Raw genomic sequence first — 72089 nt, forward strand, 5'->3', positions numbered from 1 at the left:
TTCAAATTTCTTCCCTTTATGCGTTAATGCAGTCAAGGGTTTTGCTATTCTGGAAAAGTCTTGGATGAACCTTCTGTAGTAACCAGCTAGTCCCAAAAACTGGCGTATGTGTTTCGGAGTTTTCGGGGTTTCCCACTTTTCAACAGTTTCTATCTTTGCCGGATCCACCTTAATACCTTCTTTGTTCACTATGTGACCGAGGAATTGAACTTCTTCCAACCAAAATGCACACTTTGAAAACTTAGCGTACAATTCTTCCTTCCTCAATACTTCTAACACCTTTCTCAAATGTTCACCGTGTTCTTGGTCATTCTTTGAGTAAATAAGTATGTCATCAATGAAAACAATGACAAACTTGTCAAGGTATGGTCCACACACTCGGTTCATAAGGTCCATGAACACAGCTGGTGCATTAGTTAAACCAAACGGCATGACCATAAACTCGTAATGACCGTAACGTGTTCTGAAAGCAGTCTTTGGAATATCATCTTCTTTCACCCGCATTTGATGATACCCGGAACGTAAGTCAATCTTTGAATAAACAGACGAGCCTTGTAGTTGATCAAATAAGTCATCGATTCTCGGTAGTGGGTAGCGGTTCTTGATGGTAAGTTTGTTCAACTCTCGGTAGTCGATACACAACCTGAATGTACCATCTTTCTTCTTGACAAACAAAACAGGAGCTCCCCACGGTGATGTGCTTGGTCGAATGAAACCACGCTCTAAAAGTTCTTGTAATTGGCTTTGCAGTTCTTTCATCTCGCTGGGTGCGAGTCTGTAAGGAGCACGAGCTATTGGTGCAGCTCCTGGTACAAGATCTATTTGAAATTCAACGGATCGATGTGGGGGTAATCCCGGTAATTCTTTTGGAAATACATCGGGAAATTCTTTTGCGACGGGAACATCATTGATGCTCTTTTCTTCAGTTTGTACTTTCTCGACGTGTGCTAGAACAACATAGCAACCTTTTCTTATTAGTTTTTGTGCCTTCAAATTACTAATAAGATGTAGCTTCGTGTTGCCCTTTTCTCCGTACACCATTAAGGGTTTTCCTTTTTCTCGTATAATGCAAATTGCATTTTTGTAACAAACGATCTCTGCTTTCACTTCTTTCAACCAGTCCATACCGATTATCACATCAAAACTCCCTAACTCTACTGGTATCAAGTCAATCTTAAATGTTTCGCTAACCAGTTTAATTTCTCGATTCCGACATATATTATCTGCTGAAATTAATTTACCATTTGCTAATTCGAGTAAAAATTTACTATCCAAAGGCGTCAATGGACAACTTAATTTAGCACAAAAATCTCTACTCATATAGCTTCTATCCGCACCCGAATCAAATAAAACGTAAGCAAATTTATTGTCAATAAGAAACGTACCCGTAACAAGCTCCGGGTCTTCCTGTACCTCTGCCGCATTAATATTGAAAACTCTTCCGCGGCCTTGTCCATTCGTGTTCTCCTGGTTCGGGCAATTTCTAATAATGTGGCCCGGTTTTCCACATTTATAACAAACTACATTGGCATAACTTGCTCCGACACTACTTGCTCCGCCATTACTCGTTCCGACACCATTTGTTCCTTTAGTTCTATTAACCCCTGGTCCGTAGACCTCACACTTCGCCGCGCTATGACCATTTCTTTTACACTTGTTGCAAAATTTGGTGCAAAACCCCGAGTGATACTTTTCACACCTTTGGCATAGCTGCTTCTGATTGTTGTTGTTGTTGCGGTTATTATTGTTGTTAGGATGATTGTTGTAGTTGTTGTTGTTGTTGTTGTTGTTGGGCTGTTTGTTGTAGTTGCGATTGATGTTGCGATTGCTGGGATAATTGTTGCGATTATTGTTGTAATTGCTGTTTTTGTTGTATTGGTGATTCTTATCACCGTTTTCCTCCCACTTTCTTTTGACTTGCTTCACATTGGTCTCTTCAGCAGTCTGTTCTTTAATTCTTTCTTCAATCTGGTTCACTAGTTTGTGAGCCATTCTACATGCCTGTTGTATGGAGGCGGGCTCGTGTGAACTTATATCTTCTTGGATTCTTTCCGGTAATCCTTTCACAAATGCGTCGATCTTCTCTTCCTCATCTTCGAATGCTCCCGGACACAATAGGCACAATTCTGTAAATCGTCTTTCGTACGTGGTAATATCAAATCCTTGGGTTCGTAACCCTCTAAGTTCTGTCTTGAGCTTATTGACCTCGGTTCTGGAACGGTACTTCTCGTTCATCAAGTGCTTGAATACTGACCACGGTAGTGCGTACGCATCGTCTTGTCCCACTTGCTCTAGATAGGTATTCCACCATGTTAACGCAGAACCTGTGAAGGTATGCGTAGCGTACTTCACTTTGTCCTCTTCAGTACACTTACTTATGGCAAACACCGATTCGACCTTCTCGGTCCACCGTTTCAATCCGATCGGTCCTTCGGTTCCATCAAATTCCAAAGGTTTGCAGGCAGTGAATTCTTTGTAGGTGCATCCTACACGATTTCCTGTACTGCTAGATCCAAGGTTATTGTTGGTATGTAGCGCAGCCTGTACTGCGGCTATGTTTGAAGCTAGAAAATTACGGAATTCCTCTTCATTCATATTCACGGTGTGTCGAGTAGTCGGTGCCATTTCCTTCAAAATAGTTAAATGGAACAAGTTAATCATACAGAATATTAAGAGTAGTTAATAGTATTTCGTAGCATAATATGAACTCATTTATAAAAGCTTTTTCTTCATATTAGCGTTTTATAAGTTTAAATTCGGGTAGTACCTACCCGTTAAGTTCATACTTAGTAGCTAATATACAATTCAACTACTACAATTCTATATGAAAAACTGATTATAATAATATTTCGCGTTCAAACTTTTACACAATATTTTACAAACTTACAATACCGCTTATTTTACATATAGCATGAAATATAGCACACAATAAATTTGATACAAGATGGTTGTGAAGATAATTCTAGCTAGTACACAAGTCGTTCAGCAAAGGCAATAAAGACACGTAATTCATACGTCCAGAAACAAGTCATGCATTCTGGTTTTACTAGGATTACTTCCCATCCTTGGTCTTGTGGAACATAACCGTTATGGTCGTTGATAAGACAGCGTGTTGTAACGTCGTCAAAGGGACGAGGGTTACGTAATGTCCAACAGTCCCGTAACAATCTAAAAACCTCATTTCTTACCCCAATTACCGACTCCGTCACTTGTGGGAACGTTTTGTTTAATAGTTGTAGCCCGATGTTCTTGTTCTCACTTTGGTGAGATGCGAACATTACTAATCTGTAAGCATAACATGCTTCATTATATTGCATGTTAGCCGCTTTTTCTAAATCACGAAGTCCAATATTCGGATATATTGAGTCAAAATAATTTCTTAACCCATTGCGTAAAATAGCATTTGGGTTCCCCGCAATATATGCGTCAAAGTAAACACATCGTAACTTATGGATTTCCCAATGTGATATCCCCCATCTTTCGAACGAAAGCCTTTTATAAACCAAGGCATTCTTGGAACGTTCTTCGAATGTCTTACAAACTGATCTAGCCTTAAATAGTTATGCCGAAGAATTCTGACCGACTCTAGACAAGATTTCATCAATCATGTCTCCGGGTAGGTCTCTTAAAATATTGTGTTGTCTATCCATTTTGTGTTTTTATACTATAAAATAGACAAGAGTTAGATTCAAAAAAAAAATACTTATTAATACAAGCAATTTTTACATATATCATAAAGCATAAGCACACTATATTACATATATTACACCACACGAATACAACTATCTTATTCTGACTCGCTTGTTTCTTCTTCTTCGGTTTTGGTTCGTTTTGCCAAGTTTCTAGGGATACATGATGTTCCCCTAATACGAACCGTCGTTTTCCACATTGGTTTAGAAAAACCTGGTGGTTTAGAGGTTCCCGGGTCATTGTTACAACTTAAGGACTTCGGGGGTTGACGATACATATAAAGTTCATCGGGGTTGGAATTAGATTTCTCTATTTTTATGCCCTTTCCCTTATTATTTTCTTTTGCCTTTTTAAATTCAGTTGGGGTAATTTCTATAACATCATCGGAATTCTCGTCGGAATCCGATTCATCGAAGAATTGGTAATCCTCCCAATATTTTGCTTCCTTGGCGGAAACACCATTGACCATAATTAACCTTGGTCGGTTGGATGAGGATTTTCTTTTACTTAACCGTTTTATTATTTCCCCCACCGGTTCCGATTCTTTTTTCGGTTCCGATTCTTCTTCCGGTTCCGACTCTTCTTCCGGTTCCTCTTCGGGAACTTGTGAATCAGTCCACGAATCATTCCAATTTACATTTGACTCTTCATTATTATTAGGTGAGTCAATGGGACTTGTTGTAGAGGTAAACATCTATCACATAATATCAAACGCGTTAAGAGATTAATATATCACATAATATTCACATGTTAAAAATATATAGTTTCCAACAAAATTTGTTAAGCAATCATTTTTCAAGTAAACACGGTCGAAGTCCAGACTCACTAATGCATCCTAACAAACTCGATAAGACACACTAATGCAAAATTCTGGTTCTCTAAGACCAACGCTCGGATACCAACTGAAATGTCCCGTTCTTATTGATTAAAAACGTTCCATATTAATTGATTTCGTTGCGAGGTTTTGACCTCTATATGAGACGTTTTTCAAAGACTGCATTCATTTTAAAACAAACCATAACCTTTATTTCATCAATAAAGGTTTAAAAAGCTTTACGTAGATTATCAAATAATGATAATCTAAAATATCCTGTTTACACACGACCATTACATAATGGTTTACAATACAAATATGTTACGACAAAATAAGTTTCTTGAATGCAGTTTTTACACAATATCATACAAGCATGGACTCCAAATCTCGTCCTTATTTAAGTATGCGACAGCGGAAGCTCTTAATAATCACCTGAGAATAAACATGCTTAAAACGTCAACAAAAATGTTGGTGAGTTATAAGTTTAACCTATATATATCAAATCATAATAATAGACCACAAGATTTCATATTTCAATACACATCCCATACATAGAGATAAAAATCATTCATATGGTGAACACCTGGTAACCGACATTAACAAGATGCATATATAAGAATATCCCCATCATTCCGGGACACCCTTCGGATATGATATAAATTTCGAAGTACTAAAGTATCCGGTACTTTGGATGGGGTTTGTTAGGCCCAATAGATCTATCTTTAGGATTCGCGTCAATTAGGGTGTCTGTTCCCTAATTCTTAGATTACCAGACTTAATAAAAAGGGGCATATTCGATTTCGATAATTCAACCATAGAATGTAGTTTCACGTACTTGTGTCTATTTTGTAAATCATTTATAAAACCTGCATGTATTCTCATCCCAAAAATATTAGATTTTAAAAGTGGGACTATAACTCACTTTCACAGATTTTTACTTCGTCGGGAAGTAAGACTTGGCCACTGGTTGATTCACGAACCTATAACAATATATACATATATATCAAAGTATGTTCAAAATATATTTACAATACTTTTAATATATTTTGATATTTTAAGTTTATTAAGTCAGCTGTCCTCGTTAGTAACCTACAACTAGTTGTCCACAGTTAGATGTACAGAAATAAATTGATAAATATTATCTTGAATCAATCCACGACCCAGTGTATACGTATCTCAGTATTGATCACAACTCAAACTATATATATTTTGGAATCAACCTCAACCCTGTATAGCTAACTCCAACATTCACATATAGAGTGTCTATGGTTGTTCCGAAATATATATAGATGTGTCGACATGATAGGTCGAAACATTGTATACGTGTCTATGGTATCTCAAGATTACATAATATACAATACAAGTTGATTAAGTTATGGTTGGAGTAGATTTGTTACCAATTTTGACGTAGCTAAAATGAGAAAAATTATCCAATCTTGTTTTACCCATAACTTCTTCATTTTAAATCCGTTTTGAGTGAATCAAATTGCTATGGTTTCATATTGAACTCTATTTTATGAATCTAAACAGAAAAAGTATAGGTTTATAGACGGAAAAATAAGTTACAAGTCGTTTTTATAAAGGTAGTCATTTCAGTCGAAAGAACGACGTCTAGATGACCATTTTAGAAAACATACTTCCACTTTGAGTTTAACCATAATTTTTGGATATAGTTTCATGTTCATAATAAAAATCATTTTCTCAGAATAACAACTTTTAAATCAAAGTTTATCATAGTTTTTAATTAACTAACCCAAAACAGCCCGCGGTGTTACTACGACGGCGTAAATCCGGTTTTACGGTGTTTTTTGTGTTTCCAGGTTTTAAATCATTAAGTTAGCATATCATATAGATATAGAACATGTGTTTAGTTGATTTTAAAAGTCAAGTTAGAAGGATTAACTTTTGTTTGCGAACAAGTTTAGAATTAACTAAACTATGTTCTAGTGATTACAAGTTTAAACCTTCGAATAAGATAGCTTTATATGTATGAATCGAATGATGTTATGAACATCATTACTACCTTAAGTTCCTTGGATGAACCTACTGGAAAAGAGAAAAATGGATCTAGCTTCAATGGATCCTTGGATGGCTCAAAGTTCTTGAAGCAAAATCATGACACGAAAACAAGTTCAAGTAAGATCATCACTTGAAATAAGATTGTTATAGTTATAGAAATTGAACCAAAGTTTGAATATGATTATTACCTTGTATTAGAATGATAACCTACTGTAAGAAACAAAGATTTCTTGAGGTTGGATGATCACCTTACAAGATTGGAAGTGAGCTAGCAAACTTGAAAGTATTCTTGATTTTATGAAACTAGAACTTTTGGAATTTATGAAGAACACTTAGAACTTGAAGATAGAACTTGAGAGAGATCAATTAGATGAAGAAAATTGAAGAATGAAAGTGTTTGTAGGTGTTTTTGGTCATTGGTGTATGGATTAGATATAAAGGATATGTAATTTTGTTTTCATGTAAATAAGTCATGAATGATTACTCATATTTTTGTAATTTTATGAGATATTTCATGCTAGTTGCCAAATGATGGTTCCCACATGTGTTAGGTGACTCACATGGGCTGCTAAGAGCTGATCATTGGAGTGTATATACCAATAGTACATACATCTAAAAGCTGTGTATTGTACGAGTACGAATACGGGTGCATACGAGTAGAATTGTTGATGAAACTGAACGAGGATGTAATTGTAAGCATTTTTGTTAAGTAGAAGTATTTTGATAAGTGTATTTAAGTCTTTCAAAAGTGTATAAATACATATTAAAACACTACATGTATATACATTTTAACTGAGTCGTTAAGTCATCGTTAGTCGTTACATGTAAGTGTTGTTTTGAAACCTTTAGGTTAACGATCTTGTTAAATGTTGTTAACCCAATGTTTATAATATCAAATGAGATTTTAAATTATTATATTATCATGATATTATCATGTATGAATATCTCTTAATATGATATATATACATTAAATGTCTTTACAACGATAATCGTTACATATATGTCTCGTTTAAAAATCATTAAGTTAGTAGTCTTGTTTTTACATATGTAGTTCATTGTTAATATACTTAATGATATGTTTACTTATCATAGTATCATGTTAACTATATATATATATCCATATATATGTCATCATATAGTTTTTACAAGTTTTAACGTTCGTGAATCACCGGTCAACTTGGGTGGTCAATTGTCTATATGAAACATATTTCAATTAATCAAGTCTTAACAAGTTTGATTGCTTAACATATTGGAAACATTTATCATGTAAATATCAATCTCAATTAATATATATAAACATGGAAAAGTTCGGGTCACTACAGTTGTAAACCTTCGGTTTTGGTGTTCGGTTTTGATGTTTTCTCAACAGAAATATAATGAAAAACAATAATAGCAGTCGACTCACTCAAGTGGGTTTTTGATGAATTGCTTGGAACCGTAACTAGGATACAACTACCTTCGTAAAATCTGCATTAATTATATTGGTGTGGTGTTCGATTGAGGGTGGGTTGAAGGTGATCGATTTTATGGTTGTTAATTAAGAATACCCAGATGCAGAAGAAAATCGTAATAGCAGTAGCAATAACGAATAGCAGTAACGATAGTTTTTGGTTTGAACAAACCAGACAACGGAAGTATTGTAGCAGCTGTAACATTGGTGTTTCGATGATATCTTTCGAAACGGAAGGAAGAATTAGTGAAAGAAATAGAAAAAAAAATAACGATGAGGATGGTGATTAAGAGTGGAGGATAGTGACGGTTCTCAGTGATGATCTATGACCGAAGGAAAGATAACTATAGCAGCCTACAGATGACTCTTGGTGATTCTTGATGGTGGTTATGGTGATGATCTTATCATGGTTCGGGTGGTTTGAGGTGATGAAAGAGGTGATTAAAACATAACCGTAGGAATTGGTGTTTGAAGGTGGTGAATGTGTTGAGGTTGATCATGGTTATGGAACTCAACAAGAAGAAAAAGAAACATGAAAAAATGCAGGAATGGTGATATCAAACAAATGGGTTGTTCATGGTGTCGGTTTGATGGTTCAAAGTAGTGGTGGCCGGAGGTGGTGATCTCGGTGTTGGGTTCTTGATGAGTGAAGATAATAGTTCACAAGGGAAGAAGAAAATAATATAGTGATGGTTGTCTCAATCTATCTGTTATGTATAAGTATATATAATTTATATCTAAAGATAGAAAAACAAAAGTAAAATAGTGACAATAAGTGATAATTCACATTCACGGGCAAAAGAATTGGAACAAGTGGGTCTATCAAGGTAATGATATTTGTAATCATAGAAGGATATATAATATAATATACATAAACTATAAACATGGGTGAAAGGGATTGAAAACAGAAAACACAGTAATCCCTTGTCATGCATAGTGTAGCCGCCGGTATTATTGATTTAATTTATTTCACGGACTTGATTTCGTACTCTGTTATTAATCAGTGGCGGACAAAGATCTTCAGAAAAATCCCAAATTTTTAAATTAAATGTCCTTATTTATTTCAGTCTTGATGATATAAAATTCGATCATTAACAATTAAATAAAAATTACATCAACTGTCCCTCTTATTTATGGGTAAAATATAAAAAGTGTTAAAATTAATTAGCTAGATCCTAATTACATTTTTAGTAAGCTTAAAATTTATAGAACTCATTTTCGGATCACCGTTTATTTTAAAATCATATAAGTTTGAATTTAATTTGCTTAATATCAATCGGAACATCAATCGAGTATTAAAATCAGTTAATATTTATTTTTAATATACTTTATATATAGATATATATTTTAAATAATAATTATTATAATATCTTATTTTTATTTTTATTACATTTTAGTAACAACAACATATAATACTTCAAATTATATTTCGAATTGTTATTTATATATCCATACACACATATCTATTTACAATTAATTGTTCGTGAATCGACAAGAGCATTCAAAGGTCAATTGAATATATGAACACAGTTCAAAGTTTTTGAAACATCAACATTACAGACTTTGCTTATCGTATTGAAATCATATAAAGATTAAGTTTAAATTTAGTCAAAAATTTTCGGGTCACTACAACACTGACGGCACTGACTGTGATGGTGATGCTACGGTACTGTTGACGTTGTTGGTAAAACAAGTCTAGCTTATAAATCACGCATCATTCTTGTCAGTGTTTCTACTCTTCCTTCTATCATTTCGATTCACTCATCTGATTTATGGTTAGGGTTAGAATAGATAATCTCTAAGACTTTAGAGATTACATAATCGCCGCGGAGTGTTTCTCCAATGAAGTTATGAATCAACACTTCATCGTTTGTTGTTGTTGGTATTCCTTGGTATCTACAGGGCATATGACATTGGTGCTCATGGGACAGATTGTAAAGTTGAGGTTTACGACGCGGTTGTGGTTGGGGGTGGTAATGGTACTGTTGGTGTTGATGATGGTAGTACTAGTTATGCTGCTGGTGCTGCTGCTGGTGTTTGTCACCTTTGCACCATATTCTCCAAAGCCACTATCCGAGCGCGAAGCTCGTTAACTTCTTCTATTACACCGGGGTGATTGTTGGTTCGGACGAGCGGATAAATAAAATCTAGAATTTGATGTAGTATATAATCGTGACGAGATGCTCTGGAAATGAGAGAGAAAATGATGTTTCGGACAGGTTCGCCGGTAAATGCTTCAGGTTCTTCGCCAAGAGGGCAATGTGGTAGATGGAAAGGATCGCCTTCTTCTTGTCTCCAATGATTGAGGAGGCTACGAACCCATCCCCAATTCATCCAAAATAGATGATGGCTGATTGGTTGATCCATTTCAGTCACACTGCTTTCGGAGCTTGAGTGGGATTCCATATCGGAATTCGAGGGACTTGAACTAATGGCGAATTCCATTTCGTTCGATTGAATAAAGGATTTTTCAATATGAAATGATTTTTCGACTATCGGGTGGTATTCTAATTACATAGAATATATATATATATATATAGCGCAAAAGATTTCGTAGATTACGGAGGAATTTACGGGATATGTCAGGCAAAGTTTACAGTAACAGATACGCTAAGATATGAATTTTGTCTATACACTATTCATGCAATCAATGCAGTAAGACGTGTCTAGACTAAGAATGATAAGCAGGTAATTTTCGACAAAAATGATAAGAAAAACTTTTGACATGCAGATACGGTCGAAGTCCAGACTCACTAATGCATCCTAACGACTATCAGTTAGACACACTAATGCAGACCTGGTTCGCTAAGACCACCGCTCTGATACCAACTGAAAGGACCCGTAAATATACATTATAAACGATTCACAATAGTTGATTACATCACGAGGTATTTGACCTCTATATGATACATTTTATAAACATTGCATTCGTTTTTAAAAGACAAACTTTCTTTTCATCTAAAGTTGATGGCATGCATACCATTTCATAATACATCCAACTATAATTGACTTAATAATAATCTTGATGAACTCAATGACTCGAATGCAACGTCTTTCGAAATATGCCATGAATAACACCAAGTAATATCCTTAAAATGAGCTAATACACAGCAAAACATTTCTTTAATACCTGAGAATAAACATGCTTTAAAGTGTCAACCAAAAGGTTGGTGAGTTCATTAGTTTATCGTAATCAATCATTTCCATAATTTTAATAGACCACAATATTTCATTTATATAAACATCCATCTCATATCAGGCATTTCGCAAACTGCATAGAGATAAAAATCAATCATATGGTAAACTCCTGGTAACCGACATTAACAAGATGCATATAGAATATCCCCATCATTCCGGGACACCCATTGGACATGATAAACTCGAAGTACTAAAGCATTCCAAATTCCAGAATGGGAATTGTTAGTTCCCGTAGATCTACCTTTAGGATTCGCGTCAATTAGGGGCCAGTTCCCTAATTCTTAGGCTACCAAGCTAAAAAGGGGCATATTCGATTCGATAATCCAATCATAGAATGTAGCTTCGATTACTTGTGTCTATTTCATAAAATATTTATAAAAGCGCATGCATTCTCAGTCCCAAAAATATATATTGCAAAAGCATTTAAAAATGGAGCAAATGAAACTCACAATACTGTATTTTGTAGTAAAAATACATATGACGTCATTGAACAAGTGCAAGATTGGCCTTGGATTCACGAACCTATATTAATTATATATATTTATATTTGATCAATATTTGTCTAACAATTTAGGTCAAGCCGTAGTATATCACAATCCTAATGCTTGAGACTAAATATGCAAAAGTCAACAAAAGTCATATTGACCAAAATGTCTTCCAAAATTTATACATGATTATTATATAGTTTAAATATAGTCGTTTTATATATTTAAATATTTTTAACAGATTTTATTAAAGTAAATAATATAGTTCTTTTATTAATAAATAAAATTTTATATTAAAATTTATATAATAAAAATATACTTTTATATATCTTAAGTAATAAAATTTATAAAGTTCATTTAATATCATAAAAATAATATGATTGGTATTATTAATGTAATTATATTATACGTAGTAAAATATCTTTGTATCACATATTTATTTGATAAAATAATATTGATAATAATAATAATAATAAGTAAAAGTCGTATTATTTTGTAATAATTATTATTATTCTACTAATAAAAATAAAAATAATTATATTTTCTAAAAATGATAAATTGATAATATTTATTAATAATAGTACTAAAATGATGATAATAATAATAATGATGTTTCATATTAACAATGATATTTTTATTAAAAATAATAATTTTAGTAAAAATGATAGTTTTAATATTAATAATACTTTTAATAACAATAATAGTAAAATAATGAAAACGATATTTTTTCTTTAAATCAATATCTTATAATATCTTAATTTCATCATGATACTCATACTCATTATTTCCTAATCGATTTGTTTAATAGCTTTTAGTCATCTTTTATATCGCGTTCATATTAATAATAATAATAGTAATCATAATAATTAGATGTTACTAATATTAGTTTTAATTATAATAATACTAATAATAATATTAATGATAATACTAATAACTATTTGAATGATAATAATAATAATAATAATAATAATAATAATAATAATAATAATAATAATAATAATAATTATTATTATTATTATTATTATTATAACCTTAACGATAATAACGATAATAATAATAATAAAAATAACAATAATATCTTTTAATAATAATAATAATAATAATAATAATAATAATAATAATAATAATAATAATAATAATAATAATAATAATAATAATAATAATAATAATAATAATAATAATAATAATAATAATAATAATAATAATAATTAGATTATAACGTGTAACAGCCCGAGTACAACCCGTAGTGGATATTGTCCGCTTTGCCCCGACGCACGGTGGCTCACGGTTTTGTTTCTCGGGACTCACCCTCAAAACGCGTCCACTAGAGGAGGTATCCACACCCTTTATAAGGGGTGTTTCGTTCTCCTCCCCCACCGATGTGGGATGAGTTCTCACACTCTCCCCCACTCAGGACACTGCGTCCCCGCAGTGCACATCGATGCGGGCCCCAGCTCTGATACCATCTTGTAACAGCCCGAGTACAACCCGTAGTGGATATTGTCCGCTTTGCCCCGACGCACGGTGGCTCACGGTTTTGTTTCTCGGGACTCACCCTCAAAACGCGTCCACTAGAGGAGGTATCCACACCCTTTATAAGGGGTGTTTCGTTCTCCTCCCCCACCGATGTAACAACCCAAACCGTAACCGACCAAACACGACGAAATTTCAAACAAAAAAAAATTTTCTGGTGCAGGCCATCTGCGCGGCGCGCCAGGTGGCCGCGCGGCGCGCCAAACCACCTGGACAGCCCGCTGTCCCCGGAAGTCAATTTAATGAAAATGTTTGACTAGTTCCCGACACATTTAGCTAAAACGCTTTTAACCATGACTTCATATATGAAAAACTAGCACGTTTAATTAATAAAATCAAATTTACGAAGCGGGTCCCACATCGACCCAAATTACCCCTTGAGTACCAAAATGCAATATTTGACCATAAGACTTTTAATACAAAACGAAGCCGAGCATGGCGATTGGGGATACGCTACCCAATCCTAAACAATCCAAAAGCAAGTCTCTAAAGCAAACTATGCAAGTCTTCTAGTCCTCGCGCTTACCCGAGCCACCAATCCGCATGCAATCTATAAAAAGAGTCAACAACGAGAGGGTAAGCTAATGCTTAGTGAGTAGAATAAATATATACATGCATATACAACTTACCTACTCGCATCCACGAAATCACATAAATACACATAAATCACTTACCTCATCGTACCAAACGCTAGTATCATCAAATCGTATAACTAGCAACCTCATAAGCAATCAATAGCTAGTAACGTCAAACCGTACAACTAGCAACATCATTAGCATAAATAAATATAAATAATAAATCAAATTAAATGCTAGCATCAACAATTACAATTCATGGTTAACCAATCTCTTCGCTAGGGAACGACTTCGCGAAACAAGTCATCGATGTTCATAACATTCGTTAGCTTCCAAACACGGCTATGGCATGCTAACCCCCCGAGGTGTTCCAAAAACGGCTATGGCATCACCCCTCAAGTGTTCCAAAAACGGCTATGGCATCACTTGCTCAATGTGAGTAGAACACGGCTATTACTCACGCTTTCGTACACCAACACGGCTATGTGTACGGGTAACTCAAATAACAACGTGGGAGTAAAACACGGCTATTACTTGCCACTAAATGCACAAACACGGCTATGTGCCTTAGTACAAAACATGGACTAATACGGCTAAGTCCCACAACCTTGGTCACAAAACGGCTATGTGACACCATCAACACGGTTCATAAATCATATACATACATATATACATATTCCACTCACAATAATCATTACGGACAAGAACGGCTATGTCCCACCACTACGGTCACAAAAACGGCTATGTGACATCATTACTACGGGCAACTATCAATGTGGACAAAACGTCTATATCTCACAACTATGGTCACCAAACGGCTATGTGACACCATTTCCACGGGCACATAAATCATATACATACATATATAGATATTCCACTCACCTTGAAGTCTTGAAGAATGCTTCCAAGTAATCCGCAACTCGCCAATGGAAAGTACCTATTCCATTACCACAATTACAATAATACACTTAGAGTGGATTTACAAATCAACCCAATTCATCACTAAGTTCAATTTCGACCCAAATGCACTTCCAAGCACAAACCGTGCCCAAACTAACCAATAGTCACTAACACAAGTGAGAATGGTCCTAATATGCCAATTAAACCCGAACTCAAGTGTTAAACACGTGTCATACCCATTTTGACACTTAAACCCTAATTTTGACCCATAAAGGTCAAAATCTCATTCTTTGCAAGTTTTGACACCAAAACACATTTAACTCGGTTTTATACTTCAACTTAATCCATTTTAAGTTTATAAACTTCATTAAATCGCCAATTGGGTCATAATCACCACGAAACCCTAACTTGACCCAAAGTCAAAGTTAGTCAACCAAATAACCCTAAATGGGTTCCAATACTTCCATAATCACTAACTTAAGTGATTAAACTAAATTTCAAGTTCTAAACATGGCCAAATAGTTCACCAACCCGAAATCCACCAACAATTAACAACAAACCCGATTACTAGCATCACTAAACCCATTTCATCACCTAAAAGGGTTTCACAACAAATTAACTCAAACCCTAACTTGAATATCAAATCAAACAATTGAAACTCGGAGTTTGAGCTTACCAATACTATCACCGCGTAGCCAAGAACGAAAGGAACAACTTTAGAACCCGAGCTTTGGTGAGAAATCGACTCCTTCTTCCCCAAATCAAGCCCTCTCTCTCTAAACCCTTACTCTCTCTCTAAAAATGGTTGAGAGTGTTTTGGTTGGTGAGAATTTGATCCAAACTGATCAAAGGATCAGTTTTGATGACCCTAAACCGACCCCAAGTGAAAAGACCAAAGTACCCTTCATTTAAAGCCTTTAAAAAGGCTGAAAATTGCTTCTGACCCATTCGGCGCGCCGCGCCACAATGTGGAGCGCCGCTCCACTCTGCAGGTCAGATTTCAGAAACTTGTTTTGGCCATAACTTTTTGTCCGTAGCTCCGTTTTCGATGAATCAAATATCGTTGGAAACGTAATAAGATTTTCTTTCCAATGGTAAGGCTTTGAAACATCAACACAAACTTTATTTGGGGTTAAAAAGGTACGTACACACCTTGTACCTCAAACAACGTCCAGTTTTCCTTCGACGGTCGAGCAAGCAACACCTACATGTTGTGCACACTCCATACACACATAGTATACCTTAAATACATTATGTACAATAAATATTTGGGTCTTACAACTCTCCCCCACTTAGAATCGATCACGTCCTCGTGATCCTCGTCACTTAACCAAACGGACCACACTCCACGGTCCTCAACATAAGTCCCAATCCGACTTTCCTAAGCAATTCTTCCCGACGAATCGCCTTCCACAACTAAATCGTCATCCACGATTTTTCTCAAATCCACAATCCGAGCACTAAAACCATACTCATTCCCTCGCATCGGGAAACTCATCCCATCTCTAACCGAGATATCACTCCTCTAGCGTACCATTACCAAGTACCGTGCTAAAGCAACCAAGTCTCAACCTAAGGTCAACAACCCGAAACGATGAAGACCGAACCAAACGAATCCTTACGGATAACACCAATCACTAAACATCCCTTGTAGCGCATAATACAACCAATACGCAACTACCGTAACATCATAAGCGAACGACTAGAACCGCTAGCGTCCAATCGACTATAACAACTTAAAACCCTAGGCGTACAAAATCGACCATTGTCACGCCCGTAACGACATGTGAGCGAAATACGGCTATCGCATCAGTAATCACACAATACGGTCCTCACGATCCCACCATAGGAGTATAAAACAACTGATAGATCACTCAACACCGGATGAAGTCAGCGGACCCGAAAGTCATGCTTCACCGATATAACAATACCTCATGATGAAGTCAGCGGACCCCGAAAGTCATGCTTCACCACTATAACAATACCTCACACAACGAGTAGTGCAACATCGCGCTCCGCTACACTATAGTGAACCCTAACGGATACCGCTAACCGTCCACACTATCGAGCAAGAACCACCTATATCAAACATAGGCACAAAACAATATTTCTCTAGAAGAGAATCCGATACGCACATCCCTTAACCGAGGGATTTCACCTTGCTCGCCAAAACACGTCCATTATCTCTCGACGAGATTCACCAAACTTACCACCTCGGTGGTAATTTACAAATCCAATATCATAAGTACCAATGAGCCAAAAATTGTACTCTACCACCAATTGACCACTACTAGGTCTCGACCAAATTTCCGGATCTAACAAAAGCATCATCCGAAATCTCACACTAAAACCTCCTCGTGCGGGAGTGCCACTCCCTCACTTGGAACTACGTTCCATATCCACAACTCGTACAACCGTACAATGCTACCAAAGGTAGACTTTACAAACAATTGGGTTCACACGACCCGTTACCATACCTTGCTCCAAACCTTGAGCACATGAAGGACTTGACCAATCCTTAAACACTTCGAATGAAAAGTGTACCACAAATACCCAAACTATACCCTCGCAATCATCCAATTTCATTAGTTTGTCAAATTCCACCTAGTCACTCATGTATCTAAGGGTTTTACTCCGGTACCCTAAGTACAATGCAACCACAACCATAACCTAGTCGGAGTCGAACACCACGCTAGTAGGTATAAAAGAGGCACCTAATGTCGCGTCATAATGACTCCATTACCGACATACATCGAGATTTCAAACACTCGATCTCAAGGGTTCCAATCACCCGGCGAACCTCATGGTTCATCACTTCAACATAAAAGCGAACACGCGCTTAACAATCGGACACCAAAACCATTTCCGTGGCTTGGTAGAAACATTTCCCAAACAATAAGGAATGCTTGGTTGCACCAAGTCTTACGCCCTTCACCAATCAATTAAAACGTTACCATAGGGTACTTCCATTAGGAACGTCACCCATAACAACAATATGCACAAACCAAGGCATTTAACAACTCACTTCCAAACGGCACTCGATAAACAATCAAAAGACATATTTATTAAAATGAAACGTGCCTTAACGTCTCCTCGCCGCACCCGTCCCCGCTAACTTGGGACGTTCCGACTTACGATGTCCTTCTTTTTGGCAATTAATGCACACCATACTACCACCCTTTGGTACCGAACATTCCCAATATTTGTGACCCCTCACGCCACAATTGTAACACCTAGGCGCACTAGAATCCGATATACCCGTCCGTGTACCACCCGTGCTCACGCTCGGACCCTTAGTCCTCTTACTCGGAGCACCATAAGAAACAACCCTTATCTCCCTTGAAGGTTCACCCTTCTTCGATCGTGTATGCGACTCGAAACCCCTAGCCAAGTCGAATAATTCCGAAAACGATTTCGCTTGACCACGACTAATTTTTACTTTTCAAGTCGTCATTCAAAGTCCAATAGAAATCCCCCATTAACAAACGATCACTTCCCAAATACTCCGGACAAAAACGAGCCTTCGCCATAAAGGTCGTCTTGAGAGTACTCAAATCCATAGATCCTTGTCGCAAGTTTCGCAACTCATTACGCAATTCCCACAAATCGGCCGAAGTCCGGAACTCCTCGAAGAATTCCTCCTTAAACTCGTCCCACGATAAGACCATAAACGTTTCACCACCAACAAGATCAATCTTACCATCCAACCAATCCCTTGCCCTACCCCGCAACAAACTAGTTGCGAGCCTCGTCTTCTTCTCGGGAGGGCAATCAATCGTGCGAAAACGCCCTTCGACATCCGAAATCCAAGTTGTGCTTACCAATGGATCCGGTTTCCCGTCGTACATCGGTGGTTTAGTCCTCATGAAGCTCTTAAGATAACGCTTCATTTCGCCACTACTTTGAAGCTTGGAATACTTCCTATCCATTTCTTCTCGAAACGCTCTCATTTGCTCCGCAACGGCGGCCGCAACTCTAGCGTTAAACTCCACGTTATTCGCCTCGATCTCGTTTCGCGTCGTCAATCTCAAAATGCAAAACGATTAGATCACGAACGTATAAAATCGCACGCACAACTCCGTCCCATCTTGCTATACACTCGTCGTACATCACTCGTTAGACACGATTTGCACCCGTAATAAGGTCTGCAAGTTCTTATTACGCACACACGCCGCATCGACTTGTTAGTACAACGACCGCCTCGCTCGATGATATAAACAAACACAACCAAAATTCTACGCGGTACAAACACACGCGAGAATTACTATCACAACACAAGAGCATATTAATAATATCCGCATTACTAATATAAACGTTAGTCAACCTATAAACAAGGCACTAACTAAACCCATTCCGACCCGTAATCCTACAAGTCCCGCAACAAATTAAGCACACACAAAAGTCTAAGTCTAGGCACCTATCTCAAGTCACCTAAATCCCTTAGACCATGCTCTGATACCACTTGTAACAACCCAAACCGTAACCGACCAAACACGACGAAATTTCAAACAAAAAAAAATTTTCTGGTGCAGGCCATCTGCGCGGCGCGCCAGGTGGCCGCGCGGCGCGCCAAACCACCTGGACAGCCCGCTGTCCCCGGAAGTCAATTTAATGAAAATGTTTGACTAGTTCCCGACACATTTAGCTAAAACGCTTTTAACCATGACTTCATATATGAAAAACTAGCACGTTTAATTAATAAAATCAAATTTACGAAGCGGGTCCCACATCGACCCAAATTACCCCTTGAGTACCAAAATGCAATATTTGACCATAAGACTTTTAATACAAAACGAAGCCGAGCATGGCGATTGGGGATACGCTACCCAATCCTAAACAATCCAAAAGCAAGTCTCTAAAGCAAACTATGCAAGTCTTCTAGTCCTCGCGCTTACCCGAGCCACCAATCCGCATGCAATCTATAAAAAGAGTCAACAACGAGAGGGTAAGCTAATGCTTAGTGAGTAGAATAAATATATACATGCATATACAACTTACCTACTCGCATCCACGACATCACATAAATACACATAAATCACTTACCTCATCGTACCAAACGCTAGTATCATCAAATCGTATAACTAGCAACCTCATAAGCAATCAATAGCTAGTAACGTCAAACCGTACAACTAGCAACATCATTAGCATAAATAAATATAAATAATAAATCAAATTAAATGCTAGCATCAACAATTACAATTCATGGTTAACCAATCTCTTCGCTAGGGAACGACTTCGCGAAACAAGTCATCGATGTTCATAACATTCGTTAGCTTCCAAACACGGCTATGGCATGCTAACCCCCCGAGGTGTTCCAAAAACGGCTATGGCATCACCCCTCAAGTGTTCCAAAAACGGCTATGGCATCACTTGCTCAATGTGAGTAGAACACGGCTATTACTCACGCTTTCGTACACCAACACGGCTATGTGTACGGGTAACTCAAATAACAACGTGGGAGTAAAACACGGCTATTACTTGCCACTAAATGCACAAACACGGCTATGTGCCTTAGTACAAAACATGGACTAATACGGCTAAGTCCCACAACCTTGGTCACAAAACGGCTATGTGACACCATCAACACGGTTCATAAATCATATACATACATATATACATATTCCACTCACAATAATCATTACGGACAAGAACGGCTATGTCCCACCACTACGGTCACAAAAACGGCTATGTGACATCATTACTACGGGCAACTATCAATGTGGACAAAACGTCTATATCTCACAACTATGGTCACCAAACGGCTATGTGACACCATTTCCACGGGCACATAAATCATATACATACATATATAGATATTCCACTCACCTTGAAGTCTTGAAGAATACTTCCAAGTAATCCGCAACTCGCCAATGGAAAGTACCTATTCCATTACCACAATTACAATAATACACTTAGAGTGGATTTACAAATCAACCCAATTCGTCACTAAGTTCAATTTCGACCCAAATGCACTTCCAAGCACAAACCGTGCCCAAACTAACCAATAGTCACTAACACAAGTGAGAATGGTCCTAATATGCCAATTAAACCCGAACTCAAGTGTTAAACACGTGTCATACCCATTTTGACACTTAAACCCTAATTTTGACCCATAAAGGTCAAAATCTCATTCTTTGCAAGTTTTGACACCAAAACACATTTAACTCGGTTTTATACTTCAACTTAATCCATTTTAAGTTTATAAACTTCATTAAATCGCCAATTGGGTCATAATCACCACGAAACCCTAACTTGACCCAAAGTCAAAGTTAGTCAACCAAATAACCCTAAATGGGTTCCAATACTTCCATAATCACTAACTTAAGTGATTAAACTAAATTTCAAGTTCTAAACATGGCCAAATAGTTCACCAACCCGAAATCCACCAACAATTAACAACAAACCCGATTACTAGCATCACTAAACCCATTTCATCACCTAAAAGGGTTTCACAACAAATTAACTCAAACCCTAACTTGAATATCAAATCAAACAATTGAAACTCGGAGTTTGAGCTTACCAATACTATCACCGCGTAGCCAAGAACGAAAGGAACAACTTTAGAACCCGAGCTTTGGTGAGAAATCGACTCCTTCTTCCCCAAATCAAGCCCTCTCTCTCTAAACCCTTACTCTCTCTCTAAAAATGGTTGAGAGTGTTTTGGTTGGTGAGAATTTGATCCAAACTGATCAAAGGATCAGTTTTGATGACCCTAAACCGACCCCAAGTGAAAAGACCAAAGTACCCTTCATTTAAAGCCTTTAAAAAGGCTGAAAATTGCTTCTGACCCATTCGGCGCGCCGCGCCATAATGTGGAGCGCCGCTCCACTCTGCAGGTCAGATTTCAGAAACTTGTTTTGGCCATAACTTTTTGTCCGTAGCTCCGTTTTCGATGAATCAAATATCGTTGGAAACGTAATAAGATTTTCTTTCCAATGGTAAGGCTTTGAAACATCAACACAAACTTTATTTGGGGTTGAAAAGGTACGTACACACCTTGTACCTCAAACAACGTCCAGTTTTCCTTCGACGGTCGAGCAAGCAACACCTACATGTTGTGCACACTCCATACACACATAGTATACCTTAAATACATTATGTACAATAAATATTTGGGTCTTACATAACGACGATAATAACGACGATAATAATAATCATTTTTATAAAAATTCAATTGACTATAACTTTTAAACCATCCATCGAAACCATTCGATATCTAAATGAAAAGTTCTCAATTTTTCGCTAGCTTTCCAACGACATGCATATCGTATACCTTATCTTAATAGCATATGTATTTAATTCAATATTCGAGATAACCTATCTAACGACAATAACGAACGTATAAGCATGCATACTCCTATATACTTGAGCACTAGTCAGGGATACACTAATAATATATAAAAGTTAAGTTATGAGGGCTCACGTATCAATATTGAGATTCAATATTGCAGGAAAAGTACGTAGACGCAACGGGGATGATAAACACTAGTTTGACTCACGAGCAATACTCCCGAACCATACCCATAACCTCCATAGCTATAACCCATAATTTCCTTAGCTCTATCCCGCTCGAAAAACAATTTTGAAATCACTCGGACATCACTCCGTCGTAATATTTTATGTATACTAATAATATCTTGAAATAATACGGAGTAAATATATATATGTAAATCGATTGAGAGAGTTTAGAGAAAAATATTTTCAAGTTTCTATGAAATAATGAAACCTATTGAATTCTATTTATAATAGAATTTTGAATTACTAAAGTGAATTATTAAAGTATGAATTATTAAAGTGAATTATTAAAGTATAAATTATTAAAGTAAATTATTAAAGTATGAATTATTAAAGTGAATTATTAAAGTATGAATTATTAAAGTTAAAGTAAAGTAAAAATAAAGTAAAGGTAAAGTTTAAGTATAGTAAAAATATAAAACTATGTACGTATAATACGCGTATAAATATATATAATATTAATTTAAATCTTTATATATATTTAATAAAATAAAATATAAATATCATTATCTTTATCATACTGGTTAAGTAATGAGTTGTCAAAAATGGTTCTAGATATTTATAAAAGTTATAAACATTTTAATAATAAAGTTCTTTTTAAACTGAAAACGTTTTTGTACGTTTGAAACTAAATCAAATAAATATGATAATTTTTTTTCCAAAACTAAATATATTTAAGAATCATTTTGTTTAAAGGTTAAAATAATGGAAATCGTTATATCATAAAACGTTTTAGAAAAGTAGAATCATATATATTCATAATATATTTCAAGTTTTTAAATTACAGTCTGTTGGTGAAGCATGGGATAAAGTTCAAAGGTTAAATAAACGTATTAAATCATCTTAATGAAAAATGTCGAGTTACTTAACTTGTCGATATACAACATCTAAGTTATTTACACTCCACGTTCTTACTTATAAATCACTTTACCATTTTCCGAATGTTGTCAAAAAGAATAGATTTCTTAAATCACAGTGGACCTCATAACATGGACCCGTAATCATATCACAATGTATTTGATAAATCAATCATTTGATATTATCTTCTAATTCCGTCGATAAACATATTGAAACAAATACGTTCGTGTAAAGTATTATACGTTTAATACTTTATTAATCATCTCAAGTTATAATATATATATACATATCTATTTATATATAACGGTTCGTGAATCGTCAGAATTTGGTCGAGGTTATAATGAATGTACGAACACAGTTTAAAATTCTTGAGATTTAACTTAACAAACTTTGCTTAGCGTGTCGGAATAATATAAAGATAAAGTTTAAATTTGGTAGGAAATTTCCGGGTTGTCACAGTACCTACCCGTTAAAGAAATTTCGTCTCGAAATTTGAATGGGATGGTCATGGCTGACAATATGTAACAACCCGTCCTTATCCACCTGGACGAAGTCATCAACATCTGGTCCCATTGCGAGGTACTGACTTAATTATGCCATGAATGACTCCAAGTAATGTCTTTAAAATGAGCAAATGCACAGCGGAAGACTTAGTTCGTACCTAAGAATAAACATGCTTAAAAGTGTCAACCAAAAGGTTGGTGAGTTCATAGGTTTATCATAACAATCATTTCAATATCGTAATAGACCACAAGATTTTCATATACACAAACGTTTTAATAAAAATATTCTAAGTGGTTGAGCACTTGGTAACCATACTTAACATTTAATCAACGTCGCATATTCCCTTTATTATGAAATCTCACTACACTGTACCAAGAGTAGTCACTGAAACTGGTAACGAAGTACTGTGCAACCGTTGAATACTGGTCGTCCAGTCCGGTTGGGGTTGTCAGGCCCGATAGATCTATCAACAGGATTCGCGTTTACAATACCCATGTAAATAGTAGTTACCAAGCTACAGGGAAGTATGCCAGTGGTACAACTCAATGTAGAATATATTTTAAGTACTTGTGTCTATTTCGTAAAGCATTCATAAAAGCAGCGCATGTATTCTCAGCCCAAAATATATATTGCGAAAAGCAATTAAAAAGGGAGCAAATGAAACTCACCATACTATATTTTGTAGTAAAAATACATAGGACGACACTGAACAAGTATAGGGTTGGCCTCGGATTCACGAACCTATATCATTGGTATATATATTAATACACATAATTGTAGTCGAACTAGTATATATATTGTTATTGTTGATGTAGTTTATATATATTTGATTAATAAGTTTCCTTATTTATATAAATTCATTTTATATATAGATATAGTTAAGTTATGTATATTAATATATATTTATTTATAAAAATCTTTTATTTTTATGCTTATAACTTTAATAATGTCATTAATACTTTTATTTTCATATTCGTAATTATTTTAATAATATTGATATAGATAATACTGATAACGATAATAATGATAGTTTTTGTAAAATTAGTACTTTTAATAATAATGGAAATTTTTTATAGTTTTAATAGAAATTTCAGTAATCATACAATATTACTAATATTAATGTTTAACTGGTAAATTTATTAATGATACTTTGTAATATTAATAATAATAATGATAATACTTAGTAAAAATACTTATGTAATGATAATAATAATAATAATTATAATAATAATAATAATAATAATAATAATAATAATAATAATAATAATAATAATAATAATAATAATAATAATAATAATAATAAAACATAAGACTACCTTAGAGCAACAAGTTCAAAAAAAAAAAATTTGCCACAGCCCGTGTTCGAACCCGTGACCTCTCTTTCCACGACCAAACACCCAACCAATACGTTGTCTATTACATTATGTTTTAACCCCCGATTATAACTATATAACTGGGTTATCTGTCTGTTTTCTTTTTCACTTTAAACTTAATCGAACATTATCAAGATCATCACCTTCTCTTTTCTGTTTCTTCATTATGATTATAAACATAATCATATCATTTCATCATTATCATCTATCATCGAATTCATCATCATGAATCATTTGTTTGAATAGAATTCGGAAGTAAGCAATAAGGAAAAGGTTCGACTAGATTATATGGTGTGAAATAAGTGGATTTGTTATGGCCCAACATCTCAATCTATTTGAAGTCCAATAAGAAAACGAGATCCAGCAGTCTAATTTGTAACCCGTAGCCCAAGAATAGCTCGATCCATTCACTTAGGCCATAACGATTTAAAATTTCCAGCTGTAAGATAAGTGGATCGACCGTATAAAGGGTGGGGTCTGGTTCATCATTTAATTATTAAAAGTTCTTCTTTATTAAATCATCATCATCGTTACTTTCCATCTCTACTGTATCATTTTCTATAATATTTTATAAATGGTTCGAAGAGAAGAGCAGTTACCGGTTCGTTATCATGGTATTGTTTAACGAGAAAGAAACAGAAATCTGAAGTATATAACGGTTTTGTTGGTGGTTTTCATAGATGGTTTTGAAGTGGTGGTTTTGTGATGTGGATGGTGATAATAGTTTGTTATGGTGGTGCCTTGATGATTGATAAAGATAATCTTATGGTGATTGTTATCGGATGAAATCAAAAAAACAATCGAGTAGCTGCAATAGTGAACTAGCAAGGATATAGCAACAGTAAGTGACGGTTAGGTTCCTGGGTTATAATCGAAAATAGTGCAGCTGCAAACAACAGGTCGAGTGATGACGGTTTGGCTTGTGATGCGTGTTAAATCGAGACAGGAGATAAGAAAACAGATGGTTTGTTCATGGTGAGGTGATGATTACCGGTTCAACGATGGTGCTGTAAGTGGTGATGATTTAGACGAATACGCAAGTTTGAAGGTGTGTGTGTGGGTTGTTTTGGTGGATTTGTTCATGTGAGTGACTCAAACCATGTAGCTCATGATCTAGCACCGTCGATCACAATTATAAATTCAACCAACGGCTCCAACGATTTCACATCAACACTTGTTTATTGATATATGTATATCTATAGAATCGAAAAGAAAAAGAAAGAGTTATATGTAAATAATATCAATAAAGTTTTGATAGAAGGATGTTAATATGGATAATTGAGGTTCTTTAAAGAAAGTGGAGAACATAGAATGAGAAGTAGGTTGCAAGGTGTTCGGTTCGTAGTGGTGTGGTCGACATATTTTTCAATCAAGAACAGGATAAAGAAAAATCAATCGTAATATACAGTTGGATTGGTACTATGGAAAATGATGTATAACAAATTTGGATATGGAAACAAAATATATCACAGATTGATAGTTACATGAAAATTGCTTTCCCCTTTTTGCTTTATATAATCGTATATAAAAAAAAAAGATAGATTAGAATAAATCAGTAATAGGTAAATAAATAAGATAAAGAAAATGTGAATCCGTTTGTTAAAGAATTTTGTTTGTTTTTCTGAATTGAATTCGACCCAATCAGAAAGAGGTTTAAAAATTAATAGAAACTGGAAACTGAATTCGATCTTATTCTATTTTTATATATATAACATTAATACTAATAATTATTATATAAATATATTATCAATAATTTTGTCAATACTTATGTTAATAATAGTAACAATTTTAATGATAATATTAATAATAATAATAAATTTAATAATAAATAATAATAATGACACCTATAATAGTAATAATAATGATTCTTAATCATAATATTTATTAATGATACTAGTAATACAAGTTACATGTTTCAATTATATATATATATATATATATATATATATATATATATATATATATATATATATATATATATATATATATATTATGTAATATTAATAATACAATAATAATATTAATATTAATATTAATACAATCATAAAAGTAGTACTATCAAAATTGATATAACAATTTATGCTTATCAAATTCCATATGTATATATATATATATATACTTACATTTATATATGTATACACCTGTACATATTTATTTACTAATAATCGTTCGTGAATCGTCGAGAACAGTCGAAGGGTAATTGTATATATGAAAACAATTCAAAATTTTGAGACTCATCCTAAGAGTCTTTACTTATCGTGTTGGAATCATATGAAGATTAAGTTTAAATTTGGTCAGAAATTCCCGGGTCGTCACAGTACCTACCCGTTAAAGAAATTTCGTCCCGAAATTTGATCGTGGTTGTCATAGCTAACATTAAAAATGTTTTTATGACAATTTGAGCTGCTAAATAGAGTTTTATTACTGTTGAGTAATATGGATAAGATAATTCGATTACTCGAATAGTATGAGTGAAGCTATCGCAAAAGAGTGAAATGAGGTAATAAATATTAGTCTTGTCTTTTGACGTAATCACAGTTGTTTTCCGAAAATCAAGGAATTTAAGGAAATCTTCAAATCAGAAAGAAAATGTAATAGCACGATTTATTAGCAATTTGTTGGAATTACGGAAGAATAGAAATATCAAAGGAAATATTTCCTTGATATGCTTAGAACTTAAGTAGAATGAAAGAGTCGTGTAACATGGCACATGATGACATTATGATTTGTGAATCATCATGCCCCAATAGAATTTCCAGCATGACTTACTGTAATATAATTACGTTGGCCAAGCGCATTATATTATACTAACTCATGATTCAGTTCCCAACACTTCTCCACAATTCATTCATAATTTATACCTAGATTTTACAGAAGTTTCTAATATAATGGAATACAGAAAACACGGAGAGGTAGATAATTTTGGACAAGAATATTTATGAAAATATCCTCAGAAATATCGAAGATATTTATGATGATATTTTGGAATTTCTAAGTTCGAAGGTTGATGAAGAAAAATTTTCCGCAAGATTTTAACATGACCTCGGAGCAAGATATTCTCTAAAGTTTTCATCGGATCCAGAATTACCTGGATTCTTTGAATATAGGGTTTGGTCCTTGTCTTTGTCCTTGGTCTCCTTCACGGTTAGCTCAATCTATTTTTCAGTACTAAAGGTTCTATCGAGCGTTTCCAACACTCCATTCTTATTAGCAAAATTTTGGCCGTTTTGACCATCTACCATTTTCCTGTTTCCTCTACATTTAATGCTACGATATCTGAATCATCGGTTATCAATTCGAGGTGGTTTCAGGAGAATTGTATTTTTAGATGATTAGACGCTGATGGTAGTATGGTGGATTATAAAAGGTTCCCCGGTAACAATAAATAAGCACGTATATATTCTGAGGTTATAATAAGGTTGTTTTGAATGAAAAGTCAAAATCAACTTGCTGGAGCTGTGACAAAATTGGCTAATTTGGAAAGGAATTGCAAAGTTATTTTGGGTAATAATAACGCCAAAGGAGCTAGCACGGATATGTGGTAAACGTTTACTCAGTTTCCGAGAATTTTTTAGGTGCATAACTATATGCATCAATCTTTTCTTTCGTAGATGAAGTGCGGCTGGTTCATCCTCTCGATCGAGGTGTTTTCAAGAATCATGAAAGATTTGAACATGGATTGGAATCGTCAAGATTCAAATGAGGTTTAAGATGAAATCAAGTGGCAAACTTGAAGAATTGTTTAGTTTCATATGTTATAATCAATATTTTAATTTATTTTATTTATCCAATATTATTAGTCCACAGTCGATAGTCCACAGTTAACAGTCCAATAATTCATATATAGTTTAATATATAATATTCGAATTAATTAATACGTTTCGTGACCCGTATACGTCTCAGACTCGATCACAACTCAAACTATATATATTATTGTAGAATCAACCTCAACCCTGTATAGAGAACTCGATCATTACTGCATATAGTGTGTCTATGGTGATTCCAAATAATATATATAAATGTGTCGATATGATATGTCAAAACCTTGTATACGTGTCCCGATATTTAAAGTGCGTAAAATAAATAACAGAAATTAAATGACGATAAATAAAATTGCGAGAATGTAAATTGCAATAATTAAATTGCGATAAATAAATGTAACCAGTTAGCTAGGAACAGTTAGCTAGGAACAGTTAGCGTGGATTCTTAACAATATTTCAATTAGTTAATTCATTTGTTTCTAACAAATTTTATTTTTTTTGTCCAAAGTTTTCTTCATTGTGCCACTTGTTGGATTCTGATAGGTCAAAATCCAAATATGAAATTGAATTTGAATGAAAATAGTTGTTCTTTGGTGAACGGATACGTACATGTGTGGATTTGAGCAGTATAGTTAATGATTGTTGAATTTGAGTTGAAGAATGTACAGTGTAACTTATTAATGTGATATCTAAATATTCCTCGGGTATTACCTACCCGTTAAAATATTTTCACCATTAACAGTTTGTACCAAAGAATTTTTTAATTACAATCTTTATGAAAACATATATACATATATATTTTCTTCAGATGCAATCATGGATTTAATGAGTTAATATGATATTAGACTCATTTGATTTTCGGTTTGAGCTAGAATAAGTAATCTCTAAAACTATTAGGAACCACATATTCTTCGCAGAATATTAATGAAGTTATGGATCAATACTTCATCGTTCAATGTTGTTGGTACGCATTGGTATCTATGGTGCGTATGATATTGATGTTCGAGATAAAGATTGTGATGTTGAGGTGTGGGATGTGGATGTTACCGTTGATGGTACTGTTGGTGCTAGTGATGTTGCTGAAGCTGGTACGTTTTGCACCATATTTTTCAAGGCTACAACTCGGGCGCGAAGCTCGTTGACTTATTACTCCGGGATGATTGTCGGTAAGAATGAGCAAGTGAATAAGGTTTAGGATTTTAAATAGAATATAATCGTGACGAGGTATCCTGGGAGTAAGGGTGGAAATGGTGTTTCGAATAGGTTCGCCGGTAATTGCTTCAGGTTCTTCGCCAAAAGGGAAATTTGGTTGGTGAAAAGGATCGCCTTCTTCTCGTCTTCATTGATTAAGTCGACTACGAACTCATCAGATGAATTGGGGATGGATGATTGATTGATTCATTCCGGTGACGCTGCTTTCGGAGCTTGAGGGGGACTCCATATCGGAATCCGAGGGGCTTGAACTAGTGGTGAGTTCCATTTTGCTCGGTTAGATACAGAGTTTTTGGTATGAAATGAATTTCGGATATCGGATGATATTCTAATTACATAGAATACCTATACATAGTACAGGAGATCCCGTAGATTACGGAGAGAATTTTGGAAACGTGTGAGACAAGACTTAATATGATGAGATGTGAATTTGTCTGTACACCGTCTATGCAATAATTGCAATAAGACGCGTCGAGACTGAAAATGACAAGTAGATATTTTTTTTTTGACAAATGGTGGTAAGCAAAAACTTTTAACATGCAGACCAGGTTCAAGTCTAGACTCATTAATATAACCTAACAACTACTAGGTCGAAGTCCACTCTCATTAATGCATCCAAACAACTCCTAGTTAGACACACTAATGTAAGACCTGGTTCGCTACGACCACCGCTCTGATACCACCTGTAACAACCCGTCCTTATCCATCTGGACGAAGTCATCAACATCTGGTCCCATTGCGAGGTACTGACTTAATTATGCCATGAATGACTCCAAGTAATGTCTTTAAAATGAGCAAATGCACAGCGAAAGACTTAGTTCGTACCTGAGAATAAACATGCTTAAAAGTGTCAACCAAAAGGTTGGTGAGTTCATAGGTTTATCATAACAATCATTTCAATATCGTAATAGACCACAAGATTTTCATATACACAAACGTTTTAATAAAAATATTCTAAGTGGTTGAGCACTTGGTAACCATACTTAACATTTAATCAACGTCGCATATTCCCTTTATTATGAATCTCACTACACTGTACCAAGAGTAGTCACTGAAATGAAGTACTGTGCAACCGTTGAATACTGGTCGTCCAGTCCGGTTGGGGTTGTCAGGCCCGATAGATCTATCAACAGGATTCGCGCTTACAATACCCATGTAAATAGTAGTTACCAAGCTACAGGGAAGTATGCCAGTGGTACAACTCAATGTAGAATATATTTTAAGTACTTGTGTCTATTTCGTAAAGCATTCATAAAAGCAGCGCATGTATTCTCAGCCCAAAATATATATTGCAAAAAGCAATTAAAAAGGGAGCAAATGAAACTCACCATACTGTATTTTGTAGTAAAAATACATAGGACGACACTGAACAAGTATAGGGTTGGCATCGGATTCATGAACCTATATCATTGGTATATATATTAATACATATAATTGAAGTCGAACTAGTATATATATTGTTATTGTTGATGTAGTTTATATATATTTGATTAATAAGTTTCCTTATTTATATAAATTCCTTTTATATATAGATATAGTTAAGTTATGTATATTAATATATATTTATTTATAAAAATCTTTTATTTTTATGCTTATAACTTTAATAATGTCATTAATACTTTTATTTTCATATTCGTAATTATTTTAATAATATTGATATAGATAATACTGATAACGATAATAATGATAGTTTTAGTAAAATTAGTACTTTTAATAATAATGGAAATTTTTAATAGTTTTAATAGAAATTTCAGTAATCATACAATATTACTAATATTAATGTTTAACTGGTAAATTTATTAATGATACTTTGTAATATTAATAATAATAATGATAATACTTAGTAAAAATACTTATGTAATGATAATAATAATAATAATAATAATAATAATAATAATAATAATAATAATAATAATAATAATAATAATAATAATAATAATAATAATAATAATAATAATAATAATAATTACAATAATAATAATAATAATTACAATAATAATAATAATAAAACATAAGACTACCTTAGAGCAACAAGTTCAAAAAAAAAAAATTTTTGCCACAGCCCGTGTTCGAACCCGTGACCTCTCTTTCCACGACCAAACACCCAACCAATACGCTGTCTATTACATTATGTTTTAACCCCCGATTATAACTATATAACTGGTTTATCTGTCTGTTTTCTTTTTCACTTTAAACTTAATCGAACATTATCAAGATCATCACCTTCTCTTTTCTGTTTCTTCATTATGATTATAAACATAATCATATCATTTCATCATTATCATCTATCATCGAATTCATCATCATGAATCATTTGTTTGAACAGAATTCGGAAGTAAGCAATAAGGAAAAGGTTCGACTAGATTATATGGTGTGAAATAAGTGGATTTGTTATGGCCTAACATCTCAATCTATTTGAAGTCCAATAAGAAAACGAGATCCAGCAGTCTAATTTGTAACCCGTAGCCCAATAATAGCTCGATCCATTGACTTAGGCCATAACGATTTAAAATTTCCAGCTGTAAGATAAGTGGATCGACCGTATAAAGGGTGGGGTCTGGTTCATCATTTAATTATTAAAAGTTATTCTTTATTAAATCATCATCATCGTTACTTTCCATCTCTACTGTATCATTTTCTATAATATTTTATAAACAGTTCGAAGAGAAGAGCAGTTACCGGTTCATTATCATGGTATTGTTTAACGAGAAAGAAACAGAAATCTGAAGTATATAACGGTTTTGTTGGTGGTTTTCATAGATGGTTTTAAAGTGGTGGTTTTGTGATGTGGATGGTGATAATAGTTTGTTATGGTGGTGCCTTGATGATTGATAAAGATAATCTTATGGTGATTGTTATCGGATGAAATCAAAAAAACAATTGAGTAGCTGCAATAGTGAACTAACAAGGATATAGCAACAGTAAGTGACGGTTAGGTTCCTGGGTTACAATCGAAAATAGTGCAGCTGCAAACAACAGGTCGAGTGATGATGGTTTGGTTTGTGATGCGTGTTAAATTGAGACAGGAGATAAGAAAACAGATGGTTTGTTCATGGTGAGGTGATGATTACCGGTTCAACGATGGTGCTGTAAGTGGTGATGATTTAGACGAATACGCAAGTTTGAAGGTGTGTGTGTGGGTTGTTTTGGTGGATTTGTTCATGTGAGTGACTCAAACCATGTAGCTCATGATCTAGCACCGTCGATCACAATTATAAATTCAACCGACGGCTCCAACGATTTCACATCAATGCTTGTTTATAGATATATGTATATCTACAGAATCAAAAAGAAAAAGAAAGAGTTGTATGTAAATAATATCAATAAAGTTTTGATAGAAGGATGTTAATATGGATAATTGAGGTTCTTTAAAGAAAGTGGAGAACATAGAATGAGAAGTAGGTTGCAAGGTGTTCAGTTCGTAGTGGTGTGGTCGACATATTTTTCAATCAAGAACAGGATAAAGAAAAATCAATCGTAATATACAGTTGGATTGGTACTATGGAAAACGATGTATAACAAATTTGGATATGGAAACAAAATATATCACAGATTGATAGTTACATGAAAATTGCTTTCCCCTTTTTGCTTTATATAATCGTATATAAAAAAAATAGATAGATTAGAATAAATCAGTAATAGGTAAATAAATAAGATAAAGAAAAGGTGAATCCGTTTGTTAAAGAATTTTGTTTGTTTTTCTGAATTGAATTCGACCCAATCAGAAACAGGTTTAAAAATTAATAGAAACTGGAAACTGAATTCGATCTTATTCTGTTTTTATATATATAACATTAATACTAATAATTATTATATAAATATATTATCAATAATTTTGTCAATACTTATGTTAATAATAGTAACAATTTTAATGATAATATTAATAATAATAGTAAATTTAATAATAAATAATAATAATGACACCTATAATAGTAATAATAATGATTCTTAATCATAATATTTATTAATGATACTAGTAATACAAGTTACATGTTTCAATTATATATATATTATGTAATATTAATAATACAATAATAATAATAATATTAATATCAATACAATCATAAAAGTAGTACTATCAAAATTGATATAACAATTTATGCTTATCAAATTCCATATGTATATATATATATATACTTACATTTATATATGTATACACCTGTACATATTTATTTACTAATAATCGTTCGTGAATCGTCGAGAACAGTCGAAGGGTAATTGTATATATGAAAACAATTCAAAATTTTGAGACTCATCCTAAGAGTCTTTACTTATCGTGTTGGTATCATATGAAGATTAAGTTTAAATTTGGTCAGAAATTCCCGGGTCATCACACAATAAGTATGTTTTCATGACGTATACGAGTTGGAAATTAGAGTTTTATTATCATCAAGTAATATAAATAAAGCAATTTGATTTTTGTGAAGTGTACGAGCGAAGTTATCACAAAAGAATAAAATGAGTAAATGCACGTTCTTTTTAACCAATGACATAGTCACGGTTGATTTCCAGAATTCAAGAAATTTAGAGAAAATCTTCGTAATAAAATTTGGTTCTTCGGTAATTAAGGAAGTTAGGATCCGCTTTGATTAAATGCGATAATATGTTTTGATTGCTCTGTCGGATATTTTACTATATATCCACCACTTCTTTTCCTTACAACTCACACCTTCTATTCTTTCTCTCTCAACTCATATTTTAAAGCATTCATCAATATGCTCCATCCAGTACTGATTCTTGATATACTCCTAACTTTCATATCTGTCATTCTTCTCTTTCATCTACCACCGGAGGATTTTATTTACTTTTACTATTACCTTGGGGTTATAGTGCTTTTAATTCTCCCGTGCCTTTACGTGGCAATATGTATTGATATACACGGTTTGTAATTTATGTACTGTTGTCGAGCTTTATATCTTCTTTTATATTCAAGAGTTCCATACTTTTGTCTCCTCTTCCCGGCTTCAAGTCAAGCGATTAATGGTCCAAAATTTGTAGGTAAAGATTTTGAAATGAACATAGTTAATGTTCTAAGAAGGGAATCGTAATGGCACGATCTTGATTTGGTTAAATTACCAGAATGCCTCGGAAAAGACTGAATCATCAAGAAATATTTTCTTGATATTTTAAAGGTTAAATTGAATACAAGAATCGTGTAACATGGCACATGATGATGTTATGGTCTGTGAATCATCATGTTCCATTTAGAAACTCAGCATGACTTACTGTAATATAATCACATTGATCAAGTGTCATTATATTATACTAATTCATGCTTCAGTTCCCAACACCACTTCAAAACATTCATATTTTAAACTTGAAGGTTTCAGAATTTAGAAACTAAAATAGTTTCTTTTATGATGTAACATAGATAGCGCGAAGAGATAACTAATTTCGGATAAGAATAGTTATGAAATATCTTCAGAAAAATGGAGGATATTTATAATGAAAGATATGATGATATCTTAGAATTTTTAATATCGATGGATGATGATGTAGATTTGTCCGTAAAGGTTTAGAGTCAGGAGCAAGGTATTCGATAATAGCTTCACCAGACACTGAATCATTTGGATTCTTTGAAGGCAGGTTTAGTCTTTGTGATTTATCCACAGCCTCCTTCATACTTTGCTCAATCCGTTTTCCAGTTCCAAAGCTTCTCTTTTTCTGAGCTTTGCCAACACACTATTCTTTATCATCAACTTTTTACTGTTAAGATCGTTTACAGTTTTTGCTGCTTCATCAGCTATTTTCCAATTTCGGAGAACAAGTTCTTAGTTTGGGGTTTTTTTCAGAAACTTCACATTCGAAGTATGTAACTCTTGGAGGTAGACGTTATATGTATATATAACTGCTGATGTAGACATGCTGCGAGATTTCAAAATACTGATTGCTGATTCTCAATAATTGGTATGACAATTCTTGTTATAAGGTACGAATGAGTATATGATAGGGTTCCAATAAATATAACGATTTTTCTGAAAATCAAAGATCAGCGAAATTGTTGGTAAGTTTATTGATAATGTGGTGGAACATAAATGGTTCTCCGGTAACGATGGCGAAATGGCAACATATATATCAAGGTTATAATAAGGCTGGTTCGACTAAAAAATTCAAAGTTGACTTGCTGGAACTGTGACAAAACTGACTACTTTGGAGAGGAATTGAAAAGTTATTTTAGCTAATAAATGCCAAAGGGTCTGACACGGATACGTGTCAAACTATGAATTTGGTTTCGAGAGTTTCTCAGGTACATAACTGTGGTTAACATGTGGTTGGATCATCATCTCGATTGTTTATTATTTGAAGTGTCTTCAGGAATTTTGGAGGGTTTGAACACAGATTGAAGTCGTTAATATACATATGATGTTCTAGCACAGTTTTGAAGTCAAAGTATAGCTTTAAAAGATGTAAAAATCTAAGAGTGATGTCTTCTGTTAAATCTTGACTTGGATTTTGATTTGTCAAAATCTGAATATCTAATCAAATTTGGATGAGAATGGTTGTTTTGATTTCTATAAAAGATTGTATATTGTTGTGAAAGTAGTGAGTATAGTTGGTAACTGCTGAATCAGATTCGAAGAATGTAACATATTAATTGTGAATTTATATATCTCTCGGGTATTACCTACCCGTTAAAAAAAAATTTCACAATTAATATTTTGTACAAAAGAATTTTATTACAGCCCTTACGAAAATATATATGTGTATATTTTCCTTTAGATGTAACATAGATTTAATGAGTTAATATTAAATTAAACTCATCTGATTTATGGTTGAAACTAGAATTGAGTAATCTCTAAAACTTTAGAAATTACATAAGTATTTCTTCAATAATACTATGAATCAATACTTCGTTATTTGTTGATACATGATGCTGGTTTTTGTGAAATTCTTGTGAACTTCGCCAGGTATGAATGATGTTATTTGGAAAGTTTCGAGTACATCGATGATGAAAGTGTAAAATCAAACATATATTTAAATAATACACTTAGTTTATTATGAGTTGGAATTTATTGAATTGAGACAAAAATTGTAGTTAATGATGGTTAAGTTGCGGACTAAGGACGTACCTCATTGCATATTAGTAATATGAATTAACCGAGTAGTTAAGATTCACACATAATAGCTTAGTATGGAAAGATATATAAAATATACATATAATTTCTTCAGAGGGAGTGAGTTAATACTTCATAACTTGTTGATACAATATAAGCGTTATTGATTCGTAATGGTGTCCACAGTGATTCTTTAACTAACAGAGTTTGTGATGTTATAGGTGCTGCTGATTCTGATGACACTGACGGCACTGACTGTGATGGTGATGCTACGGTACTGTTGATGTTATTGGTAAAACAAGTCTAGCTTATAAATCACGCATCATTGTTGTCAGTGTTTCTACTCTTCCTTCTATCATTTCGATTCACTCATCTGATTTACGGTTAGGGTTAGAATAGATAATCTCTAATACTTTAGAGAATACATAATCGCCGCGGGGTGTTTCTCCAATGAAGTTATGAATCAACACTTCATCGTTTGTCGTTGTTGGTATTCCTTGGTATCTACAGGGCGTATGACATTGGTGCTCGTGGGACAGATTGTAAAGTTGATGTTTACGACGCGGTTGTTGTTGGGGGTAGTAATGGTACTATTGGAGTTGATGATGGTAGTACTGGTTATACTGCTGGTGCTGCTGCTGGTGTTTGTAACCTTTGCACCATATTCTCCAAAGCCACTATCCGAGCGCGAAGCTTGTTGACTTCTTCTATTACACCGGGGTGATTGTCGGTTCGGACGAGCGGATATATAAAATCTAGAATTTGATGTAGTATATAATCGTGATGAGATACTCTAGAAATGAGAGAGAAAATGGTGTTTCGGACAGGTTCTCCGGTAAGTGCTTCAGGTTCTTCGCCAAGAGGGCAATGTGGTGGATGGAAAGGATCGCCTTCTTCTTGTCTCCAATGATTGAGGAGGCTACGAACCCATCCCCAATTCATCCAAAATAGATGATGGCTGATTGGTTGATCCATTCCAGTCACACTGTTTTCGGAGCTTGAGTGGGATTCCATATCGGAATTCGAGGGACTTGAACTAATAACGAATTCCATTTCGTTTGATTGAATAAAGTATTTTTCGATATGAAATAATTTTCCGGCTATCGGGTGGTATTCTAATTACATAGAATATCTACATATATAGCGCAAAAGATTTCGTAGATTACGGAGGAATTTACGGGATATGTCAAGCAAAGTTTACAGTAACAGATACGCTAAGATATGAATTTTGTCTATACACTATTTATGCAATCAATGAAATAAGACGTGTCTAGACTAAGAATGATAAGCAGGCAATTTTCGACAAAAATTATAAGCAAAACTTTTGACATGCAGACACGGTCGAAGTCCAGACTTACTAATGCATCCTAACTACTATCAGTTAGACACACTAATGCATACTTGGTTCGCTAAGACCACTGCTCTGATACCAACTGAAAGGACCCGTTCATATACATTATAAACGATTCACAATAGTTGATTACATCGCGAGGTATTTGACCTCTATATGATACATTTTACAAACATTGCATTCATTTTTAAAAGACAAACTTTCTTTTCATCTAAAGTTGACGGCATGCATACCATTTCATAATACATCCAACTATAATTGACTTAATAATAATCTTGATGAACTCAATGACTCGAATGCAACATCTTTCGAAATATGCCATGAATGAGACCAAGTAATATCCTTAAAATGAGCTAATGCATAGCGAAAGATTTCTTTAATACCTGAGAATAAACATGCTTTAAAGTGTCAACCAAAAGGTTGGTGAGTTCTTTAGTTTATCGTAATCAATCATTTCCATAATTTTAAAAGACCACAAGATTTCATTTATATAAACATCCATCTCATATCAGGCATTTCGCAAACTGCATAGAGATAAAAATCATTCATATGGTGAACACCTGGTAACTGACATTAACAAGATGCATATAGAATATCCCTATTATTCCGGGACACCTATCGGACATGATAAACTCGAAGTACTAAAGCATTCCAAATTCCAGAATGGGGGTTGTTAGTTCCCGTAGATCTACCTTTAGGATTCGCGTCAATTAGGGGCCAGTTCCCTAATTCTTAGGCTACCAAGCTAAAAAGGGGTATATTCGATTCGATAATCCAACCATAGAATGTAGCTTCGATTACTTGTGTCTATTTCATAAAATATTTATAAAAGCGCATGTATTCTCAGTCCCAAAAATATATATTGCAAAAGCATTTAAAAAGGGAGCAAATGAAACTCACAATACTGTATTTTGTAGTAAAAATACATATGACGTCATTGAACAAGTGCAAGGTTGGCCTTGAATTCACGAACCTATATTAATTATATATATTTATGTTTGATCAATATCTATCTAACAATTTAGGTCAAGTCGTAGTGTAATAATTATAATAATAATAATAATAATAATAATAATAATAATAATAATAATAATAATAATAATAATAATAATAATAATAATAATAATAATAATAATAATAATAATAATAATAATAATAATAATAATTAGATTATAACGACGATAATAACGACGATAATAATAATCATTTTTACAAAAATTCAATTGACTATAACTTCTAAACCGTTCATCGAATCCATTCGATATCTAAATGAAAAGTTCTCAATTTTTCGCTAGCTTTCCAACGACATGCATATCATATACCTTATCTTAATAGCATATGTATTTAATTCAAGATTCGACATAACCTATCTAACGACAATAACGAACGTATAAGCATGCATAATCCTATATACTCGAGCACTAGTCAGGGATACACTAATAATATATAAAAGTTAAGTTATAAGGGCTCACGTATCAATATTGAGATTCAATATTGCAGGAAAAGTACGTAGACGCAACGGGGATAATAAACACTAGTTTGACTCACGAGCAATACTCCCAAACCATACCCATAACCTCTATAGCTATAACCCATAATTTCCTTAGCTCTATCCCACTCGAAAAACAATTTCGAAATCACTCGGATAGCACTCCGTCGTAATATTTTATGTATACTAATAATATCTTGAAATAATACTGAGTAAATATATATATGTAAATCGATTGAGAGAGTTTAGAGAAAAATATTTTCAAGTTTCTATGAAATAATGAAACCTATTGAATTCTATTTATAATAGATTTTTGAATTATTAAAGTGAATTATTAAAGTATGAATTATTAAAGTGAATTATTAAAGTATGAATTATTAAAGTGAATTATTAAAGTATGAATTATTAAAGTTAAATTAAAGTAAAAATAAAGTAAAGGTAAAGTTTAAGTATAGTAAAAGTATAAAACTATGTACGTATAGTACGCGTATAAATATATATAATATTAATTTAAATCGTTATATATATTTAATAAAATAAAATATAAATATCGTTATCTTTATCATACTGGTTAAGTAATGAGTTGTCAAAAGTGGTTCTAGATATTTATAAAAGTTATATACGTTTTAATAATAAAGTTCTTTTTAAACTGAAAACGTTTTTGTACGTTTGAAACTAAATCAAATAAATATGATAATTTTGTTTTCCAAAACTAAGTATATTTAAGAATCATTTTGTTTAAAGGTTAAAATAATGGAAATCGTTATATCATAAAATGTTTTAGAAAAGTAGAATCATATATATTCATAATAGGTTTCAAGTTTTTAAATTACAGTCTGTTGGTGAAGCATGGGATAAAGTCCAAAGGTTAAATAAACGTATGAAATCATCTTAATGAAAAATGTCGAGTTACTTAACTTGTCGATATACAACATCTAAGTTATTTACACTCCACGTTCTTACTTATAAATCACTTTACCATTTTCCGAATGTTGTCAAAAAGAATAAATTTCTTAAATCACAGTGGACCTCATAACATGGTCCTGTAATCATATCACAATGTATCTGATAAATCAATCATTTGATATTATCTTTTAATTCCGTCGATAAACATATTGAAGCAAATACGTTCATGTAAAGTATTATACATTTAATACTTTATTAATATTATCAAGTTATAATATATATATACATATCTATTTATATATAACGGTTGGTGAATCGTCGGAATTTGGTCGAGGTTATAATGAATGTATAAACACAGTTTAAAATTCTTGAGATTTAAGTTAACAAACTTTGCTTATCGTGTAGGAATAATATAAAGATAAAGTTTAAATTTGGTTGGAAATTTCTGGGTTGTCACAGTAACAAGCTTCCAGTATATGTATTCTTTTATATTTCATTAATTTAACTTCGTCATTTGTAAGGTATAGTCATTTACATTTCATTTCTTGCTTTTAATCTGTAAAATGTTTAAATTCATGTCAATTGTTTTAAATTCTTTCACAATGGGCTAAAACCCTAGTGCTAGCTTAGATAAGTTAGGTATGAAATTCAGACAAGAAAACTCATGTGATCCCTTCTAGCCACTGGCTGGGTTTACCTAGCCGCCCTTGTTTTGTACCCTTATTATTCAATACACCATTTCGGAGATTCGGTTAACTTTTTCTCTAAAATGACCAATAATCATTTTATCAATGAAACAAATTTTAAACGTTTTTAACATGTGAGTGGAACGAGAAATTTAGAGACAATTCGTTCAATACACCTGATATCGTCTAAAAATTCGTGTTTTTACCCCCGATATTAAGTCCAAAAATAATAAACATACAAACTTTATTGCCAAATTAAGCATTCATTTGCTTTATATTGTAGATCTAGTCCTTACAAAGGCAATGTAAGAATAATCGAAGAAAACGGGCTTAAAACGAAGAATCTAGAGCGAAAACGGTGAAAAATAATTTACAACACAGGAAACCAAGTTACGATCCGAGAAATCAGCAAAAACGAACAAGGAAAGATGCCACATGACTGCTGTACAGTGCTTGCCCAAGTGGCATGTACATGGCCAGTGTACTCGGGCATGGCTGGCACACGACTGCTGTACACGGCCACGACACACAACCTACCAAGATGTACACGGTCGTGTACACGGCCTGCCCAGAATGGCTATAAATAGGCTTTAGTTTTCTCATTTATAAACAACAACATCACACATCTCATAACTCATATCATACATTTCAATTACAATTTAGTTAGAAGCTTTAGTAGTAGTTAGCCTTTTCGGAGGATACTCCAAGAGTCCCTGCAATCTCGGGCGAAATCATTGTACACTGCACCTTTTTCAGGTTTTAATCTAAATGCTTTTATTTAATAATGTTTTGTCATTATGTGCATTTCGATATTACCATGCTAGCGTAAACTTTTCGTATGTTGCCTTAATAGAAACTTAGGCTAGTGTAGTTATGTAAATATAGTACGATTACTGTTGTTACGCTAAATCTGTAACCCCGATAGGCTTGTATGCTATTATCTTAAGGACTGGCTAACTTATTATTGTGATCGAGACTTGTCCAATCATATGAACTTAGCTACTCTATAGGACCAAGACCCTCACTATACCTGAAGTAAACCCATGAGGCATTTATTGTACTTATGGGACACGAAACTTAGGAATTGAGTCATGAATGACCTAGTATTCCAGATAACTGACCCGAAGAGACCTATTCGGGGCTGTTATGATCTACCTAGTTGCACCAAATCATATGATTCAATCATATTGCATGTTCTTGTTTGATTGTTGCCTTAGGAATTGATTATACTATATATTGCATGCTTCTGGTATGTTTCTATCTTTGTTAATGTCATCTTAACACTGCAATGCTGTATAATGATTAGGATAGTTTGATCATGCGTAGTATGATGATAGGACTGTTAGTTTTCAATCTGGGTTTGTCAACTTAACCCGACAGGCTCCTCTTGTTATGATTGTGTTCATTCAAAACGACACGTAGTTACTCTGTCTCTGACAAATAACGAGGGTTAGGATTAGAACTTAACTTCTGATAGAACCTAGTGCTTAACTAAGGATAAAATCTAAAGTTTTGTCACTCCGAGAGTGTAACCTATGTGACATACCTGCCTTTGTTTAAAGAGAACTCCGAGAGGTCAAAGAATGGTAGGTTTAAACGATTGGCTCATCTGATCAATCCTATATTATGCTAATCAAAGGTTGCCTTCAACATAACTACCTTTCGCTAGCCTAGGTGTATATATTGGTAAACATTTCCTTGATCTACATACTCCAGGTGTCTCTCAAACCTTTTTAATTTCTCGCATCTAGGATTGTTAGATAAAACTCTACTACTATCTATTATCTAGGTAATTTATCTAAAGACAATTATACCCTTAATCTTCAATGCTTTAAACCAATCAAAAACACGACCCTAGTTCAACTTACACTTTCCACCCTTTGAAAGCCAAAAGAAGATTTAGGCCCCACACATATAAATATCATACACAAGACACCCCTACTGTGACCCGCCTGGTCAACCTCATTTCGCGACAATCGAAACCGACTTTCCTGGTGATATCAGTAGGGAACCTAATTTTTTGGCGCTGCTGCCGGGGAATTGAAAATTTTGATTAAGATAGTTTTAACCAAATTACCAGTGATGAGTGGTGGTGTGCAAGAAAGACAATTATACACGAATTTGGTTTTTGGATTATCCCAACAGTCTCCAATTATATTGGAACCAAAAGGATCCTAACTCTTAGAGTCTCAGTAGTCAATCTGGACACCTAGGTACGAAGTAATATGTGAAAACGTTGTATTAATTATAATATCAATAAGGTTAGCGAACAAATTTCAATTATAATTGTTCTATTTAATTTATCGAACCTTGCAGATAATTAATATTTTCTGAAAGTTATTTTTCTTTGTTACTATCTATCATTTTAGAAACCTTTTTAGAAAAAACTATAAAAATGGAAAATCGCGTTACTCTCACTTCTACACAAAAACCATGTTTAGAAGGGAGAGGATGACCGATCATCTTCACAACGAAAGAAGCCCCGATCATAAACACACAATTAATCAGAATGATCAATTCATTTTGCCAATTTCAAGGCATTCTGATTGATGATCCAAATTCTTATCTTAACAAATTCATCAGTCTGGTCGACTCTTATAAGTTACATCAATCTGAGAAAGATATTTTAAAACTTCATCTTTTCCGATATTCTCTATCTACGCATGCTTTAGCATGGTTTGATGTACTTGAGTCAAATTCAATCCATTCATGGGAAGACTTAGCATTAAGGTTCTTAGCCAAATTCTATCCGTCCTCCCTTCAAACCACTCTAAAGAATGATATCGTTAACTTCCATCAAAAGGATGAAGAATCACTATGCTTAGCCTGGGATAGGTTCAATATGATGCTTAGAAGATATCCGAATCATTTGATGAGCCAAACAGATTTAACCTGCACATTTTAGAATGGTTTATCTAAAAATGATAAATTCATTCTTGATACGGCTTCGCAAGGGAATTTCATGATGCATACAACAACTTAAACATGGGATCTCCTAGAAATGATTGTAACACGACAGGAAGACTGGAGTAATGAAGCTGCTAAGGAAGACAACACTCAAACTCAAAAGGTATTGGAATCCAGGTTAGAAGATCTCGACCTAGCAGTTCAAACCTTTTAAATTCCTACATAAAGTCACGAATCTACTAGAACTAATCTAAGGTATCCTTACCCTAGATGCGCCTATAAACAGCATAACAACTTGGACTGCAATATAATCTTTCCACTGTACAAATCGCAATACTCTAAAAAGATTTTAGCCGATTTTATGACCAAGTAATACGTTACAAACCTGCAAGTCATAGAGTGCCAGAATAAGTTTGATGTTTTAATAAAAACTTTTGAAGAACTGATAACAAATTTCCAGCTTACTCTAAAACAGTTAGCGGCTATAATTGAAATAGATTATGAAGAGTTTGGTCATCTAGTCATAACTAGAGGAGGAAAGAAACAACTGTTAATATTCCCGCATATAAAGAGGACACTTCCACACCAAACCTTTCTAATATGGAACCTATGTCAATTGACCATGATTTCTGATAATGCTAAAAATGAACACATAATTCATAGCATTTTTCCTCAAGAAAGACAAGTTTTTAGTTGCAATTGTTCTATTTACAAGTGATATTTGTTTAAATAATAAAAGGTAAAGACAAAAGACATATTCGGCGAATTGAAGACGCAAACGACCAAAAAGCTCAAAAGTACAAAATACAATCAAAGTGGTTCCAATTATTGATGAGAAACATCTCAAAACTACAAAAGTACAAGACACGAAACGCAAAATACAAAATATTAAATTGTACGCAAGGACGTTCAAAAATCCGGAACCGAGACATGAACCAACGTTCAACGTACGACGCAACGGATCGGAAATTATAAATTAATTATGTATATAAATATAATATAATATATAATTAATTATATATTTATAATAAAAACCGTCGGCAGCTTAGGATCCTGGTTTGGTGAGCTGAAATTGTAGGCTCTGCACTCGCGGAGCTCGGAAGAGTAAAATCAACCGCACTCGCGGAGCATAGAATTCTATAAAAGCCCATGCAATTCGACGGTTTTGAGAGACCCTATATATTTTTTATATATATTTTTCTTTCCCCATTTTTATGTATCAAGTATCACTCCAAATCGTAATCTCAATTTGTAATTTTAATTTTAAGTTAGTGATAATAATAAGGATCGATTAGTCGAATGTTTTAAGGTTTTGTAAGTCGAAACTCTGTCCGTGTACCACTACGCTAATAACACCCACTGTAAGTTATGTTTATGTTATTTTCATTAATGTCTCGTAGCTAAGTTATTATTATGCTTATTTAATGCCGAAGTAATCGTGATGTTTGACTAAAAATATTAAAATTGGGTAATTGGGCTTTGTACCATAATTGGGGTTTGGACAAAAGAACGACACTTGTGGAAATTAGACTATGGGCTATTAATGGGCTTTATATTTGTTTAACTAAATGATAGTTTGTTAATTTTAATATAAAGATTTACAATTGGACATACCCATAAATAACCATATACACTCAATCGGACACGATGGGCGGGATATTTATATGTACGAATAATCGTTCATTTAACCGGACACGGGAATGGATTAATAGTCTATAGAATTATTAAAACAGGGGTGAAATTATGTACAAGGACACTTGGTGTAATTGTTAACAAAGTATTAAAACCTTGGATTACACGCAGTCGATATCCTGGTGTAATTATTAAACAAAGTATTAAGACCTTGTTACAGTTTAAGTACTCAATTAGTTGGAATATTTGACTTCGGATATAAGGATAATTTGACGAGAACACTCGCACTTTATATTTATGACTGATGGACTGTTATGAACAAAAACCAGACGGACATATTAAATAATCCAGGACAAAGGACAATTAACCCATGAGCATAAAACTAAAATCAACACGTCAAACATCATGATTACGGAAGTTTAAATAACCATAATTCCTTTATTTTCATATTTAATTGCACTTCTAATTATTGCACTTTTATTTATTGTCATTATATTTAATTGCACTTTTAATTATCGTACTTTTTAATTATCGCAATTTTATTTTATCGCACTTTTATTTATCTCAATTTCATTATCGTTATTTACTTTACGTTTAAAATTAAGTTGTATTTATTTTTAATATTTTACATTAGGTTTTAACTGCGACTAAAGTTTTAAAAATCGACAAACCGGTCATTAAACGGTAAAAACCCCCTTTTTATAATAATAATATTACATAATAATATTTTTATTTTTATAAATGTAAAACTAATATACCGTTAAGTTTGTTTAAAAGATTCCATGTGGAACGAACCGGACTTACTAAAAACTACACTACTGTACGATTAGGTACACTGCCTATAAGTGTTGTAGCAAGGTTTAGGTATATCCATTCTATAAATAAATAAATATATTGTGTAAAATTGTATCATATTTAATAGTATTTCGTTATAAAAAATATATATATATTATTTTTGGCGCCGCTGCCGGGGAAGTTAAACGCCGAAAGCGCAACGCTAAAAATAAGAAGAAAAAAATGTTTTATAAAAGTTTTTGTTAAGTTCTTTTTATAAAGATATAATTTTTAAAAATAATAAAAATATAAAAATACAAAAAGAAAAAAAATAATATCTTTATATTTTTAAGAGTTTATAATATTTATAAAGTAAATAATTATTTTTATTTATTTTTAAAATTAAATTTTTATTTAAGTTATATTTATATTTTTTATATTTTATAAAACAGAAAAATAGAAAAAGTAAAAAAATAGAAAAAAAAATCTGAACCTGCATAAAAATCGAACCTTTCTCAGCTGAAATTGAACCCTCCGCGACTCGCGGAGCTTTTGAACTGAGACTAACCGCACTCGCAGAGGTCCTCTGACAGGTCAAACATAGTACACATTAATTACAGTTTAGGGTTTTATTAATAATAATAATTATTATTAACCCTAATTATTTTTTAAATATTTAATTAATTTGTTTTAGTTTTAATTAATTTGTTTATTTTGTTTAATTAGTTTTCTTAATTTATAAAATTAATACTTTTATAAAATAAATAATATAAAAATAATATTTTTATAAAAATTATAATTTTATAAACTTTAAGTTTATTTTTATATTTTGTATCTTTTTATTTGTTTTAGCATAATTTGTATTTTTTTTATCGTTCGTACTTAGTTTTAAATATAGTATTTGCCATAGTTATTTTTATTTCTAGATTTTTAGGCTTTGCCGTAAAATTCCTTAAGTGCTTTTTCTTTAGACTAAGATCTAGGTGCTTTAGAATTTTGCGACGCCGTTTTTAGTTTTTAGTTCCTTTTTAAGTTATTGCCATTTGGGATATAGTATTTCTTTTAAGCTTTAATATTTTTAGACGCAACTTTTAATTTTTAGTTTTTAGTTCCTTTTTAAGTTTCGACGCGCTACTTTCTTAGTTTTATTTTTCAACGTCTATTATTTTTCAATCTTTTATTTTTCGACGTTTTTCGACGCGCTCTTTTTCTTTCTTATTTCTCGCCATTCTAGTTTTTAGGACTTAGAATTTTCTCTATTTCTTATCTAATATTTCTTTAAATTTCAAACGAAAAATTGTTTTACGTGGTTAAATTGATAGACATCAAAATTTTCTGGTTCGTAGTAATAGTTGGATTTGTACGTGGACCGGGTTATTGGAGCCAAACAGTACTCAATTATATTGAGACCAAACGAATCCTGCCCCTCTGCTGCATCTTTTGGCTATTCGAAACGTGGGCAAAATCAGAAAAGTCTATTAATTTGATAACTTACATAATTTTTCTTATTTTTATAACTAATAGGATATTCAGTGAATGCACCGAGCAAAACGTTCACCACCTTTTGTACGTTCACCACCTGTAACTCGATCAAGACATCTAGCAAATATTGTCGCCGTTGATTTTTCTTTAGAATCGTCATCCAGTCGACCAAGTACTCCAATTCAAATTTTCGATAATCCATTTTTTGAACCCGACCTCACAATTGAGAATCCGGAGAATATTCAGGGACAATTCATAGATCCTGAACCACTAATCTTTCCTCCGGAACCACCAATCATTCAAACAGAGTTTGTTGAGGAACCAACCATTAAATCAGAATCCTTTAGTGATTCAGATTCAACAAATTCAATCATGGAAAATCTGGAACCTTTAAGTATGGAAGACCGAATGCGAGCTAAACGTACTGGCCAAGGTCAAGCAAATACTCAACCTGACATTAACGCGCCAGATTATGAAATCAAAGGACAAATTCTACACATGGTGACTAATCAATGCCAATTTAGTGGTGCGCCGAAGGAAGATCCAAATGAACATCTTCGTACATTTAATAGGATCTGCACTCTATTTAAAATAAGAGAAGTTGAAGATGAACAGATATATCTCATGTTATTTCCCTGGACTTTAAAGAGAGAAGCCAAAGATTGGTTAGAATCGTTACCTGAAGGGGCGATTGGACGTTTTAGTTGAAAAATTTCTTAAACAATTCTTTCCGGCATCTAAAGCCGTTAGACTTCAAGGAGAAATTGTTACGTTCACACAGAAGCCAAATGAAACTCTATATGAGGCGTGGACCAGATTTGGAAAGTTATTGAGAGGATGTCCGCAACATGGTTTAGACACCTGTCAAATAGTACAAATATTCTACCAAGGATGCGACATCACTACAAGAAAAGACATAGATATAGCAGCTGGTGGTTCTATTATGAAGAAAACAGAAACTGATGCTTACAAAATTATTGATAACACTGCTTCCCACTCACATGAGTGGCACCAAGAAAAAGATATCGTTAGATCATCTAAAGCAGCTAGAGCTGATTCTAGCCATGACTTAGATTCCATTTCCGCAAAAATAGATGCTGTCGAGAGACGAATGGAAAAGATGACTAAGGATATTCACTCAATACGAATTAGTTGTGAGCAGTGTGGAGGACCACATTTGACCAAAGATTGTCTCAGTATTGAACTAACAATGGAACAAAGAGAGAATGTTTCATACATAAATCAAAGGCCTGGAAATAATTATCAGAATAATTATCAACCGCCAAGACCAATTTACAATCAAAACCAGAATTATAACCGAAATGTTCCATACAACAATCAACAAGGTCCTAGTAATCAACAAGTATCCAATAATACTTACAATCAGTAAAGACCTAATTTTCAAAACAAACCACTACAAACCGATGATAAAAAGCTAAATTTAGAAGATATGATGACGAAGCTAGTTGAATCTCAAACACAGTTTTTCACATCTCAAAAACAAACCAATGAACAAAATGCTCAAGCATTTAGAAATCAACAAGCTTCTATTCAAAATCTGGAACAAGAAGTGAGCAACCTAGTAAGGTTAATAGGTGAAAGAAAACCGGGAAGTTTACCTAGTGATACAAATGCTAACCCCGGAATGAAACAGCTAAAGCCATTACCACAAGAAGTGGTATTACACTTAAACAACCTAAAATACCTGTAATTTCTGATGAAGCTATTCCTACTCCACAAGAACCACAATCTGAGCAAGATAAGGAAAAGGAACCAGTAGTTGAAAATTTTAATGAAGATAACACAGTTAAGGCTAAACCTTATGTTAAACCATACCAACCACCACTTCCTTACCCGAGTAAAATGAGAAAAGAAAGACTCGAAGCCGAGCAATCCAAATTCTTGGATATGTTTAAACAGATAAATGTAAATCGTCCTTTCATTGATGTGATTTCAGGAATGCCTAGATATGCTAAATTTCTGAAAGATCTAATCACAAATAGAAAGAAAATGGAAGAACTCTCGGCTGTTACTATGAATGCTAATTGTTCTGCAGTGCTGTTGAATAAGATACCAGAAAAATTATCTGATCCAGGAAGTTTCACAATTTCATGTTTTCTGGGTAGTCTAAGTTCAATAGAAGCATTTGCAGATTTAGGTGCTAGTATAAATTTAATGTCGTATTCACTATACGCTAAACTAGGCCTTGGAGAATTGAAACCAACACGAATAAGTATACAACTAGCTGATAGATCAGTAAAATATCCTAGAAGGATAATGGAAAACATGCTAGTTAAAGTTGGTACTTTAGTATTTCCAGTAGATTTTGTTATTCTAGATATGGAAGAAGATTCTCAAATTCCTCTCATATTAGGAAGACCATTCTTAAACACGGCTAAAGCAATGATAGACGTGTTTGGTAAGAAACTGACCTTAAGTATAGAGGACGAAAGTGTTACCTTTTCAGTTGATAGAGCAATGAAACAACCGCAATCTGCAGATGATACATGTTATTATATTCAAACTATAGATTCACATGCAGAACTGTTAGAAGAATTTCCAGAATTACAAGGAACAGGAGAATGTTCTTTAGGAGAAGGAACTGAACCAATTGATGAAACTGAAATGTTAGCTACACTAATGGTTAATGGATATGAATCAACAACAGAAGAAATTCAAATGCTAAAAGAAGAAGACAGATATCGATATAAGTCATCGATAGAAGAACCACCGACATTAGAGTTAAAGCCACTTCCAAACCATTTGGAATATGCTTATTTACATGGTGAATCTGAATTACCTGTAATAATATCGTCTTTTCTCACTGAAAATGAAAAATCTCAACTCATTTCTGTGTTAAAAGCTCATAAATCAGCTATTGCATGGAAGATTCATGATATAAAAGGAATAAGTCCTTCGTATTGCACACATAAAATCCTTATGGAAGAAGGTCATAAAACGTATGTGCAACGCCAACGAAGACTAAATCCTAATATGCAAGATGTTGTTAAGAAAGAAATTATTAAACTGCTAGATGCAGGTTTAATTTATCCAATTTCTGATAGTACATGGGTAAGCCCAGTTCAATGCGTGCCTAAGAAGGGTGGCATGACTGTCATTACAAATGAGAAAAATGAGCTTATTCCTACTAGGACTGTAACAGGATGGCGTGTATGTATTGATTATAGAAAATTAAAGAACGCCACTAGAAAAGATCACTTTCCCTTACCTTTCATTGATCAAATGTTGGAAAGATTAGCTGGAAATAGTTACTATTGTTTTCTTGATGGTTTTTCCGGATATTTTCAAATTCCAATAGCACCCGAAGACCAAGAGAAAACCACATTCACGTGCCCTTATGGTACTTTTGCTTACAAACGCATGCCATTTGGACTTTGCAACGCCCTTGCAACCTCTCAAAGGTACATGATGGCGATTTTTCACGACATGATAGAAGAATGCATGGAAGTTTTCATGGATGACTTTTCAGTCTTCGGTGAAACTTTTGAATCATGTTTAGTTAATCTTGAACGAATGCTTATTAGATGCGAACAATCAAATCTAGTTCTTAATTGGGAGAAATGCCATTTCATGGTTAAAGAAGGCATCGTTCTTGGACATAAAATCTCAAAGGAAGGAATTGAAGTGGATAGAGCTAAAGTAGATGTAATTGCTAAACTTCCACATCCCACCAATGTTAGAGGAGTTAGGAGTTTTCTAGGGCATGCCGGTTTTTACCGACGTTTCATAAAAGATTTTTCTAAAATTGCCACTCCTATGAATAAACTCCTAGAAAAGGATGCCCCATTCATCTTTTCAGATGAATGCATCAAATCTTTTAATATTCTTAAAGAGAAACTCACTAATGTGCCGATCATGATAAATCGAAATTGGAATCTACCGTTTGAACTTATGTGCGATGCAAGTGATTTTGCAATGGGAGCCGTTTTAGGACAAAGGATTGAAAAATGATTTCAACCTATATATTATGCTAGTAAGACGTTACAAGGAGCACAAAAAAATTACACAACTACTGAAAAAGAACTCCTTGCTATTGTCTTTGCTTTTGACAAATTTCATTCATATCTCGTTCTAGCTAAAACGGTGGTCTATACCGACCATTCTGCTCTTAGATACCTATTTTCGAAACAAGATGCCAAACCAAGATTAATCCGTTGGATCGTACTCTTACAAGAGTTCGATATTGAAATCCGAGATAAAAGAGGAGCAGAAAATCTCGCCGCAGATCATCTTTCTCGTCTTGAAAATCCTGAATTAGAAGTTCTAAATGAATCGGCCATACAAGACAACTTTCCTAATGAATATCTATTGAAGATAGATTATAATGAAATTCCATGGTTTACAGACTATGCAAACTACTTAGTATGTGGATTCCTTGAAAAAGGATTATCATACCAAAAATGAAAGAAATTCTTTAGTGAAATAAAACACTATTTCTGGGAAGATCCACATTTGTTTAAAAGTTGTCCCGATGGAATAATACGCCGATGTGTATTCGGAGATGAAGCTAGTAAAATTTTAAACCATTGTCACACAGGACCAACAGGAGGGCATTATGGGCCTCAACTAACAGCAAGAAAAGTTTACGATGCTGGATTCTATTGGCCTACAATTTTCAAAGACGCACACCTTCTTTGCAAATCCTGTGATGCTTGTCAAAGGGCCAAAAAAATAAGTCAACGTGATGAAATGCCACAAAATGTCATTCAAGTATGTGAAGTATTTGACATTTGGGGTATTGACTTTATGGGTCCATTTCCAAAATCTCATAATAATCTATATATTCTCGTAGCCATTGATTATGTATCTAAATGGGCGGAAGCACAAGCTCTCCCGACTAACGATGCACAAGTTGTAGTCAATTTTTTAAAACGTCTTTTTGCAAGATTTGGAACACCGAAAGCTTTAATAAGTGATCGGAGAACTCATTTTTGTAATAATCAACTTGAGAAAGTTCTCAAAAGATATGGAGTAACTCATAAAATCTCCACCGCATATCATCCACAGACAAGTGGACAAGTTGAAAATATCAACCGAGCTTTGAAACGTATTCTAGAGAAAACCGTAGGATCAAATCCGAAGGAATGGTCCATGAAATTGGAGGATGCACTATGGGCTTTTAGAACAGCCTACAAAACTCTAATTGGAACCACACCTTTTAGACTCGTTTATGGAAAAGCATGTCATCTTCCAGTAGAAGTTGAATACAAAGCATTTTGGGCTTTGAAGACATGTAATCTTGATTACATGAAGCTGGATGTCTACGATTAAGTCAATTAAACGAATTAGAAGAATTAAGACAAGAAGCATACGAAAATTCGTTAATCTATAAGGAAAGAACGAAGAAATGGCATGATAAAAGAATCAGAAGTTCAAAAGAATTTAAAGAAGGAGACATAGTTCTTCTTTTCAATTCACGATTCAAGCTATTTCCTGGAAAATTGAAATCAAGATGGTCTGGACCATTCATAGTCAAACGAGTTTTTCCATACGGAACTATAGAATTAATAAATTCAAATGGGATTGAATTTAAGGTTAATGGTCACAGAGTTAAACATTACATAGATAGTACGATGGAAGTTGACAACGAAGTTAATCACAATTTCGATACCACAGCTAACTAAATGTGGGGAGAATCAAGTCTTTTAAAGGATAATATGTATTTCTGTTAGAGTTAGATTTTCTGTTTTCGTGTAGTTCTCGAAAATGGAACCCGAATGGTCTTTCCCTAGCAGACCCTAAAGAACTAGTCTTATCCCCCCATTCTGAATTTTTATTTTTATTTTTAGGTTTTACGAAATGAAGACTTCCTGTGAACTAAACCATGGTCTAATGCTACACGCTTTGATCACTAAACGTAATAATGACACACTTCCAAGTGAACTGGTATCAGTAATCAGAGGTAAATTGGACGGAGTAAGAAAAGAATCCAGATGCAAAAATAATAAGTTACAATTTGGTAAAGGAAAATCAAAATCCGCAGCGAAAAGAAGAGCACGACACCTTGAAAGATGTCACAAATGCGGAAAATGGTCACACGAAGGAAAATGTTCGACGAATCAGACATATTTAAATACCGAGTTCGTTACTTTATGCAGAGATGGACCGTTCATATGTTTAGAAGAAAAAACGTTAAATGCTCGAGGTTACGCCTATGTAGCTATGGAAAACCAATTAGTCCGACTATCTTATGAGTGGGCTAGAGCATATCACTAAGAAATCTATTTCACAGGTAAGTATGTACAATTTTTATTTTTATTTTTATTTTTAACCTTTTGATAATAAACGCTAATTTGTTCGCTATAAAGTATTAAATTGGTATTCAATAAAATTAGGTCTTGCGACCGAAATTATTGATATCATACAAAAATTTACTACATCACTGCGAAATTTACCGTTTATTCTTAAGGTATAAATATCTTTAATCAATCAACCCAAAATATTTCAAAAATTCGTCATGAGTTAAACTAGGTTATGTAACCGAAATTACTTTACCGAAAAGAGGGGCGTATATTTTTGATAATATTTGATTGATTAAAGTGGGATAAAAGACCAAAAAGATTTTTAATTTTATTTTTACTTTGTTTTTAAAATTAATATTAAAATAATATTGTAAACTTTTTAAACCAATATATTTAAAATTGTAAATATTTGAAAAATTAATATTTTTAATATAAGTTTGTATGTATAAAAACAAAAATATAATTTAAGTTTGGTGTGAATTTTTAATATGAATTTTTAATTTTATGCATTTTAAATTTAAGTTTGGTGTGAATTTAAAAACAAAAATTTACTTTATTTCGCTAAATTAAAAATATGATTTTTAAAATTCGTCGTGAGTTGAAGACTAGGTCTTTGAACCGGAATTGCTTTACCCGAGGGAGGGACGAGAACTTTTATTATCATTATTTTTAGTCTTATTGAATTAAAGTATGCAAAAAAAAAACCCAAAAAAAAAAATCTTTGCTTTTAAAACAATGTTTTGAAATGACGAAATTTTAAAATTTTGTCGAGGGACGGACTAGGACATCGTTCCGAAACAACCTCGTCCTAAATAAAAGGAAAAACAAAATTTTAAATTTAATTTATGTTTTATTAGTATAAGGTTTTATATATAAAAAAAAAAACCACCGCGACTCGCGGAGGTTTAAATGGCCCCACCACCGCACTCGCGGAGGTAAAAAAACCCAGAAACATATCTGGTCGAACAGACCAGTCCCCTTCACCACCACACCCATTTTCCACGAAAACACACACAAAAACCTCTCAAAATCGAAATTTTTCACCATAAATCGTCAAATTTGTTGCTAAAATCACAATGAGGAGACTATTATCAAGGAATTACACAAGGAAATCGGTAAATTTCTACACCTAAACAACATTTAATCCGAATTTTTAGTGTTCTTGAACAATTTCATACCTAATTCGATTTTGATGCTTTCTAGTGTAATAATGCTTAAATTGTTTGTGTATTATGCTTGTATAACCTAGATTGATGCTATTTAACATGATTAGAAGCTTTGAACTTCAATTTTTGAATAATCTAGGGTTTGTGTTCTTGAGCAAAATTAGGGCTTTTTGATATAAACAGGTTATGGCCGAATTTTGTTGTTAGTTTATGCTAAATTGAGTAGTGTAACATGTTTAGGTTGCTAAATGATTAAAACTTTGATCCTAAACATGATTTATGAAGATTAAAGTGGACTTTTTGAACCAAAATTGCATGAACTTGATTTAATTGATATGAATGCCATGAGGAACTTATTTAATTGCTATAATGATTGTTTTTGACATGTTTTAAAAGATAAATGCGAAGGAACTTTGTATACATTTTTGTAAAAGTATATTTGTAAAAGTGTAGAATTGTTAATATTTTGAAAATGTGTATAGAGTTCAATATGGATTAAACATGTCATTGTAATTGTTTAGATTTATGATTTTGCTAAAACTAATGCATATTTGGATGCACAAAAATTGTGTTTGATATATTTTGCAGACTAAAAGGGGTGAATCTTCATCCCAGGCTCGCAATGCTCCTCCGGAAGATGCAGATCAACAGGAAATTAATAACCAATACCGACAAGATATGCCTCACCCAATTGTTTCATATTCAAACATTCATAAGGCAGATTTACATCCGAATTTGAGATTTGATAGATATTGGATAGACTATCTAAAATATCAAAAGAACCTGCACAACCTTGTGTCTAATGATGTTGAGGTACCCAGAGTTATAGATTGGGAACCATTAGAGGCAGTGGAATTGGTCGAGCCAATCAGGGAATTACTTACTCAAAGGTATGGTAATTCTACTTTTAGTGATTGGGTACGTTTATTCAACATGCTTAGACCTGTATATAGAGAATGGTGTGTAGAGTTATTATGTACTATTGAAATAAATGATCGGGTAGATACTTTAACCGATCGTAGTTTTCTTAGATTTTTATTAGGAGGGGAGATGCGCCATATGTCTTTACTAGATATGGCTCGGGCTTTACGTATATATACGCCCGAGGAGCTAGCATCTTATGATTGTCAGAGGTTAATAGTTTATGGTAGGAGGGTGGATGAGAATTTTGATACGAATGACATATGGAATAGGATGACTAGCCATCGTCGATTCCAGGGGGGATTATACTCTTATCTTGATATTGATAGAGCTGAATTAAGAGTAATCCATAGGTTTTTAGCCAATTCGATTACACAACGAGGTAAGAATAAGGAAAAGGTAAATGAACAGAATTTGTTTTACCACATGTGTATTCGAGACTCACAGAGCGCTGTAAGTATACCTTTTTGTGTGGGTTATTATTTATTGACTATGGTTAGGAGTATGAGGCGTGGTAGCATAATAGGAGGTGGTATATTTATTACTTTAATTGCTGAATATCTCGGTGTGGATAGAAGTCGGGGGGGATTATTAATGGCAGAACCAGAACCCCGCGATAGAATAGAGTTGTGTGTTTATCATGGTGCTAAGGTCTTAAAGAAACGAAACAACACGGCAGCACGTTATGATGGCAGGCATCCACAGGTTGAGGGAGATCAACAGCAAGGTCAACCGAGAGGGGGTAATCCAATGACGGAAATGCAAATTATTATGTCTCGACACGAGTATGAAATGGCTAGACAAAAAGTATTTCAAGATTGGCAGTATCATCAAAGCCAAATCATAAGTCATTGCACACACGTAGGTATAAACTACATTCCTACCGCTATGCCCGAATTTGCTCCTTGGACTTTAGAGAGCCGACCACCATATCCTACATATGACCCGGCCCAAGCATTTTACAGCATCTATGGATACGCTTGGGACCCATACTGGAACCATCCTCCTCATCCGTAATTTTCTTATTTTATATTTTTGTTTATTTTATTGTAATGTTACTAATTCTTAATTTTCTTATTTCTTATTTTATTATTATAATAGCTTTTATAATTTTCTAAATTTATTAGATTTTAATAATTTTTGAATGTGGTGTGAAAACCCAACTTCAAAAATATGTATATATGTGTTTGTAGTTTATCTCATGTACAAAACAGGGTAAAATAACCCATTTTCAAAGACTGGCATTAAGTTCAGCAAAAGCTATTAATTTTGACGACAAAACGAAAAAAAAATGTGATGTACAAACAGACGGAATGAACAAATGATGTGCACCATTTATCATTCAAAGCATACAACAATATGATTGAAAACTTTGGTAAAATTTTAATCATCTTTTTACACTAATCACCCTCAATAATTTAAATTGTTACTGATTTCTTGCAAATGAGGGCATTGCAAGATCTTAAGTGTGAGAAGGGGTTAAATTCTTTCGGATTTTAAAAATTTTTGATTTAAACACTTGATTACCATTAAAAATGCTAGTAACGTAGTAGTTGTATTAGAATCTAGTGCTCTCTGATAACAAAGAACAACCCTTGTCTTATATACTGACTACCCACTTCTAGTAAAATTTTTCAAAATTTTCAATTAAATGAATTCAAAATCATGTTTATACATATTTATGAACGATAAAACTAGGTGTTAACACCGAAATTATTGTTACCTCGGAAAGGACATAAATTGAGAAACAACCCAAAATGTTAGAATTCATTTAAAATGGAATAGAGGACAATAAAAAGGAAAATAAAAGCCAAGTGTGGGAAAAATTTATATGTTATTTAAAACATATATCACATATTTTTGTACAAATAATTGAAGATACTTTTGTTTTGGATAAAATTAACCGTTTTACCCGGTAAATTTTAATATATTTGAAAGAAAGATGGAGCTACACGATGAATCAATTCTATCATTTAAAGGAAGTAAAGTCTTCCGAAAAAGAAACGCGCTTCTTGATTTAGGTCATGAAGTTGTCGTCCAGACCAGCTGTAGGTTGACGAAAAATCTAGAAAATTCATCTCTAAAATCAGCAGGAAATCCACGGACCTCAGCATCAAACAGGGTCGCCATGTGGTCAGACTTATCCTATCCATGAGAGGACTTGTCTCGTAAAATGGGGAGGGCGCCGTGCAAATTAGCTTGATAAGACTAATGAATTAGACCCCCAGAAAGGATAATCTCCTTAAAGATTAAAAATCAGCTTTTAAGCCTGATATTACTCAATCCTTGAGATTGACCTTAAAGATTGAGAATTACAAACTCATGGAATTCGATGATATCTAAACTCGAGCTTGAACGAGAAAATATTTTGATCAAAAATAAAACCGAATTGTTTTCTGAAAACCCATTTTCAATGTGTTCATTACTATTGAACGTAAAATCCTAGGAATTCACCTAGAATTCATTAGGTCACCTGAACCAAATCGGGTGTCAACCATAAGAACGGTGGTTGCATAGTGTGATGACCCGGAAATTTCGACTAAATTTAAACTTAATCTTAAATGATTAATGACTTCGACACGATAAGCAAAGCCTATGAAGTTGAATCTCAAAATTTTAAACTATTCAATTACCCTTCGGTTGTTCTCAACGATTCGCGAACCATTATATGTAAACAGATACATATATATACTATAACTTGCAAACGTAACAAATTTTTAATTGCATGATACCGTACATTAAACTTATTGGTTTATATATCTATTTGAATATATATGCTTTCAAGTTATTTAGTAAACGATAGTAACATTCGATTATTGATTCGATTGATATTTAGATAAGTTAACTAAAACGTTTAAGATGAACAAGTAAAAATACTAATTTGCTACAGTATTTTCAAATTGCTACAGTACCCAAAATGCTACAGTGTTTTCAAAAATCACTATTTGCTACAGTGAAATTGACTTTACTACAGTGAATTGCTACAGTAAAAAATGACTTTGCTACAGTAACTTTGCTACAGTAACACTATTTCAAAATGAAAATGTATATATTATATATATTAACAAATAGCGAGACGATGATTTATAGAAGTAAATGACCAAAACATTTGAAAGTTTAAGATATACTATGAGTGGTATAGTTTATGGATAATTTAAGACTATATTTTGACAAAGGTACGTGACACGAAACGTAAAATGCAAGTTTTCTAAAGGTACGAAAGGACATTCGAAAAACTGGAACCGGGACATAAGTCGAGTGATGACGTACGACTTATCGGAACAAAAATTACAAGTCAACTATGCACGTGAATTTAATATAATATATAATTAATTATTTAAATTATATATATTATATTAATATTTTATCATGTCGACAAACAAATGGACAAATGATTCTGAGCTGGAAATTGAGGCCATGCGATCGCATGGCCATCATGCCCAAAATCCATGCGATCGCATGAGGCAAAATTTCAGGCCAAGTGCTATAAATTCTCGAGTTTTGGCCAGATAAATCACACACACATATATATTATTTTTACTCCGTATTTATTTATTTTATTATTATTATTATTATTATTATTATTATTATTATTATTATTATTATTATTATTATTATTATTAATAAGATTATTATTAATCTTATTATTTTTATTATTAGTGTTATTATTTTTGCGATACAAAAATAATAATGTACATAAAATATTACGACGTAGTGCTGTCCAAGTAATTTTTCAAAACGAGTTTCTGAGAAAGCTAGAGCTAAGGAAAATATGGGTTATTGCCAAGGAGGTTATGGGTAATATTCGGGGGTATTTTTGTGAATCAAACCTCGTGCTTATTATCTCCAATGCGTCTACGTGCTTTCCTGCAATATTGTATATCAATATTAAACTGTGAGTTCATTGATCCCTTTTTATACATATTTTTGGGCTGAGAATACATGCACTTAATTTTAAACGCAATGGATACAAGTACATACTAAATTCTACACTTAGTTTGAACCGAAAATCCCTTAGCTTTGGTAACTAGTAACTGCCAGTTATAAGAACTGGTGGGCACGAGTAGTAGTATATGGATCCATAGGGTTTGACATCCCCGTCTGTTCCAGGTATAGAAAGAAACTCTAGCCTGAACTATAAAACAGACGTATGCTATTTGAAGTTAGTACACGTTGGATTGCGTGTATTGTACATGTTGGTTGCATGTTAAACGAGGGGTACTTATTATAAACGTTAAAGCTTAGTTTCCAGGGTGCTCAACTTTGTAGAACCGATTGATAAACGTTTCGGATGAAACAACTGAAATCTTGTGATTCCCCTTTTATGTAAAACCTATTGATAAACGTTTTGAATAAAACAACTGAACTTTTGTAATCCACATTGATATACGGATTATGTGTAATATTAAAACTATGAACTCACCAACCTTTGTGTTGACACTTGAAGCATGTTTATTCTCAGGTTTCCTAGAAGTCTTCCTCTGTTTGCTTATATGTTAGACAAGCTATGTGCATGGAGTCATACATGGCATATTTTTCAAGGAAACGTTGCATTCACCAAATCATCACCATGTATCTTATTTTGACTGTACTGTCAACGGAAGTACTATTGTAAACTATTATTTACAGTGATTGTCTATATGTAGATATCATCAGATGTTGAAAACCTTTGATTTAAATATTCATTTATGGTGTGCCTTTTCAAAAGAATGCAATGTTTACAAAACGTATCATATAGAGGTCAAATACCTCGCAATGAAATCAATGAATGACGTATTGTCCATATGGATTTGGAGCGATCGTCACAGTTGGTATCAGAGCGTTGGTCTTAGCGAACCAGAATTTGCATTAGTGTGTCTAACTGGTTATTGTTAGGATACATTAGTGAGTCTGGACTTCGACCATGTCTGCATGATAAAAGTTGTTGCTTATAATTTTTTTGTTAGAAATTACCTGCTTATCATTCCTTGTGTGGAAAATTACCTGCTTATCATTTGTAGTCTAGACACACCTTATTGCATGGATTGCATGACTAGTGTATAGACAAAATGAATATCTTAGCGCATCTGTTACTGTTACCTTTACTTGACAGTTTCCGAAAGTTTCTCCGTAATTCGCGGATCCTTTGTACTATATAAAGGTATTCTATGTAATTAGAATATCATCCGATATCCGAAAATCATTTCACATCGAAAATTATTTATCTAACCGTGTAAGATGAATTCTGCAAGTAATTCGAGTTCTTCGGATTCCGATATGAATTTCCACCTGAGTTCCGAAAGCAGTATAACCGGAATGAATCAACCAATCAGTCATCACCAATTCTGGATGAATTGGGGATGGGTTCGTAATCAACTTAATCAATGGAGACAAGAGGAAGGCGATCCTTTCCACCAACCGAATTCACCTCTTAGTGAGGAACCTGAGGCACTTACCGGCGAACCCGTTCGAAACACTATCTTTACCCTCATTTCCAGGATATTTCGCAACGATTATATGATAACTAGAATTTTAAACTTTATTCATCCTCTCGTACCAACCGCCAATCATCCCGGAATAATAGAAGAAGTTAACGAGCTTCGCGCTCGAGTTGTGGCTTTGGAGAATATGATGCACAATTTGCAGGCATCACAGGCAGCACCGGTAGCACCACCAGAACCAGCAGCACAACCAACAACGGTACCAGTACCGACAACAACAACATCCGCAACGTAAACCTTAACCTCACAATCTGTCCCACGAGTATCAACCTCATACGCACCGTAGACACCGAAGAATACTAATAACCATAAACGATGAAGTATTAATTCATAACTTCATTGGAGAAATATCCTGCGACGATTATGTAATCTTTAATATAGAAGAGATTATTCGTTTCTAGTTCCAACCGAAAATCAAATGAGTTTAATAACTCATTAAATCTATATTACATCCGAAGGAAATATACATACATATATTTTCATAAAGATTGTAATTGAAAATCCTTTTGTACAAACTGTTAATGATGAGAATATTTTAACAGGTAGGTAATACCCTAGAAATATATAAATTCCACATTAATATGTTACACTATACATTCTTCAATTCTGATTCAGCAATCATTAACTATACTGCTCAAACCTAAAGATATACGTATCTGTTCATCGCAGAATAACCATTTTCATTCAATTTCATATTCTGATTTCGATAGATCAGAATCCAAGTCAATATTAAACGAAAAACATCACTCTTAGATTCCTACATCTTTCAAAACCATGCTTCGAAAACCATGCTTTGAATTCAGAACAGTACTAGAACATCATATGATTACATTTTGCGTTCAAACCCATCGAAATTATTGGAAACACTTCAACTAATGAACAAACGAGAAGACAAACCAACTACACGATATCTACGAGAAGAAAGATTTGTACTTATAATCATACATCTGGAAAGCTCTCGAAACCTAAGTAAAACTTTAACACGTATCTGTGATAAATCCTTCGGCATTATTATTACTGAAAATAATCTTACAATTCCTTTTCAAGTATCCAGTTTTGTCACAACTTCAGCAAGTCAACTTCATTTGGATAAGCCTTAATTAAACCTTGATATATAGGATTACCCTTTCTATTGTTGTTACCGGGGAACCTTTTATATCCCATCATATTAGCAGTAAATGTACCAGCGACTCCGTCACTCTGCTATTTAAATCTCTCCGGAAATCACTATATATACCTTGAAATCTGATCATGTACTCATCCACATCTTGTAACGGTAATTGCCATACCAACCACCGGGAATTAACAATCAGTATTTTGAATCTCGCAGCGTTTTCTACGACAACAGTTATATATAAACATATAACATCTATCTTCTAGACTTAGATACTTCGAATGTGAAGTTTCTGAAAAACACCCCAAACTGTGAAACTAGTCCTCCTAATTTTGGAAAAATGCTGATAAAGCAGCAAAAACGGTAAACGACTTTAACAGTCAAAAGTTTGATGATAAAGAATAGTATGGTGGTAAAGCTGAGAAAAAGAGAAGGTTTGGAATTGAAAAATGTATTGAGCAAACCATAAAGGAGACTGTGGACAAGTCACAGGGACTAAACTTATACATAAAGAATCTAGATGATTCTGTTTTTGATGAAATATTTAGCGAATATCTTGCTCCTTACTTATTTCAAATTCTTGCGGAACATATTCTTCATCATCCTTCGATATTAGAAATTCTAAGATATTATCATATCTTTCATTATAAATATCTTCGATATTTCTGAAGATATCTTCATAACTATTATCATCCGAAATTATTTATCTCTTCACGCTATCTGTGTTACATCATAAAAGAAACTATTTTAGTTTCTAAAATCTGAAAAATTAAAAAAAAAAAAAAATGGATGTTTTGAAGTAGTGTTGGGAACTGAAGCATGAGTTAATATAATATAATGACACTTGATCAACGTGATTATATTACAGTAAGTCATGCTGAGTTTCTAATGGAACGTGATAAAGGTTCACTGATCCCACCCTCATCATGAACCATGTTACATAACTCTTTTAACCTCTAAACATATCAAGAAAATATTTTTCTTGATGATTCGGTCTTTTCCGGATAATTTGGTAATTTGACAAATCAAGATCGTGCCATTACGATTACCTTCTCAGAACAATAACTATGTCCATCCAAAACTCTATACCTACGAATTCTGGACCATTACAAGAGATACCTAATCGCAAGAAGAAGAAACGAAGGGACAAAGCTCCGAAATAGAAATTGGAGTATAAATTGCAGCAAATAGGAGGGAGTATTAACTGTGAATGACAATGATTATAGAAGACAGGAGTAGGGACATTAAAATATAAGGGGAGATATAAAGCCCGATAACAAACCTGAAATTACAAACCGTGTATATCAATGCGTATAGCAATATAAAGACACGGGAGAATGATAAATACAACAATCCCTAGAGCATAATAGAAATAAACAGATTCTTCTGGTGGGAGCTGGAAAAGAAGGATGATTGTGGCAAACGTCAATATTAGGTCAAGAACCAGAACTGGATTGAGCATTTTCACAATTTTTTTTAATGTATTAATTGGGGAAGAAAGTTTTAAGGGTGGTGAATATTATGAAACGGAAGAAGTCAATTTATAATGGAAATACCGGACAAAGTAGCCAGGGCAGGTTACCACATTTAATTAAAGTGGATCCTAATTTCCTTAAATCCCGGTGAATCAAATCCTGTATATATTTCAAAGATTTTCTTTTAATTTCCTTGAATTCCGGAAATCAAACGTTACTACGTCAAGAGATAAGACGAATCTCTATTCTCCATTTCACTCTATTACGATAACTTCTCTCATACGCTTCGAGTAATTGGATTGTTTTATCCATATTATTCAACGGTGATAAAAATTCTATTTATCAACACATATTCGTCATGAAAACATTTTTATTGTTAGCCATGACGACCTCACTCAAATTTCGGGACGAAATTTCTTTAACGGGTATGTACTGTGATGACCCGGAAATTTCGACTAAATTTAAACTTAATCTTAAATGATTAATGACTTCGACACGATAAGCAAAGCCTATGAAGTTGAATCTCAAAATTTTGAACTATTCAATTACCCTTCGGTTGTTCTCAACGATTCGCGAACCATTATATGTAAACAGATACATATATATACTATAACTTGAAAACGTAACAAAGTTTTAATTGCATGATACCGTACATTAAACTTATTGGTTTATATATCTATTTGAATATATATGCTTTCAAGTTATTTAGTAAACGATAGTAACATTCGATTATTGATTCGATTGATATTTAGATAAGTTAACTAAAACGTTTAAGATGAACAAGTAAAAATACTAATTTGCTACAGTATTTTCAAATTGCTACAGTACCCAAAATGCTACAGTGTTTTCAAAAATCACTATTTGCTACAGTGAAATTGACTTTACTACAGTGAATTGCTACAGTAAAAATGACTTTGCTACAGTAACTTTACAACAGTAACACTATTTCAAAATGAAAATGTATATATTATATATATATTAACAAATAGCGAGACGATGATTTATAGAAGTAAATGACCAAAACATTTGAAAGTTTAAGATATACTATGAGTGGTATAGTTTATGGATAATTTAAGACTATATTTTGACAAAGGTACGTGACACGAAACGTAAAATGCAAGTTTTCTAAAGGTACGAAAGGACATTCGAAAAACTGGAACCGGGACATAAGTCGAGTGATGACGTACGACTTATCGGAACAAAAATTACAAGTCAACTATGCACGTGAATTTAATATAATATATAATTAATTATTTAAATTATATATATTATATTAATATTTTATCATGTCGACAAACAAATGGACAAATGATTCTGAGCTGGAAATTGAGGCCATGCGATCGCATGGCCATCATGCCCAAAATCCATGCGATCGCATGAGGCAAAATTTCAGGCCAAGTGCTATAAATTCTCGAGTTTTGGCCAGATAAATCACACACACATATATATTATTTTTACTCCGTATTTATTTATTTTATTATTATTATTATTATTATTATTATTATTATTATTATTATTATTAATAAGATTATTATTAATCTTATTATTTTTATTATTAGTGTTATTATTTTTGCGATACAAAAATAATAATGTACATAAAATATTACGACGGAGTGCTGTCCAAGTAATTTTTCAAAACGAGTTTCCGAGAAAGCTAGAGCTAAGGAAAATATGGGTTATTGCCAAGGAGGTTATGGGTAATATTCGGGGGTATTTTTGTGAATCAAACCTCGTGCTTATTATCTCCAATGCGTCTACGTGCTTTCCTGCAATATTGTATATCAATATTAAACTGTGAGTTCATTGATCCCTTTTTATACATATTTTTGGGCTGAGAATACATGCACTTAATTTTAAACGCAATGGATACAAGTACATACTAAATTCTACACTGAGTTTGAACCGAAAATCCCTTAGCTTTGGTAACTAGTAACTGCCAGTTATAAGAACTGGTGGGCACGAGTAGTAGTATATGGATCCTTAGGGTTTGACATCCCCGTCTGTTCCAGGTATAGAAAGAAACTCTAGCCTGAACTATAAAACAGACGTATGCTATTTGAAGTTAGTACACGTTGGATTGCGTGTATTGTACATGTTGGTTGTATGTTAAACGAGGGGTACTTATTGTAAACGTTAAAGCTTAGTTTCCAGGGTGCTCAACTTTGTAGAACCGATTGATAAACGTTTCGGATGAAACAACTGAAATCTTGTGATTCCCCTTTTATGTAAAACCTATTGATAAACGTTTTGAATAAAACAACTGAACTTTTGTAATCCACATTGATATACGGATTATGTGTAATATTAAAACTATGAACTCACCAACCTTTGTGTTGACACTTGAAGCATGTTTATTCTCAGGTTTCCTAGAAGTCTTCCGCTGTTTGCTTATATGTTAGACAAGCTATGTGCATGGAGTCATACATGGCATATTTTTCAAGGAAACGTTGCATTCACCAAATCATCACCATGTATCTTATTTTGACTGTACTGTCAACGGAAGTACTATTGTAAACTATTATTTACAGTGATTGTCTATATGTAGAAATCATCAGATGTTGAAAACCTTTGATTTAAATATTCATTTATGGTGTGCCTTTTCAAAAGAATGCAATGTTTACAAAACGTATCATATAGAGGTCAAATACCTCGCAATGAAATCAATGAATGACGTATTGTCCATATGGATTTGGAGCGATCGTCACACATAGCATGGTCAAAGACAGGACCGTGTGCCAGACCGAAAAATTATAAGGGTGAGCTTTACTATTGCTCCTACCAAGGATAGTAATTGCATCCGACACGTTATAGACCATAATTAAAAGCATGTCAGGGGACATTGCCTTAACAGTTGCTTGTTCAACGCTTTCCTTTACAACCGGACGGTAGTTTACCGAAAGGTAATATACGGAGCAAGTATGCTGGACGTGTTTCTTTCCTAATACAAGGTTAGCAAGTGGATGACACAAAACCACAAGTTTTGAGCTAAAATTTTCAAATCTGAAACCCACCAAGCCCACAAAAACAATTTGCAAACACCGGTGAAGGGTTATTCCGGAAAACTTATCTAGGGTAAAAGCTAGATTTAATTTTCAAAAGATCAAATGTTTTCATAAAGATCCAATTTCCTTAAAGGATCTAAATTTTATAGTCATGTGGGACTGTAAACCACAACGTTACTACCATTGTTTATACCGTCGTATAGAAACGCCGTATAGAAATCACTGATGTATAAAGTGTGAAGAATAAAGAAGTGATTCTAGTATTTTTATTTCAAGACTATATTGCTTGAGGACAAGCAACGCTCAAGTGTGGGAATATTTGATAATGCTAAAAATGAACACATAATTCATAGCATTATTCCTCAAGAAAGACAAGTTTTTAGTTGCAATTGTTCTATTTACAAGTGATATTCGTTTAAATAATAAAAGGTGAAGACAAAATACAGATTCGATGAATTGAAGACGCAAACGACCAAAAGCTCAAAAGTACAAAATACAATCAAAGTGGTTCCAATTATTGATGAGAAACGTCTCAAAACTACAAAAGTACAAGACACGAAACGCAAAATACAAAATATTAAATTGTACGCAAGGACGTTCAAAAATCCGGAACCGAGACATGAACCAGCGTTCAACGTACGACGCAACGGATCGGAAATTATAAATTAATTATGTATGTAAATATAATATAATATATAATTAATTATATATTTATATTATATTTATAATAAAAACCGTCGGCAGCTTAGGATCCTGGTTTGGTGAGCTGAAATTGTGGGCTCCGCACTCGCGGAGCTCTGAAGAGTAAAATCAACCGCACTCGCGGAGCATAGAATTCTATAAAAGCCCATGCAATTCGACGGTTTTGAGAGACCCTATATATTTTTTATATATATTTTTCTTTCCCCATTTTTATGTATCAAGTATCACTCTAAATTGTAATCTCAATTTGTAATTTTAATTTTAAGTTAGTGATAATAATAAGGATCGATTAGTCGAATGTTTTAAGGTTTTGTAAGCCAAAACTCTGTCCGTGTACCACTACGCTAATAACACCCACTGTAAGTTATGTTTATGTTATTTTCATTAATGTCTCGTAGCTAAGTTATTATTATGCTTATTTAATGCCGAAGTAATCGTGATGTTTGACTAAAAATATTAAAATTGAGTAATTGGGCTTTGTACCATAATTGGGGTTTGGACAAAAGAACGACACTTATGGAAATTAGACTATGGGCTATTAATGGGCTTTAAGACCTTGTTACAGTTTAAGTCCCCAATTAGTTGGAATATTTGACTTCGGATATAAGGATAATTTGACGAGAACACTCGCACTTTATATTTATGACTGATGGACTGTTATGGTCAAAAACCAGACGGACATATTAAATAATCCAGGACAAAGGACAATTAACCCATGGGCATAAAACTAAAATCAACACGTCAAATATCATGATTACGGAAGTTTAAATAAGCATAATTCCTTTATTTTCATATTTAATTGCACTTCTAATTATTGCACTTTTATTTATTGTCATTGTATTTAATTGCACTTTTAATTATCGTACTTTTTAATTATCGCAATTTTATTTTATCGCACTTTTATTTATCTCAATTTCATTATCGTTATTTACTTTACGTTTAAAATTAAGTTGTATTTATTTTTAATATTTTACATTAGGTTTTAACTGCGACTAAAGTTTTAAAAATCGACAAATCGGTCATTAAACGGTAAAAACCCCCTTTTTATAATAATAATATTACTTATATATATTTGTATTTTTATAAATTTAAAACTAATATAGTGTTAAGCTTGTTTAAAAGATTCCCTGTGGAACAGACCGGACTTACTAAAAACTACACTACTGTACGATTAGGTACACTGCCTATAAGTGTTGTAGCAAGGTTTAGGTATATCCATTCTATAAATAAATAAATATATTGTGTAAAATTGTATCATATTTAATAGTATTTCGTTGTAAAAATAATACTATTTCCTAGTACCCCTCGCACACATCAATTTCAATCCACCATACCTCGTACTTTCCAAAACTCCAGAAATTATCCCGCGAGCACCTATACCCTTTTCGGGTAGACTTAGGAAAGAAAGGCAGGAAGCCCAATTTGCGAAATATTGGGATATCATTAAGAATTTACATTTGAATGTATGACTAGTTAATGCTCTGGTCGAAATGCCAATTTGTGCTAAATTTTTGAAAGAACTACTTTCAAACAAAGATGAATAGTTAGCTTACCCTTAAGTGGGGAGTGCTCATTAGTAATACAACATAGTATTCCCCCAAAGCTATGAGATACATAGAGATTTACTGTACCTTGCTACTTGCAAGACGTTCAAATCAGTAATGCTTTAGCATACTTGGGAGCCAGTGTAAACCTAATGCCTTACTCTCTACTTAAAAAATTAGGACTCAAAGATCTAAATCTAACTAGAATGACGATCCAAATCTCGAACAAATAGGTTAAACTCCCCCGAAGAATTGTTGAGGATGTCATAGTCAGAGTGGATAAGTTTGCAGTTCCCATAGATTTCATCATCATGGATATTGAGGAAGACGCCAAAGTCCCACTCATACTTGGTAGGCCATTCTTGAACACGGCCAAGGCCGTGATCGACGTACACAAAAAATCTTTGAAACTAAGAGTCGAATCTGAGGAAGTCACATTTAATGTTGACCAACTCATGAGACATCCTAAGGAAGAAGATGTCGGGTTGATAGACTATGTTCAAGAATTCATTAATGAATATTTGAAAGAAACTATGGCCATATATAGCCAAGACTAAGTCTCTGAAAGATTGTATTCAACATTCTCTAAAGAAACCACTAACACATACCAGCAAGAATCTCCCATCTCTGAAAGTACACCTACAGGAACGACCACAGTCATAGCTCCACTAGGAGTAGGCATTCCACTACCTCTACTAAGGAGAAGACCGCATGAAGAAACAGACTTCATCCCAGTATTTCAGGAACCGCAGTTAGCAGAAAACTGTGAAGAGTCTCCTAAACCATCTTTCGAAACCAAAGAAGAATTTTCGAAAGATAAGTCACTAAAGAGGAAAATTTCTCGAATGAAAGAACAAATAGCGATAGTTACCACTCTAAGAGAAGAAGGAGAAGAAGAAGAAGAAGAAGAATCAGAGTTCCAAGAAGGCTACGACTCATTAGATGAAAATGAAATTTCTAGAATGAAATCATCTACCGAAGAGCCACTAGTACTAAAGTTGAAGGAGTTGCCCAAGCATATGGAATATGCATTCCTAAAAGGGGAATTGCAATGATATTGCTTCATTTATATATAATTTTATTCGCAATATTAGTTTCATTTTGTTAGTTTTCGGTTATAAGTTGAAGATTTTATGAAGATTTCCGTTAAAGTTCAAGTTGTTAGATTCATAAATGGGAAATGGAAGAATTTTAATGCTTTGAAGTAAATTCGGGTCCCGATTCTAGCGTTTTCAGGTAAAAATCAAAGAAAGGATCAAATTGTGCCCATGTTTAGAGTTCGAGACAAAGAAACTGGTGAAAAAGATGTGGTGCTCGCAATATTGTTGTTGGTGCGCGCGAGGTGTTAACAGAAATCCTGAATGGGTAAAAGAGATTTCGCGCCCTTAATATTTTAAGATCGTGGTCGCGAGTTTATCAAGGGGTCTCGATCGCGAGGTTCCAATCGCGGTCACAAGATTGTTAGCCAACTTCAGTTTTTTAATTCATCTATAAATAGTCGTTTTTATCCGCAAGTTAGGGTATTCAGTTTCAGTTACGAATTTTAGCCTACTTGCAAGTTGGGCTATCAATTTCTTAGTCTTTCTACATACTTTTTAGAGGATTTATACTATTGTATCAATCTTGGTTAGTTTTAATCTTGTAATTACTTTAATTCTTATTCAATTTAATGTCTTCAATTGTTTATCTTTTCTGCTTTATTGTTTCTTGCATTAATATGAGTAGCTAAATTCATAGTTTCAGCTTAGATGATTGAACTGAGGTGAAGGATTGCCATCTTTATAATTTAGATAATTAATTTTATTTTTCAGATTTTGTTTAGCTTAAGAACGACTGTTATCTAGGTTAATTAACTAGTTGAAGTTGCGAGGATTATTAACTATTCAACGAGAGTTGAATTAAGTTATGATCTTTACTAGATTATTGAACGTGAATAATTTAGGCCTTTGGATAATTGTATGCGGGACACTAGTATAATTAGACGATTAGCAATTAAACTGTGATAGACTTGATAATTGTCGAATTGTGTAGGGACACTAAAGCAATTCAAGTTAGATTATTATCTTGAGTAATTTATTGGTGACTAGATTAGAAAACTAGAATCAATGAGAGTTGATTTAGGGATTTAATTAATAATCAGTGAGAATCGAGAGATAATTGCAGTGTGACCATAATTATAATTATTTAAAAACGGACTTAACAAGCAATCCTGATCCGAGGGAATTGATTCTAAGTGGATACCTTTTCTCTATT

Source organism: Rutidosis leptorrhynchoides, chromosome 5 (assembly GCF_046630445.1).
Source record: "Rutidosis leptorrhynchoides isolate AG116_Rl617_1_P2 chromosome 5, CSIRO_AGI_Rlap_v1, whole genome shotgun sequence".
Taxonomy (NCBI): domain Eukaryota; kingdom Viridiplantae; phylum Streptophyta; class Magnoliopsida; order Asterales; family Asteraceae; genus Rutidosis; species Rutidosis leptorrhynchoides.